Below are 70,118 nucleotides of genomic sequence, written 5' to 3'. Positions count from 1 at the left end.
TCTAAAGTGGCTGAAATTGAAAATTGCAATTTTTGCATTGCGGGTGAGAACAATAAGCTCTTCCGACATGATGACATTTGATTGTTCCGTGATAGCGGATATGGCTCATTGTGTGTAGAGATCCCCATTTTTGAGATGCTTGACTTTGCGCTCTCATCTTCACATTTGCCCCCCCCCCCAAAAACAAAAACAAAAAGCTGCCGGCTGCAGCCAAATTCAGACACCTCAGGAGCGACATTTTTACATCATTTTTTTATTATTATTAAAAAGGCCAATATTGGCTCCGGTATATATTTAAAGCTGTGTAATGCTTTTATACTTATCAAAAGAGAAATGGGTCCTTAAATCAATCCATCCATCGGCCCGCTCACCCCTATCCCTCCCTCCCTCTTTCCTTTCTTTCTCTCCTCCTTTCTTTTCCTTCGCACCATCCCTCCCTCCCTCTTTCCTTTCTTTCTCTCCTCCTTTCTTTTCCTTCGCACCATCCCTCCCTCCCTCTCTCTCCCTGTCCACCCCCCATCCTTCCTATCACCTTTCTTTCTTACAGAAAATCTAAAAGGCTGACATGCAAATGGGGCTTATTAAATCCTATTAGGCCGTCTGTCACAAGCCAGCAGAGAGAGAGAGAGAGAGAGAGAGAAAAGAGGGGAGGAGGGGGGGGGGAGACATTGTGATTTGAGGAATGGAGAAACAGAGCGAGATAAACTGAGAAAAAGGGATGTTTATAGGAAAGAAAGTGGTGAAAGAGATGCTCTTTTTCTTCCTTTTTTTACTTATGAAATTATATTACAAATTATAAAAATACAAAAGTGGATACAACGTGATAGTATAAGTCGTAGAAGCAGTTTTCCTGAACGGTCGGTCATTTTTATGGGGGTTTTCTTGCTCCACCTTTCAACCACGTTTCTTGAAAAAAGGGCCGCTGGTTTTCCCATAATCCCGCTGACAAGCAGACAAACTTAGGAGCAAAGCTGTTGAGATATTTCAGTCTGGACCAAAGTGATGGACGGCCATCACGAGAGCCCCAGCAGGGCTAAAAATACATCCAAAACTCCTCATAATAGGTCCCCCAAAATGTAAAGTATGTCCATAATGTGTCGTTCTGTGGCAAAAAAACACTGGAATTACCTTTTTAAATGCAAACACAGAGACAGCTGAGATTGATGTTTTTACTATAGTATGCAAATCAATATTAGGACGTTGTTTCATATTCGTGGCTGATGGTAAAGAAACTACATTCACTTCAATGAGACACGAGGGGGCTCCTATGCGTCACTGAAAAAGTGAAACCACTTCATTACGAGGACACGTTTCTAATTTCATAATAGCGAGCTGTCGATTATCACGATAAGTTATTTGTGACATCAGAAAGGTGGTAGGAGGGAACAATTTAAGTGAAATTAGTCTTAATTAGATACGTCTGAAGGTAATTAGCACGCGAGTAGACCTGTGACAGCTTAATGACGGAGGATGAAGATACTGAAATGACCGCTTGGCCTACTTTTCATAAACATTATATGAGCCGATGTAAAGTGACATCAGAGCCATCTCTTTGCTCTTAATCACGACTCCCTTTGTCTTTTCTTGGCCCCCGTTAGTGCCGTTGGGCCAAAAGTTGTGTGTACGTGAGCGATGTAATCTGAATGTGCTCCGGGCAACGTATTACAGGTCCATTACTCCTCTCCTCCTTGTTCTCCCCTCTCATCCCTCATCCCTCACTTCTCCTCCTCTCATGCCGCTCTTTCTCTTTGATTTACCTTCTTTTTTTTTCCAATGGTGAGACGGAGAGAGAGGGAGAAGGCTGCCTTTCTCCTGCCTGTCAATTATCCCCCTGTACGTCTCTCCGTCCGGCTTAATTGGCGTTTGGGAGACGCTAGCGTCGTCCCAGCGGGCTCGGGCCAGAACAATGGAGGCCCGTATAGCTGACCGGCCCTCGGCTCAGCCCAAATTGAATTGGAAATCTTCCATCTTCTCTTTAGCATAACAAAAGGGGTGCAGGGTTTTTAGACAAAAGGCCCCCGTTTTAATGGAGAAAATCAATCTCGGGGAAGGAAGCGGCGGCATTGTCTCCCATCAGCTGTACAGGTGTGTCTCGCCCACGCCGGCCTTAATCAGAGGTGGCAGGGGAGAGATCTGGAAGCTACGTCTCTGTCACTGAGGGGAAGAGGAGCAGTCAGACAGAGGAAGAGGAGCCCCCCCCCCTCTGTGGTTCTGGCATTAATACTGCAAAGGTTACAGGTTTAGGGCCCCTGTGGACTGAACCGCACCACCAAGAACTCTTCTTCTTCGCCTCCAGGGCTCCTCAACTTTTGTACAGTCCATGACCAGCTTATAAAACCTCTGCATCAGAACAACATATATCTTTGGATCACATGTTCACTTGAGACTTTACTTGGGACGTGTGGTTAACGACTTGAGACCTGACTTGGACTTGGTCTCGAGACTGGACTTGGACTTATTCAAACTTGACCCGAAAGGACTTCGGTGGAGACTTGCAAGGAAAGACCTGTAACTAGACTTGGACTTGCGACCTCAAGGACTTGAGATTGGAGACTGACACAGAATGACTTAAGACTGGACTTGGACTTTACAAAGAACTTAACCGATGGACTCGAGACCAAAGTGACGACCTGGATTTGCGGAAGAAAAGAAAGATAGACCTGCCCTAAAAGACTCGTGACTTGAAAGACTCGAGATTTCCCGTGAACTTACCCCTTAAAAACAGTCTCAAATACAATAACTGTTGACAGCAGGCTCTTTCAGGGCATTTTTTTTGTGACAGCACAATACAAAAATAAGGCTTGTTTAAAAAAATCATCAGTGTCGAATTCTACATGTAAGGGCTTCGCTGCTCCTTTATCAGAATGTGATGGCTGAAGGAATCCCGCTCTCTCCGTGATATGCCGTGATGTTCAAAGACGGAGGAGACTCTATTGAAAGGAGGGATATATAGAAATCCTCAGAGCTCAGCTTATTGCCCCCCCCCCCCCAGTCTTCTCTTGAAGGAGCCAAAAAAAACAAAACCCGACGCCAAGAGAGAAGATTTGGAGAGACGTGGATTTTCGGTGGCTGAGATTGTTGTCTGACTACAATGTTGAGGAGATACAAGTGAACACAGCGGATCGCCTGGAGCGCAGAGGAAGCCGTGGATTACAGCGGCGGAGAGCTTACGGTCCTCTCGGAGGCTGCCGTCTTTCACATGCGCACACGCGGGATTATTATCACTTGTGATGAGAAATCAATCAGCCAATCCAAAAAAAAAAAATCTTCTTTTTTTTCTTTTTTTTGTCGGATAGTCACATTAAAAAACATATACTGACCAAAAAAAATAATGCCACGGAAAGGAAGAAATAAGCACATTTTAGCATGAAGCGGGAGGTTTGGTTGATTCCCATATGATGAATTGTCTATATGTACTGTAGCTCGCGTTACGTTGAACAGGATGAACGGGTATTGATCTTATTATAAGGAGTGGAAGTTATCTGGTTTGTGGACGCCTCCGGTTCAGGCCATCAACATACTGGTTTAGTACTGAAATGAACTTTGATGGAGTGAAACAATACTGTGAAAGAGTTAAAGAAGAAAATACAGACAAGATCCAGACCGGTCGATCTCAAGGTCGCCCACTAAACTTGTGTTTACCAATGTTTCCTGATGTAATACATAAAGAAGTAAGAAGCAAGGTCCTTTTTCTCGTAGACTTATACAATCATACATCTAATGCACATTTAAGGGAGGTCCGCCTTGGCTTCGTTAAGGTTTTAGCTCCAACAATTCAACACCGACCCTCTCGTGACTCATGATGTGATAACTTATATTATGAGAGCCATGTGGTCTAAATTTAAATGTTCAAGCATTCCCTGTTGACTTATTCAATAGCTCAGGACTGTGTATCAACCTGAAGGTCATGACATGACAGTAAAGTATCAGTCAGTCAAGGCAACTAGAGGCAAATGTAAAAAATAAGTAAAAAAATGTCATTGTGGTTTATCAGCAACAGTTACACAAAGATGAAAAAAATGTGTCAAAAAAGCCAAACTCCCCAATACATTTGAAATAAATAATAAAAAAATTGAATACAAGTAATTGGACCACATTTGAATTCATGCACAAGTTAGATGTATTACTATGTATGGATTACTAAAATGACCAAAAAACTACTTAAAATGTCCAGTTTAGCCTCAGCCAACCAAGGTCCAAGTGAAAACGTGTGTTTTTTTTCCTGTTTTTTTTGCATTAACTTGGACAATGATGTCATACCTTTTTGGATTTAAGTGTTTCTGTGCGAACCCTTAAATGCTTTCATTGTCCAAACATCATGTTTTGAATGAGGCCATAATCTGCCACAGCTAACTGACACCTTTCTCTCTCTCTCTCTCTCTCTCTCTCTCTCTCTCTCCGGCAGGTTGTCTCTGCCAGCCTGTCAGCGCTGTTAAGGAGTAGTCTATCCGGTCTGGGTGTTTTGATAAGGTGAGTGTTTGTGTTTATCTGCGCGCTCCCAGCTCCGACGCATTACCATGAGAATGGTGTTAAGCCCTCTGCTAATCCGCCGTGTCTCTGTTGTAATAAATGTCTTCATTCACACACTCTGCGAAGAGGGGATGGGAATACACGGCAGGCGCGAAACTTATGGCCTTCCCCGAACAAGCACGACGTAGTCAAACGTGTCACACCTTCGCTATACCAAAATGCTCACAAATCTATTATTATTTTCATCAATGACGGCGGTTAGTTACAGTTTCAATCAGGTGTGTTTTTCCGGGTATCACTTGTGTTTAGTCGTCACCATGCCCCTTTTTTTGGGGGGTGAATACAGTCCGCAGTTATTGACACGGTAATGAAAAAAGATGACACTTTTTAAATTCAAAGAAATATTCTTTTGGAGGTCAGACCCACGAGTTGCTTCGCCGGGTGTCGTGTGAATGAATTATACATTTAAACAAGCTTTTATATTTAAAAAATAATCCATGTCTGCATCCATGCAAGGAGTCGGTGGACAACAAATCAACCAAGTTATAGCAACACTTCTATAAATAATGGGATCAGACATGTGGAGGCGGAGGACACACGTGACAATTGTAAATACTTTTGTTGCATTCTTAATAACTTGAGGAACTCCTTCCTCTAGATTTACAACAAAGTAAAAGTAAATAAAGAGCTGTAAAAACTAGATTACTGTCTAATACAGTCTATTTTTTTTAAGGTCTCGTTAACATATTGAGCAGAGATGCAGAATTAACACACAGATGTTTAGTATGAATATAAAAAAGGTAGATTTAAAGGTATCCTGTGCACCTGGCTGTCATAAACCTTTTGAGCACATAATAATGGTTGTCCGTATGTAATTTAACGCTGTAGATGATAATATATTATCATTACATTACCTTATAAATGCAGTTTGCTTCTTATTTAATTGTATGTAACATGCTCTATCAAACCCTTTTTTTTATAGAAAGAGTAGCTGCGTATGGAAAATGTGGTCTTGATTATAAGCTGTCTGTAACGGGTTATTATTCTTTCCCCCCCCCCCATCTTAACTTTAAAATGTATATTTCAGATTGTCATGTCGGGTGTTTCATACACACAATCAGGCCCGTTACATGTTTGCGTCAGTCGCAGCGGATTACAGGAGAGCTAAGACATTTATTCTAATGAAATGTCACAGATGTAATTGTGATTTATTGGATTCAAATAAAGTGTTTAAGGATCAGTAGTGTAGCAAACATTTTCTTTTCTCTCTCTGCTCTGTTAGTGTTTCAATGAGCCATTCTCACTCTGTCTCCCAGCTCCTCTCTCCGCCCCCTCTCCCCCCCCCCCCCTGTCTCCCTTGGGACTCACCCCTGTCACCCAGAGTTTTCCCCCACACAAAGCAGTCCATTAAAAAGCCTTTAGCGAGGCCATTCACTCAGAGTCCGCTTTCCCAGAGATGAGGAATGGGTTTAGGGTGAAGGTTTGGAGTGTGTGCTTGCACGTGTGTGTGTGTGTGTGTGTGTGTGTGTGTGTGTGTGTGTGTGTGTGTGTGTGTGTGTGTGTGTTGAGGAAAGCATGTAAGGTCTAGGCCTTTGGGCCCTCTGGTACAATTCCTTATAATCCCATATTACTATACAAATAAATGTAATGATGATGCAAATACTACACACTGCATCTATTTCCTTCCTCATTCATCCATCAACACCTCCTCTGAGCACATATCTTGAAAAGTAACAGAAAGATGAGGTATTGATCGTATTGAGGTATTGAATAGTCAAACGAGTCCGTACCACCCATACTGTTTGATTGACAGCTGATCTCCTGGAGGGACAGTTCAGTAGCACCATAGCGATGAAGCTCCCAGCACCACAGATGGAGACTAGATATCATTTGTCGGTCAATCGCTGTGGACTACTTGCCTACTTGCCAGTCAGCAAAAACACCATCAACGTGCACACAGATGTGCACGTTGATGGTGACGAGCACCTGTCAGGGATTCTAGGTTTAAAATGTGTAATTCTCTTCCTGCAACTTGCATTACTTTATTCTGTGATGGATTCTCCATATGGTCTGAACATAACCTGTTTATATGCACTTAAAAGTATATTATGGAGTTATTTATTCCATTTATTTACAGAGCAATTCGAGTTGACCTCTTGACCTTTCTTCTGACTACATACTGTACTGTAAGACACGTTTTTAACATGGACAACTACTATTACAATCATGACTTTATTGATGGATATATATTTGTATACAGTACATAAATATGGCCATAAAAATAGTCAAATAGCCACATTTGAGAGTTAGTATAAAAATGATGAAGAAGGAGGAGGAACTTTGAAAAAGTCAACTTATTCAACACCTTTTTCCACTATTGATGAGACAAATTGATAAAACAAGTACATCATCTAACTTACATTTCCACAGCATAGCGCCTCTCTATCTCGCAACCCAAATTGATGCTGCAGATCTGAGTGTCTAGAGGTCGAAGGTCACGGAAGTTTCAATCTGAAGATCAACCGTTTCTACCACCAGAGAGCAATCCTGTCAAGATACTTCGCTAATAGCAAAGGCCAGAGCGATGGAACAGAAGACGTCCGAAGCCCACAGTTAGCCTTTGCACTTCCCCTGTTTGAAGAAGATGAAGGGAGCTGTGGGGAGGAAGGTGAGATGGCAAACCTCTTCAATGCCTTTGATGCTCAAACGGCAGCGGGAGATCAGAGACGGGGCAGATGGAGAAAAGGGAATGGAGAGAAAAGCAACGACATATTGCAAAGAGACGGGAGAGAGAGAAAGGAAACGTAGATGGGCGAGCGAGCGTGTACGTGAGACGGAGATCCATGGAGGCAATAATGTCCACGTCAGAGATATCGCTGCCTTCCTGTGGTAAGTGCACTGCGATCGGGGCACGTCAAAGCGGGGCATTTAGTCAGGTGGTGTGCGATACGCTCATACGAAAACATGAAAGCTCCATAATAGCAAGGCTCTCCATGCTGACATGTGTGTGTGTGTGTGTGTGTGTGTGTGTGTGTGTGTGTGTGTGTGTGTGTGTGTGTTTGTTTACCACGATAAGTAGATCCAACGTGCATCTTTCTGTCCAGCAGCCAAATGGAGAATTATACAGCGGCACACACTCATACACACATCTTTGTCTAGCTGTTGTTGTGGGGACCCCTCAGTGGCATACATTAATTCTTTAATCCCCAACCCCAAAAAATGGTTTTTGATCATAACTCTTAAATGTGCTGTACGTGTAGACCAAACAACAGTCCTGCGTTGATGGACAGAGCAATAATGTCCTGAACCATAATTAGCATTAGCATTGCATCACCCCGTGGCTTTAAAAAAGGGATCAATCAGAATGTGCTGGGAGCAACTGCTGGTTTATTACCCATTATTCACATTTTGGATGCTGTAGGAAGGATAAGAACATTATTCTATATTTGCCTACACAAATATCATGAAAAGACCAAAACTAACTGTGTAATCCGTCTCTCAATACTTTCCATTTGCGCTACCTCGTAAATGGCACTCGTTTTGTGCAAATCGAAATTATTTATTTAAAACATTTTCAGGTAAGATGTGACCTTCCATCACAAAAAAATACAACACACACATACAGTTCACTACAAGCACACACACACTCCTGTTTGCAGTGGGATGAGAGATGGATGGGCAAATATTGAGCTGTGACAGAGTAAACAATGCCCTGGTAACCAGATGGCTGGACGACACACGCACGCACACACACACACGCACGCACGCACACACACACACACACACACACACACACACACACACACACACACAAACACACACACACACACACTTGACAGTGTCTGTCAAATCTCAACAGCTTGTGACTCAAACGAAAACATACTGTAGGGAGGGACCGAATGAGAGGCTTGTTTTAAAGCGGAGATATCCTCAACTCATTTATCATCGTCTCTTCCCAGATTAATTCAACACTATCTTCTTCCTTCCCTCCATCTCTCTACCCCCTTCTCTCTTTGTTCATCCCTCCTTTCCCACTGAGGTGACACAGACCCACGTGCTTGAGACGAAGCCACGGTTTCAGGACTATGGACAGCTCCCTCAGTGCTGTCTCAGCTTCAGCACCACGGCCAGCGACAGTTCTGCCTCCTCTTTTGCTGGAAATATCTTCTGGCTATATTTACGCAGGCCAAGTACTAAAAGTGCTCTGGCGCATGCATACCACCTTTTGATAATGTGACATGCACATGCATTCGGCATGTATGAGCATGAAGAAATCATAACAAAGGCTAAAGTTTAGATGAAGCATGTGCGTTTAATGCAAGCTTTATTTTTGCTTGATCTCTGTGTTACTTGCAGATGGGCGACAAATAAAATAACAAGCGGTGACGGGCGTCTCCCGGAGGAAGCAGGCTGGATCAAAACAAGGTGGCTTTAGGACCAGCGCACACACTGAGAAACAGATATCCTGTAACGCTCTGCCACACACACACACACACACACACACACACACAAAGACAGATCCGCACATATAAAATTCCAGGAACACACACACACACACACACACACACATACACACCTGTCAGCTGTTGAATATGCTGAGCATTTATCTTCCATAGGTCAGAGCTCCAGCACCGTCACAGCCATATAGAGAGCCGGCTAATAGACCCATGATTACAGAGCACATCACCCCACCGCTCTCTGTCTATCAGTCCTAAACCTCTTAGCCCTCACTCTTCAAATCATTAGGAATCGAAAGCTCTGGGGTCACTGTGCTGATAGTTTAGAGCTGCAAATGTCAAAACCTTAGCGAGACATCACGAGGGGAATAGTTGGGCACTTTGGAAATAGGCGTCCACGCTAAGCTAACCAGCTGCTGCTGCTGGAGGCTTTATGTTCATCATCGACATGAGGGGTATCCGTCGTCTCATTTTCTTTAATGGTTAAATAATAATTTACTGAATCTTTATAGATTGGTTCAAAGACAATTTGCCAGTTTGTGAACAAAGCTCACGTTGTGTGAGATCATTTCAAACCGACCGGCGCCATTCAGGTACAGTATGCTGGTTTATGGGGACCACATAAGGCTCTATGAGAGATGAGTTACCGATATGAAATACAGCGAGCTGTGGTTATCGAAATACAAAAACTACTGAGTCAGAGCACATCCTTTGATGCTAACGTGTTTACCACACACACTTGCACGTGCACGTGCACACTTAAAATTACCATAAGCTGTTGTGGCGTCTTTGTATTTGAGGAATAACCTGTATAATAGGTGTCACATTAGCAAGACAACAAATCAAACCGTCCTTCATTTCCCAGGCCTCTCCTCTGCGCCACAGCTGTAGGGCTCTCTTTGTTGTCAGGGGAGTTTCTAATTAATATGATAAATAAGATGGCGGGTTCGACTCCCCGATGCTTTTTAATTGGAGGAAGCCTTGAATGGCACGCGGGCAGAGGCAGAGATTAGCGGGTTATTTGTGAGTGTTTTGTATGAGGAGAGGAGAGAGAGAACTTCTATCCTCGCAGTGATTTCCTGTCTCATTGTGATGCTCGACTCGATGCTCGTGACACACACAGCGGGGTTTGAGAGACAGCTGACGGTCTGGGTTTCACGAGCCGCCATGTTCGCAGCTTCCTGGCGATCAAAACCGCATTCAGTGCGCTGTAGTTTCCGTTTCCCGATCGGCTTCAATAACACGGAAACCATTTTTAGACCATCTGCCGGTGCACCCGACAGCACAAGATGTGAATATTTACAAGAACATCACGAAAAAGTAAAAGGCAGAAACTTTAACCTCGGCTGGGTTTCCGGAACATTTGAACCCAAAAAGATAAGAAATCAGTACAGTTGGATGTTTGACGATGAACTTTGTTTTTGTTTCCACAGGGTTTTGCATGTGTGTGTGTGTGTGTGTGTGTACAACCTCCAATGGTGTACACACCACCTACAGAAAACAACAAGAAAATCGGTCGACAGCATTGCCTCAAGCGTCTGCGGCGTATCACCAGCCCACTTCTCCTCAACACACACACGCACACACACACACACACACACACACACACACACACACACACACACACACACACACACACACACTACTCTGATCTCCTCATCCTCAGCTAATCCTGCTCCATCTAAATCAGAGCAAACAGCCCGGAGGGGACACACCACCGTTGTTTTGGGCCCATCTAATCCTTCCCTCCATCATTCTCATCTCCTTCTTATGTCTGACAAGGCTCCTCAACATCAGTGGAGATCAACAAAACCGCAACTGCGAGTGTGAGTGTGTGGAGAGCGAGGATGGCGAAACCACCACAGCCATCCAAAGGGGATTTAACTCCAGTTTCTCCTGGCCTATTTTTAGTGTTGCGTGTCAAGACTCAACAACTAAGAGAATCCTGTCTGGCTGGACAGTCAAAACCCCGCTCAGAAATTAGAGCGTGGATCTCCGGATTAAATTCCCCTTTTTGGCACCGATGATGGTGTCAGAAAAAAAGAGGAAAGGAGGAGAAGACAAAGAATGAAGAGGAGCGGTTAGGAGAAGATAGGAGATGAAGAGAGATTAGTGGATGAGAGAGGAGATGTACGAGAGGATGTGAGGAGACGAGAGGCAAAGAAAACATGTAACTGTGGAGGGAGCAGGTTCGGAGAAGGAGAGATTATTGGATGAAGGAGCAGAGGAAGTGGTGGAAAAACTGAATCAGAGAGAGGGAGCAGAGGACAGACAAAGAAAACATCTTCAAGAAATAACATTACTGGGTGATGGAGAAAGAGAGGAGGTGAAGAGAAAAGAGGCGAGGAGATGTAGAAAGAGGGTGAAGAGGGAGAGCAGGGTCAAAGAAAAGGAAGCTCAAAAAGAAATCAAGAGTAGAGGAGGCGACAGGGAAGAAAAGGATAAAGAGTGGAGAAGACACCTTTAACCGGTCCTTAACACGCACCATGTTTTAATTAAATGAAGAAACTACTTGTGCTTCTCAAGTGATTCTTCAACCTTGCCACGCAGCACATCTTCAAGACCCCAAATATAAACCAATTCGCCCAAAAGTTTGGCACCGTTTTTTTTTTTTTTTTTTTACAAAAGAAACAAGTTCAGCCGACAGTGTCTCCTGACAATTTTCACTGCACAACATTCAGACCCCCCACGGTGACATCTCGTATCGTATTGTAACCACAGACCCACGCAGTAACATCTGCACTGGACTTCTCTATGGGGGGGGCTTGACCTCCTGCTGCCTCAGGGAGGTGAACCTGGTTCATCTGGAAGTCTGCATGTACAAAAGGACAGAGGAGAGGAGAGAGGAGACGAGACGAGAGGAGAGGAGAGGAGAGAAAGAAGAAATTGGTTTATTGGAGGAGAAGATGCAAAGCAATAAGAAGAAGGAAGTCGAGGAAAAGAAGAGATGAAGAGAGATTACCGGATGACCGAGGAGAATAGGTGAGGTGAGGAGAGGAAATATAAGGAGGATATGAGACAAGAGAGAGAGAGAGAGAGGGAAGTTACAAAGAGGAGAGAAGAAGAAAGGAAAGGAGATATATAAGGAGGACGGGAGACAAGAAGATCGGTGAGAGGAGAGCAAATATAGAGAGACAAGAAGAAGAGAGATGAAGGGAAGAGGAGGAGATACTGGATGAAGAGAAAAAGGAGAAATACAGAGTGGACGAGAGGAGGTGGGAAAAAAAGGAGAGGAAAACACACGCACACACACACACACACACACACACAGTTGCCACTTTGCTACAGCAGCATTTAAAGCTGTAATGACAGGCCAGAGAGTGATAAGAGACTCTGAGTGGAGAGGCCACTATAGCTGCTCTCCTCTCCCTGCTAACAACTGTAATTATCCAAACTCCACACTCACTACTATTGATCTCTCCCTCTCCCTGCCCCCTCTCCTCCCCCGGCCCTGTGCCTATGTCTCTCTCTCTCTCTCTGACAGGGTGGCAGTGGAGTGTGTCCCTCTCAGCACAAGAGTTGTTCACACCTGCTGCCGGTAGATGTGGAGAGCGGCGACAAGGACTTGGACAAATACGTGACAGCCGCAAAACACAAATATTGGTGCAGCTCCGACGTTCCCCCTCAAGGTGTGTGTTAACTATCGGGAGTGTATGTGTGTGTGTGTGTGTGTGTGTGTGCGCTCTCATGTCTCTCACACCTGGTTTAGAGAACGTGGCGACAGCTTAGCAACACCAGCGTCGTCACAGTTACAGCGTTATGCGTGCTAATGGGTTTTTCGCATGGTTTTCCGTGTCAAAATGTCCCCACAAGGACAGAAAGATGAAGAGAATATAATCCTAAAGCTTCTTGCTTCGTGCTCAGCTGTTTGTTCAAGGTCGACCTCTAATTAAAACTGCTTTTTAGTTTTAGAAAATGTTTAGGTTTTGCTATTATCCAGTTGCTTGATTCCAGTGCACACAGAGCAACACGGTGCACCTTGAAGATTGAATCATGGAGGAAAACTCAGTAGTTGTCTTTAAACAATAACATAATTAACTAGAAGTACATTCGGAGAGCACAGACATGCACCAAAGCTAAACGTCTCATCTCGCAATGGTGACAAGAGTGAAATATGAATTATACAAATTATAACGTGTCATTCGGAGGTTCTTCCTTTGCCCACGGCACACCCTTCCACCGAGGTCTGGTAGCTATTCTCCCATCGAATAAAAAGTAGTTAGTAGTAAATAAAGTCCACCGCGGGCCCTCAATGTAGAGATGAACAACGTCGCCACGTTGATTGACGGGTGATGTTTGAGCAGAAACACCAAAGGAATCTAGTCAATCCAAACACGCACACACACACACACACACACACACACACACACACACACAGTAGGTATTTATCTTAACAGCTCATAGATGAAGGTGACAATATACAGCTTGTATCTGAAATGTCACCTTTCTGGTTGTTGTCAAAGGGATCGTGAGTCCAGATCTGTGAGCCAATGGAGGAGCATGGAAGGTGTCCTTCCAGCTAAAGGAGAATGAAGGGTTTGAGACGTCCCAGCTTATTGACAAAATAACTCCCTGACACTGACCACGGATAGAGAGCACTGCTCTTATTAGCACTTAGAGACAGAAAGGGCCCCGAAGCTGAGGAGGTTTCTTTTCTTTTTTTTGACAAACCACTAACCTTGTCCAATTCTTCACACACGCTCACATGTAATCAGTTCCCCACATGTGTTAAGTGGTTTGACCACCTGCTGTGTCTTTGTGGTTTTCTCTTTAAAAAAAAAAGAAAAAAAAAGACACTTTCAAATATAACGAAACGCTAAACGTCACTTTTGGATTTTTCCTTCTTCTTCCAAGTTGAGTATTACTCGTTAAGAGTTTACACATGTGGACACTTTGCTTCTTTTTAACGAGGCCCGCTAGCAACACCAATACATCATTATCAGGCATAAAGGTGCACAGGAGGTATATTTTTCATACTGCGACAAAGAACCCGGAAGAACAGAAATACGAGAGTGGAACTAATCAGGCGGGCTGTCGTTATAAAAGCAAGGTTAATAGCCGCTGACAGAATCACCTTCAGCAGACGGCGAGATAAGAAAAGGTCTTTTTTATTAGCAGACACACACACACACACACACACACACACACTGGTTCACGTGCACGCATAGGTTGTGCGGCACATACACGGCACACACTCGCAGGGTTGATCAATGAGGGAGATCCAGTCGGCGTGCATCTCCGTATGTGGACCGTCAGATAGCGTCCATTCAGCGGTGTGGGGGGGGAGGGGGGGGGGGATTTACAAGCCGCGCCGTGGCCTCGACACCCACACAAAACCCCTCTTTTGTTCCCCCCATCACCTGTTCCAGATTTATGACGTCCAATTACAAACGTGGATGCTAACAGTATTCCCCATTAGCCTATCAAATACTTTAGTGGTTGTCCCCTCAAAAGGGTTATCTGGCCTTTCAGCAATGGGCAGAACCAATTTATGGGCCCCATCCCCGCCCCCCCATAAGAAGATCTGAACAAAGACCTCCCCGGCGCTGCTTTTTGTTTTCCTGCACCGCTCCCCAAGACAGGTAATTAACAGGGAAGGAGTTTGTGGTTAATTTGCGAGATAATTATCTAAATTAAACTGCCTTTCTATCTCTCTCTCTCTCTCTCTCTCTCTCTCCTACTCGCCTGCATGTGGGCAATCTCTCTCTATCATTTGATGAGGGTGGTCAGGGTATTGTGCCGCTGTAGAAACAAAACCAGTAATGACATGTTCTTCCTGCTTTCCTTTTGTTTTCCGCCGCTTTGTTTTGCTTCTTCTTTGTTTGTTAGTCAGCGAAGAAGTAAATGAAGAGGGTAAAGGAGCAGAGAGAGAGAGAGATGTTGAGGAGCACAGAAAGAGAGAGAGAGAGATGTTGAGGAGCACAGAGAGTGAGAGAGAGAGAGAGAGATGTTGAGGAGCACAGAAAGAGAGAGAGAGAGAGAGAGAGAGAGAGAGAGAGATGTTGAGGAGCACAGAGAGAGAGATGTTGAGGAGCACAGAAAGAGAGAGAGAGAGAGAGATGTTGAGGAGCACAGAGAGAGAGATGTTGAGGAGCACAGAAAGAGAGAGAGAGAGAGAGATGTTGAGGAGCACAGAGAGAGAGAGAGAGATGTTGAGGAGCACAGAAAGAGAGAGAGAGAGAGAGATGTTGAGGAGCACAGAGAGAGAGAGAGAGATGTTGAGGAGCACAGAAAGAGAGAGAGAGAGAGAGATGTTGAGGAGCACAGAGAGCGAGAGAGAGATAACGGGGAGAATCAGTTTACTTACAGACTTTACCGAATGATAAAAGAGAACAGTGCAATTAACACACACACACACACACACACACACACACACACACACACACACACACTATAATCTGATCTGCAGCCGCTCTGAAAGAGCTGGAGGAGCTGGCTCAGGAGATCAGATTACCTGCAGACTACATCTGGATCCAGATGTAGTCTGCAGGAGTAACATCTGACTGTGATTCAAGAAGTGAGACCATCACGGGCCGTGTGCACATGACACGCTCTCTGGTTTTAGGGGCTTACGCTCATATTTCATATCCCTGACCCTCCATTTTTGTAGTCCATACATCCTACAACTACAACAGGTGTGTCATCTCACTGGGGCTTGTATACTTAAGGCAATGGTTTTGGGTTATAACTAGATCGCACTACAGAAATTATAAATGGAACATGATGAGGCCCCATTGGGCTTTAATCATATTTACGACATTTGATTTATAGAACTGTCCAAAACTACAACAAACCCCATTTAGACTCTCGATAGATAGAAGTGAATATTTAACGTTGTTGGGACTTCGGGGTGGACAGATGGGCATCAGCGTGTCTTCGACAAATTGGATTTCAAATCACAATTTCTCAAATCAAACTTCCAGCCTTTAGCAAAAAAAAAAAACTTTAAAAAAAAAATGTCATTAGAATTAGCCATTGCCTCGACTCTTTTCAAATTCGATACATCGCAATTTGCATAAAAGTCTCTCTCTCACCCTCTCTCTCTCTCTCTCTCTCTCTCTGTACAGTATGAAGGAGGGATGATCGCTCCCTGTCACATCTGTTGGCACGTTGCCATCAAGCCTTGACAGGAAAATAACACTCTTCAGGGAAAATAATACACTCGTTCTGCCATCGGCGCTCCCAGACACATGCCTCGGTGTGTGTGTGTGTGTGTGTGTGCGTGCGTGTGCGTGTGTGTGTGTGTGCGTTTGCGTCTAAAAGCCCTCTTCGCTGCTGTCAACCTGAGTACAAAGGATCACTTTATATGATTAGTATGCATCTCTGAAAAACATATTGAACAAAAAGCCCTGCCCCGAATGCTGCTCCACGCCAATTAATGGATTAAGAAATTATTTTGAAGGCGAGGCTTGTTGTGAGACAGCTATGATACGTGGCTGGAGAGGCATTTCTGTTGTGGTTATTGCCAGCTGTACGGCCCCCGAATGCATTTTAATCATGCGACAGCAATGTATACAAGCAGATATCCGTCTTTACTGAGCGACAAGGCCTATAAAGCGATGAAAAACAACTTTGTTCCTCTGGGGAAAAAAAAAGGGTTGATATAAAACACCCTGAGCGGCGGCACTCGTCCCATTTCCTGCGTCTGCCACGCAGCGTCAACCCGGCGCCGTCCGGAGGGCAAAAGACACTTTGACACGGCAGTTAACCCAAAAGGCCTGCAGGAAGAAAAAAAATGGACCCCCCCCCCCTTCCCCTCAATGACCTCAATGCCCACCCAGCTCGCAGTCCTGTGTTAAGAGCGGCGTTTATAGATTTTTGGAGAAGAAAAAAGAAAAGAAAAGATGACGAATAGAGATTGAAATCGATTTGGTCAAAAGAATGACATTTTGATTTCTTACTTCAGGTGTGTCCGTCTACCTGGCTGGCTGGCTGTATTCAATGCATATCACTGTCTCGTATTTTACATTTGGAAACATAATCAGAAGCTGACTGTTCATAGGGGGTCGGCGTTTAAGCGAGAGAAGGGCCTCTTACCCACGAGGGCTGCTTCCAACTATTATTTTCAGGGTCAATACCTTTTCTTTTTTTTTGGGATTCAGAAATTGATGAAAAATCCCCACGGTGGTGTCGACCAATTATTAGTTTGGTCCAAAAGCAACAAAAAAAAGATATTCGATTCGCAATTTTGAAAAACACAAAAGCAAATATTCCCATTCGAGAAGCTGCAATATTTGGCAATATATTCAATTCGTGGGCAGTGAAATCCAAACTTTCAAGTTCTTTAAATTGCAAACGATCGCCATGCAAAGGATGCTCCATAGAAACTATTATTTTGAATGGACGGTGTAACCAGTTTAACGTTATTAACGTACGTTGCGGTGAATTATGTCTCAACATGAAGCAGTTTGATCCCACCCTGCCTTCTCCAAAGTACGCCCGTGGACTAAAATGTATTCGCCCGTGGAATAAGAAATGTATCGAGAAGACTTTCTAATGGCGTAAAGTACACCATGTGACGCGTGGTCAGAGGGTTAATTGGCATTCTACTCATCACACATCCTAACGAGCGCTCAATTCTCAATTTCCACCCAACAGCACGGAAAATGGGAGTCCATTTTTCCTCCGCTAATGCAAACAACATACTCTAAAATCAATGTAATTGGCTCCGCCATTCGGTCTGGCTGGATATCTGGTGCGATGCTTGAAGTGGTCGTGATGATGGCGGCGTAGTTCCTTCATAGTGAGGGGGGGCGGTGGGGGGGGGGGGGGGGGTCTGTGTGATGGGAGGAGCACCTCGCCATCTGAATGGTTGGGGAATCTATTTAAATTTAAAAGGTGACGTGTCAGTTAGCAGCTTTTTTTGGGGGAATAATTTTTTTTTTTGCAACAGCTTACACACAATACTGACCGAAATCCATCCGCTCCATATTAGGATTGATGTATAAATAGATTCAAGTAGATTGTCATGAACAGGCTCTTTGAATTTAGGGGTTTCAAAGATGATTTTACGCATCTCGAGAAAGCTTTCAAGTTCAAGTCATAAACTGGGCCATGAAGTACAAAAGATGTGGACATTTACATAGGCAGGGGAAGCCTAATGGAAGACGCTATCGAGTTGCATTATGGGAAATGTAGGATCCAGCGGTTTTTTTTTTTAAATAACCCACTAAAAATCTGGATGTTTTTTTGAATTTGTCTGATGCAAGCCAGCAGACTGCAATGCGATATTAAAATCAGAAACACTCAAATACACTCCTTCAAGTGATCTAAAGAGAAGTTTAGTCAGATGTATAAAAAAAAGTCATATGTTGTATTTGAAGGAAACAACTGTACTACAAAAATAAAATACAAATTGTATTAATCTGACAAATGTGCCTTCTTTACAAGCTCAGACGTAAAAGTGTCTATTTGTGTTGAGTTTTACATCAATGTACTTGAACTAAAGTGGTAGATTTCACTGTTTTATTGAATTCTACTGTAAAGCTGTTTGTTTGCCTGCTCTTAGCGCTTTTAGTGAAACATCAACTTGGTGCTCAGAGAGCGGGGTCGGCCTGTGTTTAAAAACAAACGTGATTAGGGCTTAATATAAAAAAAACAAAAGATGGACAACATCATGATATTCTGCAGGTATATGGATGCAGCGTTATGCACATTGGAGCATTTCCTCAAAAGCCACAATAGCAACGGGATCGCCTTATTTCTTCGTCTCACTTGATGAACCTGAAGGCTCAACGTGTCGACACGTTTAAGACAAGAGGTCACACTTTAATAACTACGTAATCATGCTCTATCAAGAATGTATTAGGGGTGAAGTTATAGTTTACAATTTATGATCAGGAGGGATTCAAGTGAAGACTTTCCATTTGGCTTTATTTTACCTGAATGTTTGGTGGTTTCTAGCTATGTTTTAATTAAACGACGGCCTAATTGATTCTCTATGGGAAGTCAATATTTCTACGGTGCAGATTTTATGCAATTTGCAGTGAAGAGATGCGCTTTTTCTTACATTTTTTTGCAAAAAGGTATTGTCATAAAGAGTCGCAGCATCTTGGACGACACCAGCATCCATCGTGCTCGTCTCCTCCTGTCTCTAAGACCACAGTCACATTTGAGAAGTGAAGCTAATGGCGCATCAACAGGTCGAGACTCTGAGCTCACATAATGGCAGTCTTTATTCCACTGCAGCCTGTTTGGCCATTATGGTACAGTTAGTCTAAATAACAGCACAATAAAATGGCACAATGCCCGCATAGTGGGAGGTAGTGATATCTGCCTATTTATATTTTAATCTCTCCGCTTCTGTCCAATTCCCGTCTGTTGTGAAGAATATTTCTGCGTTTATAGTGTGCGACCAGAATCAGCCGACATGCAAATGATTCAAATCTTACAGTTTTATTCACTGCAAACTGTAGAATAAAAAAAAAAAAGATAAAGAACATTTCTCTATTTATTTTCAGATCTTTTGCTCTGGTTAATGAGACATAAACATGTGTTTGTCGGTTACTTGGTTAAAAAAAACCTTCAATTTCAGGTTTAATTTCTTTAAAATGAGCCAAATTACATTAAATCAATCAGATCATGTTGTGAATTTGCTGTGAACGTTTTTATTTTCCTTTGATTTTGCCTCTGCACACATTTGATCGTGTACATAATGTCTCCTGTATATAAATTGTCTTTCTCAAAATAGGAATTTTCCTTTTTATAAACATATATTTTAAACAAACACACTTCAAACGTGACTTTAATTCTTCAACTACAGCAAGTCGTTGGTCTCGTGTCACATCCTCCTGCAGCTCCTGCCTGTTAGATGCAAAACAACAGTTAAACGGGTCAGTTGGTGTCTGGAAAACAGCTGTTTGCAGGCATTATGCAGGCAGGAGTTTATGTCCACAGGGGACTAGTTGTCCAGCCATCAATGGTCTAAATCCACAGTTCTACGGTGGATACCAGGCTCCCTCTAGTGGACAGTTTCCACATTCTCCATGGCTGCACTAAAGGACTTTCTCAAGGCGAGTTGGAGACAAGTTGAAGCAGCAGAGACAACAGACTATGGCTAACATGGGCCAGGTCGACTCTGGAGCTCAGTCTGACCCCCTCCTGAGGAGCAATAGTCATTTATGTAACTTTATTTTAATTTGCACCGATGACGATCTATGCGCCTCCACCTTCGTTTTGAAGACAATGATAAATACGTAGTTTTAATTCGGCTTGATGACGTTTTTTTTTATGGGTAGCATGTTTTAAATTTGTATGGTGACTAAAATTCTGCACAAAATATTTAGAGTCGGATGTGGGCAAAGAAAGTGTTTTAGATACATAAATCATACATAATCATGCATCGTAAAAATATATATTTTAAAAATCTAATAACTTATATCTAATAACCTGTTGGGGACAAAATGTACAATTTGCATGTAAGATAAACGCAAATGTAGATGAGAAGTCAAACGTGACTTGAGTCTTTCTGTTTGTTAGACGGTGCTGCCCTCTTGTGGTTGTATCAGGACTTACATCATGTCTTCATCCTTTCCAGCACCGTTTCCAACAATAACACCTGAATCAGGGAAGATGAGTCAAATCCATTCCTTCTGTTATTCTGTTGTTTTCATCTCTGTTGTTTTCTTCACTCCCGGTATGTGAAGAACGTGATTTTTAAAGGATCTGCTAAATCCACGTGCATCTGAAGCATCAACCGGCCTCTTTTAGTCTTTTTGTGAGCTCATTCAAAGGCCTTTAAGACTCAAAAACTGTCCGTCACTGTGCACCAAATATATAAATTATAATTTGACATAATCATGTATTGTCTTTCAATAGAATTGTATCGTCATGAAATCGGATAATAACAAGTACTGACTCAAGTCCCTCTGAAAATCCTATCAAAATCAAACTATTGCGTCATTCTGTATTTGTGTGCATGCCCATGAACACAGTCAGTATAGCTGGAAACTGTTATGTGCTTTTTTTAATCTAAAAAAAACTGTACAACTCATTCCTCTTTTGTTTGTCAAGTATTCTAATTACATAGAAGCGTGGATATGACACATGATGTGGTTATTTCATGCAGACTATTTATTTAATTAATTCCCAGAAACATGCCACATATATTGTTATATATTGTTATCGAGATGTGAAAAGATATTGGCCATATCAACCAGCCCTAATTTGGTACAGAAGTTGTCATGTCTTGTGTTTCTTTATCTCATTTATAACCTTCAAGGTGCATTGGCTCACAAGAAAAGAGGTCCTCCACCTTTCAGGAACACAGTTAGTCTGAATGGAGACTAAATTAGCTACACGTCGGATCTTGTATAATAAAATAAAGAAATATGGATTGCAGGAAGGAGACGACAAAGGAGGTGCAGGCCATTAAATGATGGAGATGTTTCCCAGACTAACTCAGACTGATGGCCCTGGACATCAAGGCCAGCCGGAGAGCTTCAGATGAGACGTTGCTGTTGTGTCATTTCCATAAATAAAGTTACCTCTCAAAGAAATAGCTCTCCGTCCTCAGACGCGTAACAGACATACAGCTCTTCAGACACTGTAAAAAGCAAGTTATTATGTTCTAAAATGAAGCTGGAGTAAGAAATGGGGGAAAGAAGATGCAGCAGTTGCAATAAGTGTCCCCTTTGTTGAACATCTATACCTTTTGTGACCTCTCCAGGGTTCTCCACCACCAGCTGAACCAGCCCTTCAAGTGGGCTCCCAGCTGGGCCCGTCAACAAACAACAAACCCTTATGTCATCATAAACAACAAACCCCCCTTTAAAATAGAGAGCCGGTTTGTTTGGCCACCGCGAGGCAGAAGACACAGCTGTGACTCGAGTGTTCAGCAGGAAGCCAGACAGTCTTCACCCTGAACGTCAGTCAGCTGTTAGGAAGACCAAAACAACAACAGCCGACCTCCAAGGCACTTGTTGTGATGCTATAATCTCACACGGTGCATCAAATAGTCACTTTTCTATTTTAAAATCCCTTTTTACATAGATTACATCTACATTATAATAATAGATTAGCAACTTTTCTCACATACATTGCAAGCAGTAGCAGTTGAATAGATGAGACTTTTTGTCTTGATTATGGGTAAATTGTGGTAATTTAGTTTGTATAACTTCAAAACTTAATACTTAAAATGTTTTAGTTGAGTCAATATTCACCAGGCTGTGACTATACTGAGAAAGGTAGATGGGTAATAATGCGCTCTGGAGTTTATGTTATAAATAAATAAATCACCAACATTGGATAAACTGAGGAAGTGGGATGCATGTAGCTTAGTATCGCCTTCTGTAATAATAATAATAATAATAATAACAGCCATTTAAAGACACGCCCACATAGCACCACATGTCACATGACTGAAGAGCTTAAGGAAGCAAATAGCTACACACATCAGCTACAACTAATTATCACTTTATTCTGTCTGTTGCTTGTTTTTACTATTGTGTAAAAACACGACTGATGTTTTTTTATGGTTATGTTTAACACTTGTTTAACATTTTAGAACGTCTCATACTTGTAGCCTGACACATCAAATTGTTGGCATGAAAACTGTTGAAATAAAATGAACAACAACTGAATAAATAAGAGTTCTCCGGTGACTAAAAACTGAAAGTGAAATGCTCAAATTAAAGTACAGTATTACAAATATGCAAAATGATACTTACATCATGTCAGCTTGATCCAAATCCATATTTCTGCTCATATCCATATGCATGCAAATGTCCAGAGGGTGCAATGAATGACACTACTTCAAGTGTCTACAGAGGAAGGTTGATTTCCAGACAGCAAAGAAAGATGCTGTTGTTTGGAGGTCCAACAACGACCTCAAACAGCCATAAATATAACATCATATCCCTTATTAATGTATGTTCACCCCCATCGGACGACACAGACCTCCATGAAGTCTTTCCATGAGTGTGCACAACATCCACGTTGTTGTCCTCTCTCTGGGTTGAACGACGCAGACAAATTATTAATATATATATTAATATATATATATATAAGTGTTGCTTCACTGAAGTCAGAACATGACATGTCCGTCATCTTTAAAAGGAAACACTTTGGTTTCCTCCCACCACGAAAGCTGATGTTGCATCTTCTCTTCCTCCTTCTTGTCACACCTCCAATATTTAATGCGGCGATCGAAATTCTTTCCTCGGAAACAAGAGTAATAAAACATTTTTTTTTAAAAAGTGATCCATACACACCTGTCGGATGGTGACGACGCCATTAAAGTTGTGACTTTTGCAGGGATGAAAAGGAGCACGAGGTGTGAGAGGGTGGTCGCCGCGAAGGGGCGAGGAAGAGGCTGATGGAGAGACCCGAGGAAGAGAGAGAGAGAGAGGTGAAGGATGGAGAGTTGAGGAGTCGAGCATCCTGCCGTCACTCTGCCAGGAGGATGAATGGAAAGCCTGCCTCTCTGCCTCCTTTTATATTCTCTCTTCCCCTGCTGCCTCGCTTTGGCTTTTACCCTGGCTTCAATTCAATGTGTATGTATGTGTGTGTGTGTGTGTGTGTGTGTGTGTGTGTGTGTGTGTGTGTGTGTGCGTGCTGAGAGAGACCTCTTTCAGAGCAGCAGGAATATATTATAACCCAAACAAAAGGAGCCGGCTTATTGTTTATGAATTACTAGCCTTTCCAAAGCCAACAAAGGCCCTATTTTCATAGAAAACTCCATTTTCATTTCAGCTCCATTTGATTACCAGAGCAAAGACAATAAAGAAAAATAAAAAAAAAAGGCCTCTCGGAGCGCAACGTCCCAAAGGGATTCATTCCTCCTCCTCTCGCTCATTCAACGCCACTGAAAAGGTTTCTTTATTGCTTTCTTTACAGGGCTGACGTCAAATGGGCTTTTAGGAGTAAACCAATGACACAAAAAAAAACTATTGCTTGGCTATTTTGTACAATAACCGGGGCCGGAGAAAGAGAGGAGTCCTGTGTTGTCTTTGTCTGCTCTCTTTCTCTCTGGCTTCCTTTCTGTTACTGGAGATGAAAATTGCGGAGGCTGAAAATTCACAACAGCGCTTTGAAGGGAAAGAAGAGGCAGCCACAATGCAACAATACAAGTCAAATCTAAATTATCACTAGCTATTGATCACAGTGAAGAGACAGAAAGGTACTGTATGGCTCCAGACGACTGCGTGTGTGTGTGTGTGTGTGCGTGTGTCTGTGTCTGTGTGTCTGTGTGTGTGACACCTGTTGGGTTCTGGGACAAAAAACAACAACACAACCCCAGTGACTCACTGTCATTGTATCTACAATAGGGCTGTCATAATGTGTGTTTATGTCTACTTCATGTTGCAGACTTTGAGGTGTGTGTGTGTGTGTGTGTGTGTGTGTGTGTAGACGGGGCTGATCTTCATTGACTTACCTGTTTTCTTAATGGTTATGCAGATATTTTCACTTTCTTTGGGAGGTAAAAAATAAAACTCAAACAAACCTGGTATGAACATGTGACGTGAATATCTTGAATTGCGTGTCGATGCAGAGGTCACAGACTTCTCGTCAGAGGGGGGGGGGGGAATGTTGATTATTCATATGCTTGTGAAATAAGGTGAGCAGCAGAGAAGGAGGGCCACGAGGACAACGAAAAGCTCTAAAACCGCACGGGCCAACAAGTGGACCGCCGCACACACACCGACGGGCAGAAGATGCTCTTCCATCTTTTGCTCTGCCGCCTGTGTTTTTTCGTCCTCCCCGGATGAATATTTGGCTCGAGACAAAAGGCGAGAGCCAATCAATTATTCCTCTTGCAGGGGCCCTGGTGTTGTTGTGAGAAGCGTTGACATTTGAGCTTTCCAGACGACATCTGCAAATTTATATGCCTTCCATTGTGCGAGGCAGCCAGCCCTGTATCAAAGGCTGTAAAAGGCCTTGTCAATTTAGTAAGGACGACTCCACAAAGCCTCTTTTCTCCTCTGTTGTTACGGGAAGAATGCTCCTCACTGGTGTCCTGCCAAAAGCCCGATGGCAATTTAGCCACGTGACGTTATCGATTGCATTGATAACAGACGTCGAGCAATGGAAGCCTTCAAACTGTCAGTGCGTGCATTGTGAAACATGGCGTATCTGCGCGTGGCCATCCAATTCAGGAAAAAGAGGCTTTACAATGAATGCGTGTGCACAATAGGCGTCTCACCTCTGATGTCACGTGTTAATATGAAGCTGGAAGAGAGACAACGGGCGTAAAGTTCATCTTTCACCTCGCAGTTCTATTCTGAATGTGCACAGCCGGAAAATATAAGCATGCAATCCTCCTTCGGCTCCTTGTTACTCAAACTCACTCTCCTCATTCACTCTTTAGAGCCGATAACAGAGCGCTCACACAGGTAAGAAAATACCCAATCAATACGACGAGAAGCAAAAAAAAAATGAGCCTTTTTGATCAATATGATGAAAAAGGCTCTTTTCATGAATAAATATAAATATATATATATATATATATATATATATATATATATATATATATATATATATATATATATATTTATATATATTCACACTACGTGTGTACTCTGGGAGGTACACATCAGTGCCACCTGACGTACATGTGTGTACGGGTGCAACGTCCTCTACTGACCGTCATGTGAGGGAACTTGGGGTCCGTTGTCATCCGTGTAAGAACTGTATGATGCGCTTGTGTGAGGAATCTTTTTTTTTTAAACTACGACCTTTTAATGCACGTCAATGGACGTCATTGCTTTTAGCTGCAGAGAGATCGACTGGAGACAGGAGGTCCAACTGTTGGATTCGACATTTTATTCACAGACAAATGGGTGAAATAAATAGAGGGAGGATTATTCCTGTCACGGTAACACATGTATCATTCACTTTCATTTAAATACATAAGTTAGAGTCAATAATTGACAAACGGTATCACGTAGCTTGCATTAGTGTGGTTTCTAAATTTCAATAATAAACTTTAGCAAAAAGGAAAAGGTTGTTTTTCCCGAGGCTCGTCTCATGATGCTGCGTTTCGGCACAAATCATCTCCGGTGTGATCATAACGGTAGAAAATAAGCAGTGTTACAAATCAAAACCAGAGTAAAAATACAAATATAAAAACAAGAAAGCATTACACGGTAAATTGCATATTGACACTAAAAATCATTACAAAAAAAACATTTCCCAGTGTTGTATTGCTTGGACTTTGGTCTTGAAACAGAAAGAGCAGCGAGATGTGAATATTGTGTTTAGCTTCTGAAGTTTAAGACGTGTTTGACTCACTGAGCGGTTCAAGTTAATCCTTCAGACCTTCGTAATATTGACGGCTGGAGCACAAAAAGAGGTGACAGTAGTTTAGAAAAAGAGTTAAACATAATAAATAAAAACGTGCGACTTCTGTAAAATGAACAATGAAAAGGACTCTTGACAGGTGAACGCGTACATTTAGCTGGACCTTATTCCGACTATCACAAAGAGTTACTGCCTTCACATTGTGTGCCATGTTTGCATACGGCAGCCTGGATTCGTAGTGGGCGGGGCTTTGAGGTCATTTGTATTATTAAAATCTAAAAATCAGGGTTTCCTAAACTTTTAAATGTTTCTTGGGGAGTCCACCTGCAAGAATATGAAACTTTGAATAGAAGTTTAATCTGGAGCTGAAGGCTGAAACGAGTTCATTCCTGAGAAAAATCTCCCACCAAATATTACTTTAAAAAAAATAATAAAATGCATAAATCACTCCAGAAACGTGCATATCCCATAAAGCTATGCAGTTGTCCTCAAAGCAGCAACATCCTTCACACCTAACGGAGAACTTTACACTGATCCCGTCACTTTTAAGAGCTGGTAAATGTAGGTTCACTTTAAATTGAAGCGACTACACTTTGTATTTAATATATGAAATAAACCAACTTTATGATTTGTTAGAATCCAGAAAAATATATCGTACAATAAAAATGTCTGCTGATGAAATGAGGAGTGTGGGTGTCTACGTCAAGTTGCAATCTCTTTGAAATGTATATTTCAGGCCAATCAATAAAACACCATCCTGGCAAAAAAGGTGAAAAATCATACTTAACGCAAATAAGCACAAGAAGGAATGAAAGATTAATTCACAGGTAGATGAGAAAAAGAGATTAGTTTGTCTGTGCTCCAAACGAGGCTGCGTCACAGGAAGTGATGTCATCGTACCTACCAGCTGATTTGGCGTCACAGCTTTGCGGTCTGTTGTTGGCTGGCAGGCTTTTTCTCTTGGTCCACAGTTCATCCCAAAGGTCACCGCGAAGGTCAAAGCAAGTGAAAGTGGGGACGAGCTTTGGTCATCATCAAGTCAGAGATTGGTGATCAGATCCATACGGACCTCAGAGGTTCGTCTCATCCCAGGTGGGGTCGTTCATGGTCTTCAGGACTCTCCTGACGACCTTCTCCAGCTCCTTCCTCGCTCGCTGCTCCTCCTCCAGCGTCCTTTTCATCCTCTTGTTGTCCTGGAGAGGCAAAAGAAAGACGGGCAGGAGGAAAGAATGGAGGGATACAAAGGAAGAGTGGAGGAAGGATATGAGATCTGTTGTTTGATTTTTGACTCAAGCAAACAAGTGGTCATTTTGGCTAAAAAAAAAAGCATTTAAAAAAGGCACCTTATTGCTCCTTTTTATTGTTTATATTTAGTTTTATTTTCATTCTATACACTCTTCTCTACTGCTGCACAACAATGTCCCTCTGGATGAATGAAGTCATTTCTCATCTAATCGTATCCACTTAACCAATGATTTAATTTTTTTATTTATTAGAGGATAATGTTTCAGCCACCAGCATACTGCGCATCCCTAATTAATAATGCAGATGCGTATTTGGCCACATTAATAGCAGCCCGACTGCAGACGTACCTGTTTGAGCCCCTGGATTTCATCCTTCAGACTGTACACGGTGTCCACCAGACTCCTGCAGGAACAGAACAGCTTTATTCTGTGAAATATGTCTCTGCGACTTGCTTTTAATTTCATAAACAGTACATTTTTTAAATTATGTAGCTTAAGTTAAACTAATATAATGTTCCATTTTGACACGTTTTCAGTTTCTAAATGAGTGCTTGTGTTTGGTTTTTATTGCATGTTCAGGATGAACCTTTTTCATTTGTATCTCATCTTTTGACTGAACGCATCTCCACGTTAAAGTACATAAAAACACACCTTCGTCTCTCCACTCTCACCTCTCCTCCACTACAGTTTGCCCGTTGCTCCTGGTCTCCTCCACGATGATCTTCTCCTCCTCTGGGAACAACATGTGCACGTCCTTCCTGCTGGAGCCTGAGTGAACAACAGTGGACGTTATTAACCCTGCGTGGTGCAAAAGAACATACGTGCACACGAACATGCATTTTTACCATTAAATATACTGCACCTATGTACTATGGGATATCTGCTGACTGACTCTACTGCATGGGGGTTTCACAGAGGCTTGTACACAACGACACAGACGCACAGCAGGGGAAAGAAGATATACGGATGTGTGCTTCTGCCCCTAGTTGTAAGCTAGCTGCTTCGCTAGCACGTCCGTGCTTTACGACACCGATGTCTTACGAGAAAATGAGGCAGTCCTGTAACTATGGGCGGTCCAGAGACTGTCATAATCCGAGTCCTCTGACTGGTCAGAACAAGGCAGGTTGCCGGGGAAACCAGCGACGGTGAGGCTGGAGTCAGCGAGCACATGGTTGTGCATGAGGTCAGTCCCCTGCCAGGCTGTACCATGAAGTAACCAGCAATAGACGGGGTTCGAACAAACCAAATTGAATGTTGGGGGGGGAAGGCGGGAGGAAAAACCATATTGAAGTTGTAAACAGTAATAAATAAATAAATACAAAAAAAGATTTGAACCAAATGCGACACGAAATTTAAAAAAAAGGCAAACGGGGAGTAAGATATCAGAATAAGACGATGAAACCAAAAACACATGGATTGGGAAAGCAGAGGAAGGGCAGACATAAAAAAATAAAAAAAGAGAGGAGAGAGAAACACATTGTTAGAGCTGACGGCAGAGAACAAACGGCGGTTAGCAATAAGACCGTGTGTGTGTGTGTGTGAGAACTCACTGGAGTTGAGCGTCTGTCGCGTCTTGGCGCTGGTGCAGTAAGCCTCAATCACCTTCAGTATCTGAGCGTCCTCCTCTAGAGCTGCTGTACCTGAGAGACAAGGACAGAGGGACACTTGAGAGAGTTTGGCTATTAAGTTTGTAAGCAAACATTTGTTTTTTTAGTTAAAATTTAATGAAAATATATTAAATCAAACTACTATTTTGGGACCATTTTCTGGGGAAGTTTAAAGCCAACTTTTCTTTTCTTTAAGGAGCTCATTGTTCCGTCACAATTGGAGTGAAGTGCTGCCGAGTTGCATACTCACTTTTTCTGACGGTGAAGTCCTCCTCTGAAGGTTTCCTGTCTGGCTTCCTCTTTGGCAGGAGCTTCTTCATGTTCTTCGGACTCTTGCTCATATCCTACAAACAGAAGACACAGGAATACGTTCAGTAGAAATGTAGCTAACTGTTCTACATCTTCTTAAAAACATCCTCAAGAACCCTTTTAGGTTCCTTAATGTGAGCAACACATTGGAATATGTGGACAGCACCTCCTTCAAGCAGAGAGCGGCCGAGGGCCGGAGTGGAGGAGCAGGGCGAAGGCAGCTCAGGCTCCAGGGTTTAGGGGTACTCGGTGGCTCCAGGGGCCCCCACATAGGGCTGTTACTGAGGACCGTCCCGAATGACGGGGGATGGGGGAGGGTGTGGTAGGTGTGTCCAACGCTCCCTCCACGAGACTCAGAGTGTCTGGAGGGAGTGGCGGGCTGAGAGGGCAACTGGGCGAAGCAGAGAAGAGGTTGTAGGAAACAGGAAGGAGCAGATGCTGCGTGAAGGCAGTGAAGTGGATCAAACGATGGCTTACTGTGTGACAGACGGACTGAGGCCTGTGTGTGGACGTGGCCGGAGTGTGTGTGTGTTTAGTGAGAAGGTCCAGCCACTCCTGGAGCTCGTGCTGACTGTTACAGGCCACCTGCATCCGATCACACTGGCCACCTGAACAACAACAACAACACACACACGTTTGTTTTCATACTAATAAAACAAGTGCAGGTGTAAGCACCAGTATAAAAAGATGTTAAAGTCAGGCTGATCCTTGTCTGAAACAATTAAAATTAAAACGCTAAATGAGAAAAAAAAGGGACCGACCGGAAATTTCGAAAGCATTCTTCAGGTTTTCTCCGTCCTCTATTCTGGAGATGAGCATCCCCGACAGCGGTATCCTTCCCTACAGAGACACACATGAACCAGTGGAACGCAGAGGCCCGGAGCACATTAACATCCTCATCCGAAGTGCAAACCCACCTGGTAGATGAAGCCGCTCATCCTCAAGCTGGCAGAGAGCACGAGCAGAGTGTGAGGGAAGAGGACGAGGTAGCGTTCATTTGAGTCCTGGGAAACAAAAACACCTTTAACGTACTCTTTTTGTGGTCACTTGAACTCAACGGTTTTGGGGTCTGAACTCAGGTGAGACCTGTCTAGGTCAATCAGTCAGCATCAGTACCTGACAGTTCTGCGTGTGGACTGTCGAATGGGACATGTGGAGAACGGGGCCGAGGGTTCTGATGTCATCCCCCTCCCAGTTTCTGATCGGCTCCGTTAGAATCTGCAACTCCAGGTCCTTCTTCTTCCTCACCTGCTGGCACTGAGCCTGAACACACACACACACACACACACACACACATCAATACAGTTCATCTGTTGCCTGGTAAAAAAGGGAAACACACTACACTAAGCGTCCGTAGCAATAATCCTTCTTTTGGCCGTTTTAAGAAATCTGCTGCTTTACAAATGTGACTAAATATGTTGCGCAATAGGTGGACAAGTCCGCTCTATCTAACGTGAAGTCAAATCTAATGCGTGTGTGTGTGTGTGTGTGTGTGTGTGTGTCTTACTGCAAAGCTTTTAAAGTCCATCATGGCAGCAATGAGATCGGCTCTGTCAGGGTGTTGGTCCTGAGACAAAAGAACAAAATAAAACAAGGAAACACATTGAAAAGAATGTTTTTTGTTCCTTATTTGATGCATGAAGATTAAAACATCCTGGCAACACTTTTCATTCAGGTCATGTTATGTTATCTAGCGTCAATCACAGGTGGAAAACAGAGTAAATCACTTACATTAATCTGGTTGATTTGTATAATAATAATAATACAGACAGACAGGTGGCTAACCTCCATGTGTCTGTCCAGTTCCTTCAGCAGCGTTGGGTACCTCTCCAGTCTGGTGAAGGGTTTACTCAGACTAGTGGTGAGAGTCAGGATCCCAGGAGTGGACGAGCCCTTTGACTCCATGTACTCCCCCAGCTCCTCACTGTGATGCAGACACACACACACACACACACAATATAGTCACACACTTTAGGAACTAACACACAAGGTCAAATACAGAATAACACATCTCCGACGGTACCTGTGCTGTACGAGTACGTTGACAGCGAATGGGTGGTTGGAGCAGTAGGCCACATAGATGGGCTTTATCTGGGGCAATAGGTTGAGGAAGAAGGCCCCGATCCTCTGTTGGTTCTCTGGGAGTCTACACAGACAAATGACATCGCATTTAATTACACACAACGATAAATAATTAAACTGATGATCATTTTGGGGCATCAGCTAGTCAAAAACATATAAAATTGGGACTCTCTGACTCGCATAAAACACGCGCATCAAGGCTGCATTCAAGGCCATGAAGGTTCCTCTCTAATCTGTCAACAAACTTAAAATGATAAACAACCAAATAATAGTTGAACAGTTTCTCCGTTTGTAAGATTTGAATGACATATTTTACAAACTTTAATCATTTTCTTGATCTCTTTAAAAAGACACTTCATCACCAAATCGTCTCTCTTGACTACTTCAACACAGGACTCAGATGTCTCTGTAGCTCTAATAACCAGCAAAGCTCTTGATCCGTGGTGCTCTATCAGAAAATTAGGGGGAAAAAGTCCATCACAGTATCGCAGAAGCCAAATATATAATTTAGTGTCATAAATTGACAAAGAAATATTAACAATTTTATCCACGTCAACACACCTGGATGATGCAGAAAATACTACTTTTTTAAAAATCCAGTTATTAACGTTGCATCATGCTCATTATCACACTACGTTTCAGTAGCATTTGTATCCGACAGAAGGAGATTAGTGCACTGACTTTGTGTGCTCCTCCAAGGATTGAACCAACATCTGCTGGAAGGTTGAGATCTCCTCCAGATTGCCGTGAATGTGACCGATGTCAACATTGCTGAGTCTGCAATACGGAAGTCAAATCATAATGGTGTATGAATAAATTATACTTGCCGAGCTCTAAAAGATAAGGATAATAAATTCATGCATGTTGTAATATATTTATGTGTGCAATATAGGACAAAGGACACAAATGTGACAGGTGGTATTGGTGTTGCAATAGATATGCTAGCGCGTGTGTGTGTGTGTGCGTGCGTGTGTGTGTGTGTGTCGCTACCCCTCTTACATCGTTGAATAAAACAATGCAAAAGAGTAAAAATAACCCCACCTGTCTGTGGGGTGCAGAGAGCGCAGGTAGGAGCCAAGGAGACTCTGGAGCTCCCTCGAATATTCACTCTCCGTTTCGAGGATGTTCTGCAGGACCTGAAGGAGGCACGGAAACACACGCAGGCTTTTATATTAATTACAGTAAAATAAAATGGGATGGCACTTCTATAAAAATGTTCAAAATCGAAGCCTCCACATTGAAGACAAAAAGCTCCTGCTCAGGCTAAAGGACTCTCCAAGGAGAAGTCTTTTGTTAGATGCTAATGGGGAGCCATATCAGGCGCTGTGGGAGCCGTGACACCAGCTCAAGTAGCTTTCTATGGGTCCGACTCCACCGGCTAATTGGCTCATCTCCCCACGACATCACAGCCTCTCAGGTGTGTGAGGGTTCTGGTAATGAACGCTTGGATTTCAGACACATTGTTGCTTCGTCTCCCCTCGGGTCTGGACCTCCAATGTTTCATCTGCAACACCTTTTTGTGTATTCATTATTTTTAATAGAAACATAGACGCGTCGGAGGACACAGAGAGGAAAGCCAGAGCCCAAACAAAACCGTCTTTTTGTTATGTATTTTTTTTAATCTAAGAACAGCTTTGACTTCAGGCGCCAGGGTCTGTGAGTGAGAGACTCGGGTACTCCAACCAAAGATGGACTGTCTAAAGAGACTGTCGCAGCTTGCTGCATTATTCACACACACGCCAACCCCGGGGCAAGGCTGCCCCAGAAACCACTGGGATGGAAGAGATAACCTACATTACATCTGCTGCACTCTCACACAGGGGTTCCATTCAGGGTCCACACACGCGGACGCAGACACACAATCGTTAAATGGATGTGTGGGGAGAAAAATTATTGATTGCACAAAAGCAGGCGCACACGCACACACACACGTGAGAACTATCTGTTAAATCGGTTCACTCTGAATCAGTCTAACCAGGAAGGAACAAAAGGAGATATCTACTACATTTCTGATGAGGATATCTGAGGAATTCATTACCCAGAAGTCTGACACAGATCCTGATACACACACACACACACACACACACACACACACACACACTTTCCTCAGGGCATGATGCTCACCACGTTGTAGTAGGTCTTACTGAGGATGGTGGTGTCACAACCTTTGGGGGGGCTTTTCAGGGTCCCAGACTTCGGCTTTTCTAATGTCTTGTCTTTAAAAGAAAGAAAGAAACAAGCAGGTCAGGCCACACATAAACAACCTATAAAACACATGTTAAAGCTCTTTATAGTTATTCTATGTTGAAAAATACTCCAGATCTAAAAGAAAACACACAAAAACAATGATCATCTTCAAATCCTTTAACAAAGTTGTTATTTCACAATTAAATAACAACATGTACAGACCTTCCACTTTATGGTGTTGTGTCTCGCTAGTAAAATGACTCGTTGTGGCTGGACTGTCATCCCTAATCAAGGAAATGAAAATGACCCTTCCTGACTGCAGGGCAACGTTGTGTCCATATAATCTACAGAATGTAGGACGACCAATGATTGAAGGCTTCAAACTGAATTATCCGAGTCCACAATGTAATTCCACTGTCCCAATGGCCAATAATAGCGCATTGCCGTCATATCCTCCGGTTCGCCATTTGGAGACATTGCAATGTAAAAGTCACAAGATTAATGCACATTTTCTAGAGAGTGATCAGCGTGATGATGATGTTCGCCGACACGTCTTGGTGTTGGAGCAGAAACAAAAAGGAGAACATTAGTCACCATAATGGTGGGTCCCTCCGTTGCAGGCTCCCACTGGCCATGTGCATTTGCTGCCGTTGTTCAGGGCGCTGTTATCGTGATCCTTGTTTTCCGCTGCGAGCATTAAGTCAGGAAGTTCTTTTCTATACAGCAGCTCAGGCACTTCCTGTCTTTGTGTGCGTGTGGAGCTTCCTTCCTTCCTTCGTTCCTGCCTCCTCTCCGCAGAAAGCGACACAATCAAACCGCGAGGATGTGGCTCTTACATGCAGTCAGAAGTCAGGACTCCGCCGATGTGTTTTTAAAAGAGTGGCTCGAGTGAGGAATGTCTGCTCCAATGAACTAGAATAAAAGCTCCAAATTAGCTTGTGTTACAGTTCAAAGATCATTAGGCCAGTCTGCTTCCTTAAGGTAGGTCGTAGGCCGGTGTCAGTAAACACAGACCTGCTAGTTAGTTTATGTGCGTTTGGTTTGTTACACTGCTTTGACAAATTCTTGCACACTTCAAATTCATATTGAGAGGTTTGGGACATTATCTCGTCGTCTCGGTGAAAACATTTGCTAAATATTCAGCTGCCGCAACCGGGACAACGGTAAGAAACCAGTTTGGCTTCTCCCCCACTGCCCCGAAGAACGATGCACAACATCTGAAGCAAACACACCCACCGCTTCCTTTCAGCTCCCGTACGTAGTTACTGGGGAACCACCCGGAATTGCCGTTGACCGAGCCCTCCCACCAGCCCCCGTCCTCCTGCCGGCTCACACTGACGATGTCGCCCTTGGAGAACGAGAGTTCGTCCTCGTTGGTCTGCTGGAAGGTAAAGCGCGCCTTGAACAGCACGTGGCCACACCCGCTGCCCTCCGACATGTCCTGAGGGAAGAAGAGGACTCACTGAGTCTGTGCAGAATGAACACCTACCAGATGTTTATCCCCTGGTGGCCGCCTCAGAGGGATGAACACGGGACGAGAGCGGCCGATGGATATCAGAGTTTTATATGGCAACTCACCAGGCTGCGGTACTGAGGCTGCAGCACTTTGGAGGAGCGACTGTGAGTGTTCAGAGAGTCAAAGGACTTGATCCTCAAGTGTGAGGAGTGCGGCACGCACACACCGTCTTCAGAAACACTTAAATCTGCACAGTGTTACAATTAATAGTAGAGTTAAACAATTAAAAAGATCTAAATGTCATTAAAAGCTTGTGTAATGACACCAATAAACCTAAAGAGCATTTATAAAAGTGTTATTTAATACAGAATAAGGTAACATTATAACATGCTTTTATTAATTAATTAAATACAAATTTAAATGTATAGGGCACTTATAGAAAACAGAAGAAAAGAAGGTGAAGAAATCAAAAGAACAAATAAAAGACAAAGACAAAAATAGTTTGCCTTGTTGAACACAATAATCTCACCTTCAGTAGCTTTGTTGAGGGCAACCAAGGAGTTTAGGACCTTGGGGAAGTTCAGTCCCTGCAGGAGGTCATTGACCTCAAAGGGCTTAAGGAGGAAACAGAAAGAAAGCTACGTGAAATAGTTTAATAAAACACTTTGTAAGAATATGGATGTAACAAAAACTATTTCCAGTAAATGCGGATTCGTTCCTTCAGAATCTCGTTAATTCGCTCGCATCAATTCTAAATTTGGAATTTACATTGTGAAAGCGTACAAAAAAAAAATTAAGAAATGCTAAGAGTGGTGGAGGTTGGAGTCCCTGCTCCAACTGCAGTCTGGAGCAGGATTACTCAAAGTCTGAGCATCCCCTTGTAATCTCATCACACACACACACACACACACACACACACAATCAAAAGACCCTAATCTTGTGTATACCACACACGCACACACTGACTAGGTGTGAAGGTGGAGGCAATGTGGGCCTTCAAAACTTCTGATTCAAACACTTAAAACGGTTTCAAAATAAAACTAAAAACTGAGAGCAAAACAGGAATTGTAGAAAATCCTATTTCGAATTCTTTACAGCGCCGGTCCTCTTTAATCTAATGTTAAAACAACGGCGTTCTTTAATGTCGTTCCTCCTCCTAAGAACCCACTTGATCTGATTTATATCCACAGGCTGATTAGTAGTCAGGGCAGTGTGGAGCCAACAGTAAATACACACTTCCTTCGCTCCCACTGGCATTGGGCCAAGATGCAAAGCGAGGCTTTCGATGCACTGCTGCAGTAGAAATGTACCAATAAGGTTGCATTTGTACACATTTGAGGTATTTAGCTGTTCCAGAACAATCGTGCATCAAGTTAAAAAAAAAACGATTGATAAGGAAAGCATTTGCAGAAGGATTTTATTCCTCACTAATGGATAAATAGTGCAGTTGATATTGAAACAGATAGCCCTTTGTTGGTCCCTGGAAGAATTTGGTTTTACGTGACATATTTGTTAATTAACATGAAGTAAACGATGACCTCGACAGGCGAAATGAGATTCAGGACATCCATCCTATTCATGAATTTGCATTGCAGGATCAGAGTCCAGTATTATTAATGAGGAGTCCAACCTGCTTTAAATACATCTTTTAAAATCAGAATGAATAGTTTCGTAAAAGTTAAATACAATACGATTTAACGTTACATAAATAGCAGTAATGCCGCACCAAATTACAAACCCCAGATATGAACTATGTATTAAATGCAGTTGTGTTCCTCATGAAAAGACGGTGAGGAGCCGAGAGAACGTAGTCCCAGCATGCTTTAAACGGACGCCTGTAATTGGTCAAACGGCTTACCTGATAACGGGGATTTAATGCGGCAGAGACGTCACTCTGAATGCACAGAATCAATATTCAATAACAGATTTAAGATCTGATGAATTGTGTCAGAACTCAACCACACACTCCTGCTGTCTCGTCCTCCGCCCGTCCAGTGAGCGACTGGGAGAATGACTTCGCTGATGTCAGTCAGGCTGCCCGTAACAACATGGCTGACATATTTCTAATCAACCTGATTGAAAAATATATCCACAGACTGCCTGACGTTTGGCATTGAGTCAGCCCAACCCGCTCTTCTCCTCTATTTCCTCTGCTTTTTTCCCCCCATTGCTACTTTTCCACCCAGATTCAGGATGTTGTTTAAAGTCCTTTTAGGGACATACAAAATAAATTAAAAAAAGATTCTCCAAGTCTGGAGAAAAACCTTATTTATAAAAAAAAAAAAAAAGTCCAGGACTCCTGTGTTGCATAATCTGCTCTTGATGATTACATGTTTTGTAATGCATGTGTGAGTGTGTGGTGTAATTGTGTATATTACACTATTCACTATAGCCCTATGGAGAGGGCTAGGATTTAACCTGACACACACACTTTTTTTTAGATTTTTTAAAAAACATGCAAACAGCAATTAGCATCTTCAACTCTCAAATAAATAAGTCTGCCTCTAGATCAAATAATTTATTCCACATAGCCCTTATTTCCAGAGGATGATTTAAGATAATTTACTGACTAAGAGAGAGAGAGAGAATTTATTTTAAATGTGTAATTTCCCAGGAATATTGGAAAAAGAAATGCCCAATAAAACAGCCATATTGCTTGATAAACGACACCTTTCCAGGTCGCTCGTGAACACAACACCTGTTGCGCGCGCCGAATAGCGGCTAATCACTAACAGCGCAGACATCACCGATAAACGTCACGACACGTACGTTTCAAAAAGGTGACACAAAACAAGCGTTACGTCGCGCGGGTGTGAAGCAAGTACACGCATTAATAAATACAGATATATATGTATGTATATATATATATATATATATATATATATATATATATATATATATATATATATATATATATATATATATATATATATAGTACGTGCATTTATAAATACAGGTATATATACTCACCTCCACGCCGAAAGCCCCGCAGCCTTTAACAAACTCGGAGATGTTCCGCTGACTCTCGCTGTCGCCCCTCGGCTCCTGGAAGAACTGCACACAGGAAGTAACTCAATTAGCCTCAAATAGTCACGCGACATGTCAATAAAGTGCTCACGGAGGTGTTTTCATCACGTAAACAATCTTTTTCCAGGCGCTGCTCGTAAACCGGCCCACCTGCTGCTTCACAGCGTCAAGTTAACTCGAACAATTAAAGATACTTCCGGTTTTTAATTTTCAAATTAAGGCTTGTTTGTATATTTTGTGTTTAACATTGAGCTTTCTGTGAAAGCTACTTTAATCATTATTATTAGCATTGCAGTTAGTAGCGAGACGCATTGTTGTTTTTTTCGGGTATCTTTAGTTTTTGAGTAATTTATAAAGAATCCTCTCGCTTTGTAGCTTGTCTTCCAAATCTGCTAATTAAGCGCAAACAAAACAAAACTCAGCTACAATATACATGATGCAACTTTTAATGAGCTTTAATGCCGTCGCAAAAGTGGACAAGCTGTGGTGGCATGGCTGTTATCTAAATAAATGGTACAGTGGGTGATCCGAGTTATGCCTTTATTTTGAAAGAGGCCGGGCCTCCCTCTTTGCTGGGTTGAAGCTAATATAAGCTACTTTGATAGAGATCTGACAGGGAAGCCAAAGGAGGATATGACGTTGACAGGCTCATAGTCCACTGTGTGTGTGTGTGTGTGTGTGCGCGCGTGTGTGTGCGTGTGTGTGTGTGTGTGTGTGTGTGTGTGTGTGTGTGCGTGCGTGTTTGTGTGCGTGTGTGTGAGGGAGAGGGGGGAGTGGGAGGCTATAGCTCTCTACTGTAGGCGTGTACTGGTTTTGGTGACCAATGGTATTAGCTCTGATAAACAGTGGACCAATTAGTAGTGGAATCAGCTTATATTCAATATTACAGTAGTAGTTATTTTAATTAACATTATTAGAATTACAGCACTATCATTTTAGTGCAGGAATCTGATCAGGTATCGCATGTAACATATCTTCTTTCTTATTATCTCCCCCCCTAAAAAATAAACAAAACATATATATATTTTTAAATATAAATTAGTACTTTTAACAGAATAAATTTAAAAATAATATTGCAAACATTTAATGTGTAAGTGTTTAAAAAGTGCTCCCCCCTTTGACTTTAAATTCTAAATACATGTCAAAGGGGGGGGGGGGGGGATCAAAGAATGTGTGTGAATAGTGTGACAGTATTGTCTGTCAGTTTGTAAATAACATTTACCAGGCATTTTACTGTTTATTTCTGCATAATTTTTTTTTTATGCACTGTCTATATATATATATATATATATATATATATATATATATATATATATATATATATATATATATATATATATATATATAGCCTCGGGGCTAAATGTATTTTTCTTTAATGTTTTCCATGTTTTTATGTACCACATTCATCCAGTAATGGGTACTTGTTTTCCTTCCATAGCCCCGTATCCCTCCATCCACTTACTTTGTCCACCGTCCCGGGTCTGAGTCGCTCCAACAGCCTGCAGAGCACCGCTCCATCCTGCAGGGACGTTTGGAGGAAAGCCTCCGGATCCGAGATGCTTTTCTTGGGGGACTCCAGGACCCCCAGCGTTATGAGCCACGTTACCGTCTGTTCGGCCGGATTCATGGCCGGGTTTCCAATGTCATACAGCAGCAGCAGCAGCAACACTCTCCAGGCTCCTCTCCTCTATAAATGAGACAGACGGGTCAGCAAGCCCCGCCCACAGGCTGTTGATCCGAAATAGAAGGAAAAAACAATGGATGTGGAAATGAGAAAGGTAGTTCCTTCCTTTAACAGCCTCGTATTGTCCGGCACTGCTCTCTCTCTCTCTCTCTCTCTCTCTCTCTCTCTCTCTCTCTCTCTCTCTCTCTCTCTCTCTCTCTCTCTCTCTCTCTCTCTCTCTCTCTCTCTCTCTCTCTCTCTCTCTCTCTCTCTCTCATCACATTTGCTTGTGTGCACAACTGTAGCAGCGGGACTAGAGTCAAGTGACACGCTCTAAGACGCAACTTCCTTTTATATTTTTCAAACTAAAAGCACATGGTTCTGTGGACAATCTGCTCTTCTTCTTTGCCCACTTTTGTTTGATATGTTTTGGCAACGCATATATATTTATATGCAATGGTCTAAATCTACAGGAGGCTACAATAAAGGTATATTATTTAATTACAAAAGGGTACGAGAAAGCGATGGCATTTTCATACCATCACCGACATATTTGTCAAATTAATGATGTATCATGCATGGCGCCATGTTGTATGTGTTTGTATATTGTGTCAATCACAATGTTTTAAATGAAATCTGTCCATCTAACATCTGAACGTTTCTGAATCGTAAAAACAAAATCTTCAAAAGAAAAGTTTAGAGCCCTAAATAAATATAAAATAATAATAAGTCATACATAATAATAATACTAATATATTTAAAGTAATAGCCAATAGAATGCGTTTTGCAGAAATACCTTATGTTAAAAACATTATATAAATCTGTAAATGTGAGACAAAGTGGCTCCACCAAAAAATGTAAATGCTGTCTTCAATAAGCTAACATACCCGTATGTCAATATCAACAAGGCTCACGTAGCAAGGTGTCCTGCTATACAGCAAATTTGATTGATTGAGTTTTGTTTTTTTAATGACAGTAATTTCACACTTTTACATTGAAGACAGAACCGTCCAACTTCCGCTTTAACCCACGCTTCTCTTGATGAGTTTGACGCTGCACATGACAGGACCGTCCCATCGATGACTAACAGGCCAATCAAACCACACGGACAACGGGCCTCATCCGAGAAAGTCATAAATAAATGTAAATAAAATGTATTTACATATTCAGCGAGTTCCTCTCTATTTCCAACGATGCCCCATATATATATATATAAAAATTAAAAAATCAGTTAAAATACTCCTAATTAAAACAAGCGTTGCTTAGATAATAATTACGTTATGAAAAGTGGATCCTTATTGTTCAAACACAGTCATCAGTGAGGCTAAATTGTGTTTATGCACTGATTTATTCAATAACTTGCGTGTAAGTCGAGTTCTTCGTGCGACTGCATAAGCGTGACATAAGTAATTCAACGACTGAAAGCACATTATTAATATGTGTCGCCTTCTGTTGGACAGTTTGAGTTACAGGTTCAGGTTTGGATGATAACCTTCAACATTTTAAGTCAAGTCAAATCACTTAAAGTGATAAAAGATTACTCCTGACAAGAAAAACATAGGGTTATAAGAGAACATTGTAAATAAATATAAACAATGATGTATACGCATTTAATCAGTACTTTTGGCAAAAAAAACTCATTATGAATCCCATAAATGTATCATATTATTATATTTATAAGTGACCTATTAGCTACATGCAAAACATAAAATACTCTTTCAATATCCTATTTGTCGTCACCTAAAATGTAGACTTTATTTGTATTTTAAATGTTATTCGTCGTGCATATATAGTAAAGTTTTCAACACACTTTTAACTGACAAGTAACAACAATAAAGAGAAGAACAATTGGCTCTCAATACTTGATAAAGCTAACCCCAAAACAGGCTATGAAGGTGAATATTGATCTGCAATAGTTCAGCATAACACTGCTTTTTATTCAATTCAGGGGAATGTAACTAACATAGCATATTTATTTATTGGCTCTATGTCACATTTAAAACATCAGTCAGTAATTCCCATCATGCATCACGGTGTCTGGGCTCCCTGCACCCTGGGGACTTCTTGTCACCAGCCATGTCAAATAAGAGCTTATACAATTCTGTATTCAAAAGCTTATCGGGTTGAATCGTAAGTGTGAACAATGTCTCCACATAACAGGATGTATTGCTCAAAATAACTGTCACTTTAATGTGGGAAGTCGGTAAAAAGAGAAATTAAGAGCTCGTATTCATCTAGTTTCTCTCTTGCAGTCACACACACAGAGTCAAAGAGAGACGTCTAACTTCACTTCAGAATCAACAAAACCACCGAGGTCGAATCTGAAAGAATGAAAGACTTTTCCACCAAATGCTTTTCTTCTTAGAGACGGGGCGGTTTTTAATTCAAGAATAGAAGCATGTGCAAAGTCACAATCGGCATTTGAGAAGGTATCTGACCTCAGAATACCTCTGAAAGTGCATCCGCTTTTGGATTCACACTCTGAGGACCACGGATGCCTGTACAGAAGTCAGCGCCGGAGGCCCCAAAATCCCCCGTTTTCACCTGCTTTCGCCCTGTCAACGCGTTTGGAGGAGGAAGCGTTGCCCCTTTCTGCTCATGTTGGGGGTGGGTTGTGGTTGGGTTTTACTGGACTGTGCCACTGCATGTGAGAGGGGGGGGGTGGTGTGGGGGCGGGGGGGGCGACACGGCGGTTTCATCAATCCTGTCAGTTTGTTCTGCAGGCTGCTCTTCAACTTCCTCATTTGCTTGCGAGTGTCGTTTCCTCTTTCGCTCACTGGTACGTTTTCTTCTTCTTCTTCGGGGGGGCGACCTCTTCGTGGTTGTTCTGCTCTGCTAAACCGGCCCCAAAGAAGGCCGCATCTGCACTTTACAACGTAACATGAACGCAGTGTGTCGCTGGCACTGGCTTGTCTTCACTTTGAGAGGACAACAATAGCAGCTTTGGAGCGACGGGTGAGTACAGCGTTGATCCTTCCAGTGCTCTTTTTTTCGAAACGGCGACGGCATCATCGTTGATCGTTTGTCCTGTCTGTCTCCAGCTTCAATGCGTCCCTTCACGTCGGGGCCTCATGTGATTGTGTGAGAGCGAAATGGTGTGCGTCTGTATGCAGTAGAGTGTGTGTCTGTGTGTGTGTGTGTGTGTGTGTGTGTGCGTGATGTCTGGAGACAGCAGCACCCTGTGCTGGAGGAGCATGTCTCCCACCAGCCCGTCGGATTCCTCGGATATGCCCCCCCCGGCAACGGTCGCCAGGGGCAGCATCTTCCCGGTGAAGATCATCAAAGTGTGTTTCCTTAGTAACAGCTCCAACCTGGGCAAGAACTTCAAACTGGTCCGCTGTGAGGAAGGATGGGCGGTCAAGGTATACTGTACTCTACTCCTGCTCTTTACCTTTTGAACTCTACTATCCTCTAATGTCCTGCACCGTGGTCTCCTCCACTGTTTCATGATTTCTGTCCCAGGATGTCATAAACCTGGTGCTGTCCAGCGGCTGCGTGGGTCCAGATATAACACACGGCCTGTGCTATTGCCTCGTCCTCAAACACCTCAAGTCCTCAGCGGTACACTGGCTGCACCTGGACCTGACCGTGTCGGAACTCACCCGGCGCTACGAGCAGCAGCACCTCGAGGCCGAGTGGAGGTGAGCGCCTCCGTCGTTGTCTCTTGCGTGTCGTTTCACATGTTGGTTACAGACGCCAACTGCACGTGTTTTGTTTGTACAGATATGACCTGAGGATCAGATACATCCCGTCGGACTTCATGGAGGAATTCAAAGACGACAGGACCACACTGCTCTACTTTTACCAGCAGGTCAGTAACACGTTTGATGCAAATAAAATATATATATATATATCTTTTTGCCAGATTCATTCAGGATACGGTTTGGATTAGGGAACTGGGACTGTGTTTATAAAGGCTGCAGGCAATGGAAGGTGTGTGTGTGTGTGTGTGTGCGTGTGTTTATCCCCATAGGTACGAAGTGACTACATGCGGCAGTACGCCTCGAAAGTCAGCGACGGGATGGCTCTACAGCTCGGTTGTCTGGAAATCAGGTACGGAAACCACCACCCACCTCAACGACCAATCGAACGCCGTCTGTTTTTTTAAATTTAAAAAATCCCCAAACATTCACTGTGTCCATTCGTCACGTTTTGCAGGAGGTTCTTCAAAGAAATGAATCCGAACGGACTGGAGAAAAAGTCCAACTTTGAACAATTAGAGTAAGTCACGCCGAGTGCATCGACAGAGCTGTTGAGAAGGTGTTGGTTTGGTTTCATGGCGGTGTGACTCTCCTCCTTTAGGAAGGACGTGGGTCTGGACCTGTTCTTCCCCAGAGAGCTGATCCACAGCATGAAGGTAATGAGACGTCAAAACGACGACAGCGCATGATGCAAAGATGTCATACGATTGTAATTTGTCCGCACACGGACGCCTCAGCCCAAACAGCTCCGCCGGCTGGTCCAGCAGACGTTCCAGGGCTACTCCTCTCTGAAGCAGGACCAGTGCATGGACAGGTTCTTCACCACCCTGGCTCAGTGCTACAGCTACACACAGGAGAGCTTCGCCTGCAGGCTCGTGGTGAGCATGAGGGGGGTGGAGGTGTCGCAGGTTTATTTCCTGCCACGATTTCAAGCTAAATGTCGTATTTCTTTGATACGTTTGTGTCCTGCGTCCATAGCACGGCTGGAATCTAACAATAGACCTGGTCATCGGCCCTGAAGGCATCAGTCAGCAAACTGAGAACTCCACGGTGAGCTCACGCGACATTTGACATGTCCAAATGAGAATGTACGATGGGGACGATGATATGATGAGTATGCAAACAATTGAAAGGCTCTGCAAACACAATTACACTGCGTGCAACGCCTGAGAGACAATGTGCAGAAGCTGATCCGTCATAACCTGCACATTAATAGACGTCTTTGTCTCGCCCGCAGCCCATGTGTCTGGCCACGTTCTCTCAGGTGCGCAGTATCTCCTGCTCTGCTGAGGGTGATGGCCAGGCTCTGCTCACGGTGCACATCGAGGGAGCCAAACAGGTGACTTCCTAAATGAAGATTTGGGGGGATTAGTGTAGCATTTAATCCACACAAAGACCAACGTGTGTGGATGACAGGTTTAGGTTTAATGGGGAGGTACGTGCTGGACTGCAGTGACTTCCTGGAGACCCGTGGAGGATTTTCTTTACCTTTTTACCCAGTTTCACACGTCTGAGTTGCACTTGTATAAGTGCCAGTTGTGCGGTAAGAGGGAGCAGTTCGACACGGACTGAACATGTTGTATCTTCAACCCCTGCAGCCGCTGTCAGTGAACACCTCCTCCCTGGCCGTGGCACAAAACATGGCCGACCTGATCGACGGCTACTGCCGGCTGGAAGGCGCCTCTGAGAGCTCGCTCATCATCCGGCCCGGCAAAGGTACGCTTGAGTCCAAATGCAGTGGAACACACGTTCGAAGCCGTGTGTAAAAAAACCTCGAAATGTCCCTTTTTAATTTTCTCGACCTCGGAGATGAACAAAACCCCCAAATGTTCTTATTTCAGGGAGAGATGGGAGACTGAAATTACCTGACATCCCACAAAGGTGAGGGTGATAAATCATATTGGAAAGTAAATACATTTCATTTTCACACCTTCCCCCTCCTTTATGTTGCGCTCATACTTTCATATTCACGCCTCTCACCTGGACCAAAAGGTCACGGGTGGATTGAAATGTTATTGAAGGCTTGCTTTAACAAAGTCTCTCTCTCTCTCTCTCTCTCTCTCTCTCTCTCTCTCTCTCTCTCTCTCTCTCTCTCTCTCTCTCTCTTCCAGTCAGGGTGCCATGATTCCTGATAGAGGTCTGACTAAGTCTGAAGACTGGTTTACAAATTACACATTAAATGTGGACTGTAATTTCCATCCTGCCTGCAATGATTAACTTTGACTATTCAACAAGGATTCAAGTTTTTTCTGAGGCCTTTTCTGTTTGTTTATTTATTTGTTTGTGGCTTTAAACAGAACAACAAAAATGAAATCTTCAATTTCAACATGTTTCTTTGACCTCAGATTCGGACGTTTATGCTGAGATTACAGAGGGCAACGAAGAAGACTCCGGTGGTGAGTCGCGTTTCACTGAAAATGAATTTATAGTGGATATTAGGTTTTAAATATACCAGGCAATCATTAAGAAATGTCATCGTCTATGATATTTAATGTGCAAACATCCAGTTTTCTCCAGTAGAGCATATTTCATAAGCTTCTGTCTTGCGTGTTCAGAGAAGCCCCAGATCTCCAGAGACCACGTCGTAGTGGGTCGGATCCTGGGCGAGGGGTTCTTCGGAGAGGTTCACGCCGGAGTTTATAAAATCCCGGTGAGTTGGTTGCTCTGGCGTCTTCGTGCCACCACAGTTGATCCCACTGGAGGACCAGAAAGGGGTAAACGAGTGGGTGATGTGTGTGTGACGTGTGTTTGTAGACCGGAGAGAGGATCAGTGTGGCCATCAAAACCTGTAAGGACTTTACGGCTGAAGTCAAGGAGAAGTTTCTGAGTGAAGCTGGTGAGTACGTTGCAGTTATTATCAGCTCTCCAGGTGACTTTTGGTATATTGGTATTGTTTTCTCACATGAAACATGATCCTTCTTTCGATATATATTTTTTTAATGATGTGTGTGCGTGTATCCGAGTTGAGAACGTTGCTGTCGTCGACTTCCTGTTGCCTGGATGTGGCTTTGTGAAAAGGTCCAGACTGGAGGCTTTTAGAGCTGCGTTCAGACGTGTTTAGTGGAACAAGCTGTCAACACATTGACATAGTTGTTGTGTTGAGGCTGGAAGATTCATTTGGAGGCCTGTTTGTCTCCACCTGAAGAAAGTAAATCCAATGTGTACTCCCCTTTTAGCTCGGTTTTGGGCACCACCAACTCCGGCCTTTTAGTTGCTAAACGCCACGACATCTTTGGTGCCCAAAACCAAGCTAAAACAGAAATCTTCTCGTTTCCTGGTTTCCTGGTTTCCCGACCGTACCATCTATTCCACAGTAAAGTCCTTTCGTGTCTTCTTCCTTCATGACATGAAGCGTTATTCACCCCGATGCAGGCTTGATGAAAAATCTGGATCATCCCCACATCGTGCGTCTAATCGGCGTCATCGAGGTGGATCCCGTCTGGATCGTCATGGAGCTCCTGGACCACGGAGAGGTGCGTTGCTCTGGTTGTGTGTTTGCATGGCTGTAAAGCACAGAACACACTGTGGTGAGGTAACACCTCCCCCTCCCCCCGACAGCTGGGGAGCTACCTCGTGCAGCAGCAGTACACCCTGACCACCGCAACGCTAACGCTGTACTGCCTGCAAATCTGCAACGCCTTGGCTTACCTGGAGGGCCTCAGCATGGTGCACCGGTAACAGAGACTCACTCGAGTAAAACCTCAAACCACTCCCCAGCTGCCCCGTTCTTTTTTTATAGTTTCGACACAGATAATTGTCGGGTCTGGTTTTCTGTTTACTGTCTTTGTGCTGCAGAGACATCGCGGCGAGAAATGTCTTGGTGGCGTCTCCGGAGTGCGTCAAGCTCGGCGACTTTGGCCTGTCTCGCTACGTGGACGACCAAGAGTACTATAAAGGTGCACACACACACACACACACACACACACACACACACACACACACACACACACACAGAGAGAAATGCACTTACTACACACACAAATACCTGTGGTCAACATTTCAATTCATTTCAGAGTGTGAAACCTCCGATCTTCTTGTTTTTTTCTTTATTTACCTCCAGCTTCACGTCTCACATATTGGACAATATTTATTTTTTTTGTGCCCATTTCTCTTCAAATATTTGCCCTCACGTGCGCAGCCTCCGTGAGTCGATTGCCGATCAAATGGATGGCACCCGAGTCCATCAACTTCAGACGCTTCACCACAGCCAGTGACGTCTGGATGTTTGGTGAGAAGTACAGTTTATGTCTCAGAATTACTTATACATAATACATTGTGGCATACATTTAGCTCCACAGTTGTGAAACTTCTTTGTTGGACTGAACTCTGCTTTACTTTATGAGGAAGTTAGTCATAAAAGTAAAACGTACTAGTCAAAGCTTGACTCTGACATCTGCTTATGGGGTAAGCGTTCGACTGGGTTATGAAAAGTATGCGTGTATTCATAACACCGGGCTTTATTTCTAGGGCTAACCTCAGCAAGTCGAGCGTTTCTACAGTAATCGTGTGCGTTTTGTTCGACCAGGTGTGTGCGCGTGGGAGATCTTCTCGGTGGCCCAGCAGCCGTTCTTCTGGCTGGAGAACGGGCAGGTGATCCGCCAGCTGGAGTCGGGAGTTCGACTCCCCGAGCCGCAGTGGTGCCCGACCGCTGTCTACTCCCTGCTCGCCCGCTGCTGGACCTACGAGCCGCACAACCGACCCAGCTTCAGCCAGCTCGTCTGCTCCCTGAGGTGCACGCACGCACACCCCTCCCCTTTTATTACCATCTCACGGTTCTGGAAGTCTTGAAAAAGGGTTTTGGTAGTTTCTGAGATTCTGTTCTTTCAGCTTTTGCATGCTGGGATCTCAGCTCAAGCTCAATATGTATAGTCAACAAACAAAAAAACATGTTAACCCCAAAGAACAAGAGATATTGATATTGAGACGAGGTCGTCATAACACGACCTGATGCTTGTGTGTCAGAGACATCCACAGGATGGAGCTGCGGCGGGATGGGATGCGGGACCGGTCGCGCTCCATCGCGTCATCGTTCGACTCAAAGGACGTCACAGACCCTCCGCCCAAGGTACGCGGCTCGATGCTGCTCACGAGAAAAACGTTGTTTGTGCTGCCTTTTCATCGTTTTATTGGGACGTTACGATATTAAAATATCTGTGAGTATGTGTAATGTGGGCCCGGGGAATAACAGGAATACTGAAGGTCACATGTCCTCTCTTTCTCTCTCTCACCAGCCGTCCAGAATACATGGCAATACCCTTCCTCGATTCACGCACATACAGGTGTCCACACACACACACACACACACGGAGTAACATGCTACAAAGTCATGCATTGTATTTCATATCTGACCAAATCTAGTTGCATTGTGTGTGTGTGTCTGTGTGTGTGTTTGTGTGTGTGTGTGTGTGTTTGTGTGTCTGTGTGCGTGTGTGTGTGTGTGTGCGCGCGTAGGGAACAGACACGGACACCAGGCCAGAGTGGGAGAAAGAGAAAGAGCGAGTGGAGGACACTTTACAACGACAGAGAAGAGAGATGCAAGTGGATAAACAGTGGCTGGAGCAGGAGGAGAAGCACCTGGTGAGGGACCTCACACACACACACACACACACACACACACACACACACACACATTCCTGTCAGGTTTCATAGTGCCTCTTCGAAGGAAGCACAGGAAGAAGCTTGCGGCCTCGAGAGTGTGACGAAAGAGACAAAGTGACACGTGACACAGGAACAACTTGCATTAATACCTCACCTACGTTACGCAACCACAGCTGCATTCACATCTGCTTTTTTTTTTACTGTAGGATCCTGTTGTGAGACTGGATTCACACATCAAGGTACTTATTATCTGTATTTCCTCTTGTGCTCATTTGACAGTTATAAGCACTTTGTTACCACTAGGGGGCAGCGACATACCTGCAGACAGTATGTACAGTATGGTTAATACGCAACAGTTTTAGATGTGATAGTCCACATAGATTGTCTGCCTCTTTTAAAGTTTGATTTCATTAGTATTAGTCAGAATGTATAGAAGGTTGTTATACTACTAAAAGGTGTCCAGATGTTTTTTTTCCCAAACAGCAGAACTGAAACCGAACCTCGTTATCATCTCCAATTTACAGAAATAGCCTGACCTCTGACCTGACGTGAATGTTGAAACACAACCACTTTAAATTGGTAGATTCACATCCTTCCCCTTTTTTTGCAGACTCCAGCGAAAAGCCCAGAAAACGGTGAGCCTTCTTAAACAGGCGTTACTGAGTCTTAACTCTTCACGCTGAAAATGCCACGAATAATGCAGCAGTATAATACAGAAAGGCTTTCAAGAAACCAGGACCAAATTCACCAGATTGTATAAGCAGAGACACACAGCGTGAATAGTTACGTACAATAAAAAAAAAGTCATTTAAACGAGATATTTAGGATTTTTCTCACAATATATTATATCTGCTCAAATGTTTTTGTGTTCACATAAATATCATATGTGCAGAACATGTGTGGGCAAACAAAATGTGAAGATATTTCTTTCTCCCCTCTCAGGTCCTCCAGAAAAGCCCACAATGTCTCTCCCAGTCACACAGGTAAAAATATTAAAAAATACCACTCATTTTTTATAAAGCTTTTTGTTAAACGTGGTCATTCAAAACAAGTTGTGTCGCAGAAGCCTCGGCCCACAGCTGAGCTGGACCGATCAGGTGACCAGGTTTACACCGGCGTCATGGCGATGGTGAAACAGGTGGTCAAGCTGAAGAATGACGTCAACACGCAGCCGGCCTCCGAGTACCCCAACGCCGTCAGAGTAGGTCACCTTTTTACCTCTCGTTCAGGAAAAAGAAGCGTCCGTAATCACAAAAAAAAACGATGTGGTTGTCTCTCCCCTCTTCCTCCTCCTCTCCTCCCTCGTCCACCTCCAGGCGGCGGGGGTCACTCTCCGTGGCCTGATCCAAAGCGTCGACGACATCCTGCCCTCTCTGCACAGCTCGCTCACAACAGAGGTCAGCTTCGCTTCACCTGCGGCGCGTTTTTTTAAAAGAAACGGGAAATACGTGTGATGTGTCACGTGATCTGTCTGTCCTCTCCGTCTCAGATCGAGGGCACCAAGAAGCTGCTGAGCAAGGATTTAGGGGAGCTGATCAATAAGATGCGCCTGGCCCAGCAGAACTCGGTGACGTCGCTGAAGGAGGAGTGTCAGCGGCAGATGTTGGAGGCCGCTCACACTCTGGCACTGGACTCCAAAAGCCTGCTGGACGCCGTGGACCAGGCTCGAGTCAGGGCCAACCTGGCCCGGCCCAGACCCGAGGACCCTGGAGAGTGAACACGACGTTCAGGGTTGAAGGACGAGCGGATGGGCGTGAAACACTTCCTGTCCAAGAGGAAATACAACCATGTTAAGTTAAACTGAGCGTTTCTTTTTACGGCGAACCAAATATACTATCACAATGTGTGAAAGCAATAAAGTTACACCATTTTTTCTTCTTCTTTTTTAACCATTAAAGACAAATGTGATTTTTGCACTTTCTGTGTCGTTTTTTTCCCCTTTTTGCGTCACCGATATATTGATGTTTTTTTTTGACACAGAGTAAAAATCTTTTTGTCAAATGCTGTCTGCAGAGTACAAATCTGGTGCATGAACGGCACATGGAGGGATCTGAGGTCAGGTGTGCTTTGAGTTGCCTGAGATGACGTGCAAGAACCTGATGAGGAATGAGCCAGTGGGCGAGTTGGCAACAACAACTATTTCTATAATATCTTGGCTAAAATATGAGCCAAAGGCGTGTTCTAAAGTTGCTGTCAGGATGAATCTGTTTCCCTGAGTTCCCTTCTTTTTTTTTCATCAGAAAACAGATGAAGAGCAGATGAAGAATAAATGGGTTTTTAATCTGTTACATAGCATTATTTTGAGAAGAAAACCCCAAAATTCGACTATGTCATGATAGAAACATGAACATTTCCTCAAGTAGATAAAAGTAAATTAAAGCTTCACGTTCTCATATCTTTCATTCGAGTTTCTGCTCTCTTTGGCATGAATGTCTTTCAGCTTTCCTCAAGTTGGATGCAACTTGTTGTCTCGCTGCAGCATTTTGCAATAAATAAGCGATTCTTTGTGTTTTGTCATCTGTTTTTTCTTCGTCTTCTGTTCCCATTATTATTTTTTTGACACAGAGTAAAAATCTTTTTGTCAAATGCTCATCTGCAGAGTACAAATCTGGTGCATGAACGGCACATGGAGGGATCTGAGGTCAGGTGTGCTTTGAGTTGCCTGAGATGACGTGCAAGAACCTGATGAGGAATGAGCCAGTGGGCGAGTTGGCAACAACAACTATTTCTATAATATCTTGGCTAAAATATGAGCCAAAGGTGTGTTCTAAAGTTGCTGTCAGGATGAATCTGTTTCCCTGATTTCCCTTCTTTTTTTTAAATCAGAAAACGGATGAAGAGCAGATGAAGAATAAATGGGTTTTTAATCTGTTACATAACATTATTTTGAGAAGAAAACCCCAAAATTCGACTATGTCATGATAGAAACATGAACATTTCCTCAAGTAGATAAAAGTAAATTAAAGCTTCACGTTCTCATATCTTTCATTCGAGTTTCTGCTCTCTTTGGCATGAATGTCTTTCAGCTTTCCTCAAGTTGGATGCAACTTGTTGTCTCGCTGCAGCATTTTGCAATAAATAAGCGATTCTTTGTGTTTTGTCATCTGTTTTTTCTTCGTCTTCTGTTCCCATTATTATGTCCAACATGTGAAATACACTGATGTTTAATTCATGCTCTGGAAAAGTACCCACAAATAAGTATACAGGCTAGATGGCAAAGGCTTGCCTCATTTCCACCTCTCTGCGTGTATTTGACAAGTTCCTTCAAAAGGAGGTTCTTCAGGTGAGGCCAGTCAGTCACTCTCAGACCTCAGGAGACATCCACCAGGAGCCGCTCAGCAGGTGAGGACTTCATACGTTACTGTCATCTACTGACATTTAAAGGTACGGGGGATGAGAACGGGGTCGAGCCAACTCGAGAGTCACCTTAAAAACAATACTTTACTTCCAGAATATTGCAAGCAGGCAAAGTATACGTGTGCAATAATAACAGTACAATAAAAAATTATGGATGGAGGCCCGTGGACGTCTCAACAAATCTAAAGTACTTGCGGAAACAGGTATTGCAGCGCCTTGAGTTCCCTCAGCCCCCGAAAAGAAGCCAATCAGAAGAACTTTTGGGTTGCCAGGTTGTGACAAATACCTGGTGGTTTGTCCTTCACTGTAACACGTGTGCTGTTGAACGCAGAATGAAGAAGCTGATCCTTGACTTAGACACCGGGGTGGACGATGCTCAGGCCATCATGGTGGCCATCGCCGACCCCGATGTGGAGATCTTGGGGATCACCTGCTGCCACGGCAACACACCCCTGGAGAACGTCCTCAAGAACACGCTGCGTGTCCTGAAAGTCTGCAAGCGGCTGGATGTGAGTCTGTGCAACGTCAGGCAGAAATTGGAGGTTTGGTGTGTGGGTTCAAGGGGTTTTAATATGATGGTAATGTAGGTTTTTCTGATGACATCCCCCCTCCTCAGATCCCAGTGTATCGCGGCTGCTCGACATCCCTGCTGGGCCGCGAGCAGCACGCCGGGGATTACCACGGGAAGGACGGCCTGGGTGACGTCCCGGATGAGGACGCTCCGGGCCTGGAGCTGCTGCAGAAGAGGAAAGCCGCGCAGGCCTTGGTCAAGATGGTGAAAGAGAACGCTGGAGAGGTGAGGCCAAACGCCCGTGTCGGTCTCGGGCGTGCGGTCATGGGGCAGCAGGCCGCTCGGGGGTGATCTTGTGACTCTGTCTGGATCACAACAGGCCAAAATAATCTAAAAGACATCAATAGATCCTGATCCTGAAGGAAAACTTTTACTTACGTCTTTCTTCTCTTGTGCTCGCAAACAAATAATGACGAAAAGGTCTAAATGGGTGTTGCTTTTCTGCTGCTGCGTGCAGGTGACTCTCGTGGCCACGGCGCCCCTCACCAACCTGGCGGTCGCAGTGCAACTGGACCCCTCCCTCCCCAAGAAGCTGAAGGCGCTCTACATCATGGGGGGGAACACTGAATGTAGGTCATCTGTTGCCACGTCTATATTCGATCGGCTGTAGCTTTTATTTTCTTCTCTTCTGGGCGCTGACGGTGCTGAGAATAATGACTGTGTGTGTGTGTGTGTGTAGCCAGGGGTAACACCACCGTGTGTGGAGAGTTCAACTTCGTGGCTGACCCCGAGGCGGCCTACATCGTGCTGGACCGCTACACCTGCCCCACCTACATCGCCACCTGGGAGTTCAGCTGCAGGAACAGCCTGCCGTGGGTCTGTAGTTACCACAGCGAGCCTCAGAGTTGATTGACAGGGTTCTGGAAGCAAAAAGACGGACGTGCTTGACTTGACTTTTCTGTCTCCCTCTAGTCTTTCTGCGACGCTTGGCTGGCTCAGGACACAGAGAAGGCCCGCTTCATGGAGAAGATTGCGTGCCTCTCCATGAAGGTAAGAGTGGGTGCAGAAACGGACATGTGCCATGTGCTTCAGTAAGATTGTTCAGTATCGATGTTGTCGGACATGTCACATGTCACATTTGTGCACCGGGGCCAGCACAAGCTTTTTATGGGGCCCTGGAAAAAGAAAATGACCCCGTCCAACTTTCACCACAAAAATGTGCCAGCAACCGCTAACTCTCCTCTACCGCAACTAAAATCACCCAAAAGCCTCTGAGGGAAACTAATTAAACAGAACATATAGAAACTGATTTTGTTACGAGACGCCCAAATCAGTGAAAGTTTGTTAAAATCTGATTGACGTCTCGTCTCTGCAGAAAGCTCAGTCGGCAGACTATCAGAAGGAGATCACGGAGGGGAAGGGGTTCAACTCCTGCGACACCTACGCCGTGGCGGCCGCCATCGACGACACCTTCATCACCGAGAGTGACGAGGTGAGCGCCTGCTTCTCTCACGCCTTTTAAAAAAGATCTTTTACCCTCCAATAAACCGCCCCGTGTTGTTCCCTCCCAGGTTGCAGTGTCAGTGGAGTTGGAGGGGACCTACACCCGAGGCATGATGGTGCTGGACTACATGGGTCTGCTCCAGAAGAAACACAAGGCGTTTGTGATGAAGCAAGTCGACTTGGAGAAGTTCAAGCAGATGTTCATGAACTCACTGAAGTAGAAAAGTTATACTGTCACATGCCGAGGGCCTGACGTCAGTTTAATAAAAATGAATAAAGCAGAACAAAGCAGTATTTTGTTATGTTGCCTTTTTTTTTTTTTTAAACATGGCTGAAGCATCTGTGTGTTTGGATTCGCTATGGAAACGCATAAAGTTCCTGCCGGGTCGTAATAACAAATTACGGAAGTGGAAAGAAGAGGGCCGCAGCAATCGATGAACACAAAAAACATCTCCTTGGACTTTGTTTTTGCCTATTTGTGCGCGTGTGTTTAATCCAGTTTACACATTACAGGAAAAAACACACACACACACAGACACACAAGCAGATGTTTCACGAGGTAGACATTTTATTGAGATCTGATGATTCACATGTTGTTTTTATTTATTTTTTATTTTAATCGAAGCACAAGTCTCACTGTTAATTCCTGCATGTGACATTTTTTAACTACTGGTCCTTTTTGAACAGAGTCTGCTTTGTTGTTGTTCCTCTAAAGTAGTAAACAATCATGGTTTTCATGACAGAGGCAGCTTTGAATGCATCTATCAACAAGAAGAAGAAAAAACACACCGAGAGAATAATACATTATTGTGAAGTAAAAAAACGGCCACTTTAATTCAACAAACAACACACATTCTTCTTACATGGGTGGGAGGTTGCCTCTTTCCCCGTCCTCTGTGTTCCTCCGTGGCTTTTTAAAAAGGCTGAGCTTCACTCGAAGGCGGCCAGCAGCTCCCAAAGCAGCCAGCAGTCAACATCGACCAAGCTCCGTTCACCAGGTGAGGATTGTTATGTTATTTGTGTGAGTTTTTACCCATAATAATAATAATAATCTATCCATAATCTATTCTTCTGTTAAACTGATACTAAGAACGACTTTTTATTTGCTCAATAAATTAAAATTAAAAAAAAAAGATGCATTTTGCAGTATAAAGTCAATATGAAAATACACATATAGGATATAAGATGAACAAAAAACAGACAGATATTACACTTGAGGGCAGGAATGAAAAGTCCCAAGTGGACTCAAATAAAAGATGATTTAAAGCTTTGTTTGGAACGTGTTTTATTGGGACTGTTTCCCAGATGTGAAATGCACCGAAACTGAACGCTGTTGTGTAAGCTTTAACCCAATGATGACGTTTCAACTTGTATTCTATTTCTTGCTTTTTTGCTTTAAATCTTGTTTTCTTTTGCATTACGTCTTGATGCTTTTAATGGTTTTTATGTGAAGAACTTTGTAATTGCCTCGTTGTTGAAATGTTCTACAGAAATAAACTCGCCTTGCCTTTAAAAGAAATGAATTCCTCGTCACGGAGGAAATCGGAACACACTGCTCCTCTTTGTTGGTCTTGGTGGAGCAGCTGTCGAAATCAGCTGCTGCTCCACATCTTAGAATTAAAAAACTTAAAATATAAAATACTCTAAGAGACCTACATAAACCCATTTTGTCTTTTTTTTTAGGGGGTTCTTTAGGGAACCTGAGGGTTAATTTGAGATGCAGTGTGTGTCACGAGGTGAGGTCAAGGGACCCCTTTAAAATAATTAACTTAATGAACTTAAAACCTTTTTAAAAATATGGTCCTTTCAAAATAAAAGTAAATGCAAATTTGTCACTAAGCATTCCGAGAAACGAATCCTTTGACAATTGCTGATAAAACCAAAGATTAGTAAAGTAGTGGCTCATGAAACCAAAACAATGCGCTGAAAGACGCTACGTCACAGGTAATAATCTCTTCTTGTTGTTGAACATGCTGCAGGATGAAGAAGAAGCTGATCATAGACGCAGACATCGGGGTGGACGATGCTCAGGCCGTCATGGTGGCCATCGCGGACCCCGATGTAGAGATCTTGGGTATCATCTGCTGCTACGGCAACACCCCCCTGGAGAACGTCCTCCAGAACACGCTGCGTGTCCTGAAAGTCTGCAACCGGCTGGATGTGAGTCTGCAGGACTTTTATTTTTTTGGCTTCAACCAACAGGGGTTGAAACCAAATGTAGGGGCTTCACAACAAACCAATGCACCACCCTCCTCAGATCCCGGTGTACCGCGGCTGTTCAGGGCCGCTGCTGGCCCGTAAACGCCACGCTGGAGATTACCACGGGAAGGACGGGCTGGGGGACGTCCCGGATCAGGACTCTCCGGGCCTGGACCTGCTGCAGAAGAAAAGAGGTGTGCCGGCGATGATCAAGCTCATCAACCAAAACCCTGGAGAGGTGAGACAAACCCAGAAGGAAGCTCAATGTCCGAGTACAAGAAATAAGTATAGCACTTAATAGCTTTTTTTTCCTATCTCGGGAGTTCAGGTGAGCCTGGTGGCCGTGGCGCCCCTCACCAACCTGGCCGTCGCCATACAACTGGACCCCTCCCTCCCCAAGAAGCTGAAGGCGCTCTACATCATGGGGGGAAACACTGACTGTACGTTATTCATGTCAGAATCAATTCCCCCACCCAGATGTGTCTCTGGGATTTCCCTCGCACGTGATTAAGAATGATGAGCGTGTGTGTGTGTCTGTGTGCAGCCAGAGGTAACACCACCGTGTGTGGAGAGTTCAACTTCGTGGCTGACCCCGAGGCGGCCTACATCGTGCTGGACCGCTACACCTGCCCCACCTACATCGCCCCCTGGGAGTTCACCTGCAGGAACAGCCTGCCGTGGGTGAGTGGGGCTGAACGCACAACAACAACAAAGACATCCTGGATGTTTGTCCCAGAAGGAACACATGGATTTAGCTCTGAATGCTTCCCAGATCAAAAGCAAATACGTCCAACATTGCAGTTAACTGTCAGGAGTCGTGTTCATTGTCTCGACTCAGTCTTTCTGTGACCGCTGGCTGGGCCAAACCACTGAGAAGGCTGCCTTCATGCAAAAGATTACATCCCTCTCCATGAAGGTACGGTAACACACTCGAGAGTTCAGGTGATCTTCAGTCACAGCGGGTTCCCCTTTCACGACGTCTCGTCTCTGCAGAAAGCTCAGTCGGCAGACTATCAGAAGGAGATCACGGAGGGGAAGGGGTTTAACTCCTGCGACACCTACGCCGTGGCGGCCGCCATCGACGACACCTTCATCATCGAGAGTGACGAGGTGAGCGCCTGCTTCTCTCACGCCTTTTGAAAAAGATCTTTTACCCTCCAATAAATCGCCCCGTGTTGTTCCCTCCCAGGTTGCAGTGTCAGTGGAGTTGGAGGGGACCTACACCCGAGGCATGATGGTGCTGGACTACATGGGTCTGCTCCAGAAGAAACACAAGGTGTTTGTGATGAAGCAAGTCGACTTGGAGAAGTTCAAGCAGATGTTCATGAACTCACTGAAGTAGAAAAGTTATACTGTCACATGCCGAGGGCCTGACGTCAGTTTAATAAAAATGAATAAAGCAGAACAAAGCAGTATTTTGTTATGTTTCCTTTTTTTTTTTTTTAAACATGGCTGAAGCATCTGTGTGTTTGGATTCGCTATGGAAACGCATAAAGTTCCTGCCGGGTCGTAATAACAAATTACGGAAGTGGAAAGAAGAGGGCCGCAGCAATCGATGACACTCTGGTGACGGAGAGCGAAGAGGTTCAAGCTCCCCCGCCAGGCACCCACTGCCACCGGGGCATCACGAGGTGTGGTGAGGCAAGAGCTCAGGTGCAGAGGAAATAGGGCAGGAGTCCAGGTACTGGGAAACAAAAAAACTCTTTTTACTTTGAGAAAGGAAAAAACATGGAACTGAATAAGGCAAAGTGACACAAAAGACTAACAGGGAACGAAACAAACGGAATCAATACGACGAAACACATGACAATCTGGCAGGGGACAAGGGAAAGAATGGCAGTATATATATATATATATATATATATATATATATATATATATATATATATATATGAGGGGGAAAACCACAGGTGTAGGGCATTAACGTTCCGGTGGCCCTTGGGCGAGCCCACCAACTGTGCGCTGGAGATCGTACTGTTCATCGTCCATCCATTTATAGTTAGGTTGTATGTTTCTGGAAAACTACGATTCTTAGGATTCTAACTATCCACTCCATTTCAAGATCGGACCACCACAGCAGCTACAGGCAACGTTTTTGTCAGACAAAAAAAAATAAAAAAAATGTTTTTAAAATCAAGCAGACTCACCGATGAAGCTTCGTTTTGAGCCACAGGTCATCACATTCCAATAAAAACGGTCTCGTTACCTCGTAAAAAGGTCCATACGATTCAAATTCAGTAAAAGATGTTGTCCAAAACACGTGATTACATCCATAAATATCCACAAACTGCCGTTGCATCATTTCAAATCAGCCGGCAGATATGACAAAATATTTCAGACAAGTAGCTAGCCATTCTCTGCCGCGTACCTTTACAACCCGGATATATCAAACTGCTCGATAGACTCTAACCTTTTGATTGACACCAAATGTAAGCCAATAGGAGCAAGATATCCTCTTCTAAACCCACATTAGCCAACCAGAGTCAGCGAAGAAGAAGAGGGCTGACCAACTTCTTTTGGCGCGCACACAGAGTCGGATTTGTCAAATGCCACTGGATTCGAACAGCCAATGTAAAGACGAAAACAAGGAAGTGCCATGTCGGGATGCCAGATAAGTGAATAAACCCACAATTTCACTGCGTAATGACAACCTGTCGATGTTGGTTCATTTTGCACACAATTTGGTTTGAATTAGGGGGAAAACACAATAAAGTGTTTATGCTTCAGTTCCTTTGTGTCAGCAATAGGGAATGTGTATATGATACCTCTGTTTCACCTTTCATTAGGGCCTAAAATGGAGTCTCCAAATGGCCTTTATTGGAAAAACGCCTAAACATACCCTTAGTGTGTAAAATCTTCATTTTCTGTAAAATTCTAATCTACTTTTTACTTGGACTAGGTAAGGCTTTATGCTCCCATTGTGTTTTCCAGACCATGAGTACCAGCTATAATCATCTGCAGACATCTATTTCACAAAAATATTTAGGCGAAAATAGAAAATCTTCTACTTATGTGTGTGCCAACTTATATTACTCAATGTCAGCAGCACTTAAAATGATTCTGACTGTTGGGGGGAAAAACTTCAGAGTGTTACCTTTCAAAAGAGACCAAAACCATGCATTTACTCCAAATGGTTCTCCTACAGCTTTCAATTTACTTTGGGTACGTTTGGATAGGCGTTTTTCATGAATTTTACAGGAACGCTAAGAGGAGGCAGAGGAGTGGCTAAGGGCAGGTGAAGGGAATGAGTAATCAACAGACACTGGGGAGACAGACACAGAACTAACGGGGTGTTACACCCACAGGTTCAGTCAAGTTTCTGTAGAAACAAAAGACGTCTTCTTGTCTTCCTCCTCCAGGTGGCAGTGACAGTGGAGTTGGAGGGGATCCACACCCGAGGCATGATGGTCCTGGACTACATGGACCTGCTCAAGAAGAAGCACAAGGTCTTCATCATGAAGAGCATCGACCTGGAGAAGTTCAAACAACTGTTGATGAACGCCTTCCCAATACTCTCGGGGGTTCTCCAATCTTCCGATGTTTGCTTCACCCAGGTACGCTTGGACCTCCACTGTTGCGTCCGCAGTGACATTTGGGGTCCTCGTCTGCAGGACTGTGGTGTCTAAACGATGCCACAGTTTGCTACCTAAAACAAACAAACAGGCTGTAAGTGACTAAATACAATAACACAATACAAAAGTATCCAGCATCCATAACCTTGAGTCACAAGCTGAGACGCTCCAGATGCGTGCGGTTCTGTTGACGATGAGGAGGAGGAGGAAGACGCACTGTTTCGGACAACAGCACATTCAGAAGTGAGCCTCCTCTTGGTAGCTGCTGCTTTATTGGGGCTAAAGAAGCCAATCTTTTTAAACCTAGGATCAGATGCTAATGCTAGATTTGAGCTATATGTGGCCTTTATGAAAGAGAAAATGTTGTGCTTAATGTCCACATGTATATATGAATATCATCTAATTAATGTGTACACTCGTAAGAGTTAATTTCTGTTTCATTTGTTCCATAGCTCTTACAGTGATTTCTGGAAATTAATGGAAAAGTAGAAACTCCTAAATTTATGTTCGTCATTAAGACTCATGGTTGAACATGAATAAAAGCAATTCTGGAAACATCAGTAGGCTTCATTATTGTGGGAAGGTAAACATTCATGCTGATGGAGATATTGGACAATATGTGGGAAGATCACATCAGATTACATATGTATTTGTTTTTAAATGTACACACACAATAAAAGGATTAACAACTTTTTTTTACCCATTTTCTTTTTTTATTCTTTTTCTTTTGCTCATAACAGTAATAATGCATAATCATGGTACAGCAGCTTGCCTCAATGTAATTACAGCCACAATTTTAAGGTGAGACATTACAGGCATTACATAGTTTTTCATGCACTGATACATTTTTTGATTTTAGGGTATTTTGTCTTCTTTCAGACGAATGTAAAGAAAACGTTCAAAGTACACATTTAGGTGTTTATTTTACTACTTTGTCTATTTGCGTCGTTTGATTCCGCGTGAATTCACCAAAAGTAACTTTTAGATAATAACTAATTTGCAAATTTAAACATAGAATTTAAGAAAACTTGTAATACAACAAATTATTGTCTTATTGTAAGAGTAGTAATAGGGGGGTGGCCTTGCGCGCGAACGTACACGCACGTGAATGATTTATGACGGGTCATAAAACGCATGTTTATTACCCCCCAATAAATAAAGTAATAAAAAATTAGACCCGGCATCCATTTTGTTTTTTTTTCTTCCTGTAAAGTGGGTGTGTCGGCGCGCCGACGGCGCGTCATCGGCGCATTATCGGCGCGTCGCCGGCGCGTCGTCGGCGCATTATCGGCTCGTCATCGGAGGTGATCCCCCATGGGGCGCTCCGGCGTGTAACGGTGCGGTCTGCTTCGGTGGGCGTGTTGGAGCGACCCGTTTTCAACATAGGTAGTAGTGTAACTTGCGTAAATGATGGTTAAGTATCTGTATCAAAACACCTGGTTTAAAGGACTGGGCGGCGTCTGTGGCGGCCGTGATTAAGAGGTATATAAGGGCTTGCATGCTTGTGAGCCCGTCCTTTTCCCCATCATCTACAGAGCTATTTCGTTAGCTGTATACCTGTCGGAGGTGCCCCGTGATTTGACTGCAGTGACTGTGTTTACAGGTTGGATAACATTTCATTTCTGCTATTTTCCACTCGTTTTTGCTGCTCAAACATGTCTCTACACAGAGGTGAGTGTTTATGACATTATATATATATATATATATATATACCACAAATAATGGTACAAGTATTTAAGTTAATTAGATGTTTTATTTCATAGGATTTGGTAAGGAGAATCAAAGTTCACGAGGGAATGTGAGCAGCCGTGAGTACAGTATGTTTTGATAACATAGTATACAGCAATGCATGGTTAATCTTTCGTTCTTAAGCGTATTATACACATATGACATAGGCCCGGCACAGCCAGATTCATACTGGCCGGTGGTTGCAGAGAGTGGGGTGATTGAATGGGTGAAACACGGGGGTTATTCGTCGAATGAAGAAGTATTAGAAGGTAAGACTGTATGTAATAACTAGCAATACGTAACAGTAGTAATATATATATATATATGTAGGGGACTGTATTTTATTTTAAAATGTGTTTTACTTGTCGGTGGCAGATACTCAAAAGGCCAAGTCTACAAGACCACGTGCCTTGAAACCGGAGTGTGAACGAGCGGCTGGCGGTGGTGGTAAAGCTGCATGTAAAAGATCAAACAGGTATGTTTTGTATTAAATCTCTGCAATTTCTTAGGTTTTTTCAAACTATGTATTTCCAATCATAACTAATGTCTTAAATCATGTCTGTTTTAGTTCTGTAACAACACAATGCAGACAGGTGCTGGGTGAGAAACGTGGTGGATCCCATGTTCTAGAGGATGATTTACATACAGACAAAAGAGCCAGAAGGTACCTACAGACCTATTGGCCCAACTAGCGTGATTCAGCAATATAAATAAATGCTATATATATATATATATATATAATAATGTTGTTTAACATCACTATTTCTCAGGACCTTGACTGGAGATACAGCCTATAAATTACCAGAGACACCGAGAACCAGGGAAATAAACAGGGCTGTTGAAGCACTCGGTCGTGAAGTGTTTGTAACACCTCATTGTGAAGAAGAAGAAGAAGAAGAAGACCTCTGTCTGCCTGCATCGCAGGTGTCAAGACCCCTTGATGCTAATGAGGCTGAAACAGTAGGGGCCGTAAATGGGCTACGGACGCCGGTCGCAGGTAACAATGATCAAACCCCCCCCCCCCCCCCCCACCCCAAGAACACACATGTTTTTTTTAAATGATGCTACAGGGCACATATATATATATATATTATATGTATACAGCTGAGCAGATATCAAGGGACCCGAGACGCCGCGGTGTGAAAGTGTTGGTGTATCCAGGGGATGCATACACTCAGTTCAGTCTGAGCAGTCAGAACAGCGACACCTCTGAACACAGTCACGTGACACCCAGAGCCACAACATCAGGTATGAAGTATGTGCGTGTATGGGTGTGTGTGTGTGTATTATTATTATTATTATTATTACTATGCATGTATATACATATATTGAGTTTGTGCATGGTCTTCCAAACAGCATCGTATACCATCCTCGGAGGTGTGAAGGATCACCCCCCCTCATACCCCTGGGTAAATAACCAGGAGGACTCCCGAGAGCTGGCTCCATCAGGCATACAATCAAAGAAAAAAAGGTATATATATATATATATATATATATATATATATATATATATATATATACATATGGTAAATAAAACACAAGTTATAAAAGATTCAAGGTGTTTACAGTGTAGGGATTCTTTTTGCTTTTCTTGTGCAGGCTTTTGAAAACGGTGTGCCATCTAAAGAACTCTGCAGAGTCCCTTGATAACAACACGAAAAAAGCCCCAAGGTGTGTATGTAACTAATGATGACCAGTGTATAAATAAATAAGTATTTTAATTAATCACTTTTCTTAATATTATTATTATTAATGTTATGTCTCAGAACACCGAAGAAGAAGCAGAAGAAGCAGCAGCAGAAGAAGCAGAAGAAGAAACAACAGACCACATCACTGCCTGGAAAAGAGTTCACCAACAACAACAACAACAGCACCAGCAACAACAACATCAACAACAGCAACAACAACAACAACAACAACAACAACAAAGAGAACGTACCGGCGGACACCCAGGACTGTGCAGGGGCTCCTGCAGAATCCATCGCGTGGGGTGCGAATGCTGTGTTGGGGGATTCGTTACAGCTATTCCCAGACCAACCATCAGGTAATGGCTTTCAAGAATTGGCCCTGCCGCAGGATGCGTATGTGAATCTGAATGACATACAGACACCAGTAGAGGCTGTACCGCTGGAGTGTAATTCTCAATTAGAGGACCTACATACTCTTATTGACAATTGGCAGGCACCCGAGAACTGGGCTCCATACGACATAACTACAGAAGGGGACAGGGCACGTGATACGACTACTACTACGGGATCTTGCATGTGTGGGGGTGTAAATACTGAGGTCACAACACTGAGAAGCGAGGTGGGGGCGCTCAGGGAGATGCTGGCAAAATTCGTCAGTGACCAGGCCATTACAGAGCTGAGCATACAAGTGGGTGCACTCAGGGACATGCTGGCAAAATTCGCCAGTGACCAGACCAATACCGATCTGAACATACGAAAGGTCCTAGACGATCAGGCCAGGGTTACAGATACGTTGTTAACCATGCTCATTAGACGGGTAGACGGGTTATGATAAGGATATCTGGTTTCTTAAAAAGGTGTCATAATTTTTTATTTTTTTGTTTTGTTTTGTTTTTTTGTTTTGTTTTTATACATATATGATATTAAAAACTGTGTCTGACATATATGTGTGTGTGTGTGTGTGTGTGTGTGTGATTACACACTAGGTATAAAAAGATGGCCTCATCACCGCCACGAAAGGTGTTAAAACATGGTAATAGCGGGGTGCATGATCAGATTGCCTCCAATAACAACAGTAATTCTGATGTTAATAGTCAAACTAACAGTATATCCCCCCCAAATAATGATGATGATGATGATAATATACAGGTGTATATCGCACCTCCGACACATGACGAACTGACCGACGGACGAGAGCAACAACATATCATCATACAGTCATTGGCTAATCGTATGACAGGGAGTGCCGAGGCCCGAGGTTTCGAGTATGGTACCATAGATTCGTTTACATCCATCATACATAATCCGCCCCCAGACCCAGATCAGGCAAATATTGACGCTAATACATCGACATTCACACAAGTGTCGGAGAGGATCCTGCAGAGGTGTGTGACATTACGAGATCTCATTTTGGCACCATCGGGGTTGACCGAAACACATCGAGTGGGTGGAGGGGAGCATGCTGAGGCGGTGGCATCTACATCTACTAATAATGGTGATAATCTACTGCAGTATATCGCACCTCCGACACATGACAAACTGACCGACGGCCGAGAGCAGCATCATATCATTATGCAAGCATTAGCTAATCGCATGACAGGGAGTGCCGAGGTCCTAGGTTTTGAGTATGGTGACATAGAATCGTCTACATCCAACATACATAATGATACTAATACATCGACATTCACACAAGTGTCGGAGAGGATCCTACAGAGATTATTGATATTAATAGATCTAGAAACGCATGGGTCTATGGAGGTAATTGATGGACGGAGGATGATGGAGGATACCATTCCACTAGTCTCAGAAGCCGTACTCGATCCAGGGATGCCTGAGTATACCAGTGTAAGTGTGGTTCACAACAATGATACGCACGTTGATATGCTACCATCACTGATAGACTCATGCATACTTGCAGAGAGACAGGGTGTCGGGGGTGCTGTGGAATTGCTTGAGGATGTGGAGGGGTGGAGGAGGGGGAGGGGGGCCTTTTGTCACTACCTGTAGCAGAGGCTGTAGCAGATGCTGTAAGGGTACCTGTAAGGGCACCATCTAGTGATACTATTGGGGTACTGGGGCTGTCCTATAGTGATGATGATGATGATGATGATGATATCAGATTAGGGTTGACTGAGACACATCAAGTGGGTGGAGGGGCTCCTGATGGGGAGGTGGCGTCTACCTCAGGGGTGGGTTCTACGAGACCTATTCACACTAGGACAATTCCATCATTCAATGCTTTTGAACTACGACAAAGGGTTGATTTTGGAAACATAATACTCGAAGAAATAGACCGCATCCCTGACATGGTACGCGATGCTGTGGGTGGTATAATAAATAGGGCTGTAGACACAGCCCCCGCCGGGAGCATATTGAATGTAGTTTTGCGAGGCCCATCATTGGCCAGCGATGTGCAAGCCATTTTAAACGCGAGCGATGCATATAATGTCGATCTATTTATGGAGCAGATAGCCCAGGTCATCCAGAGCAATGATGATTCTATATCCGATGATGAATTGGAGCTAGTGGTCACAGTAGCCCAAAACAGTAGTGGGGGTGCTGGGGGGCGCCTAAAACTAGGTCGTGTCACATATGATGAAATCCTTTCAAAGAAGGGTCGTTTCCTATACCATTCAGGTAATAGAGGGAACAATCTATGCTTCTCCATGTGTTTGGCACACCATAAACAGCCGAAAACATCAGATGCCGCCAAGCTGGCATACGCACAGCAGCTACAGAGTTCAGCCGGTTTTGACCCCATGCATAGTGTCGCATTCTCTGACGTGGGGGCTTTTGAAAACCTTTTGGGTGTAAAGATCATAATCTTTCATCACAATGTAGGACGTAAACGTTTGCAGTGCTTCCAGACGCATGAGACACCGAACCCCCAGACTGTGTGGTTATATCTACATGATGACCATTACTACATGATTGACAACAAGACTGGTTTTTTCGGAGCATCCTATGTATGCGACTACTGTTATGTGACATATGAATCCGTTCTATACCATAACTGTACACAGAGATGTAATGTTTGTTTCACCCCAGAATGTCGTACCCGTGCCGTCGCTACCCTGAAGTGTGACAGCTGTAAACGAATATGCAAATCCAGATTCTGTTTTGATCAGCACAAGAGGTCTGAGCTTGTTCATGGTGTGATACCGTGCCAGACAATCAAATACTGTGAGACCTGTGGTAAAACATACAAGATAGCCAAAAAACCACACAAGTGTGCAACCCCCTCATGTACCCACTGTGGGGAGCCCCTGATGGAGAGCAGTGAACCGCATACCTGCTTCATACAACCGGTTGAAAAGAAACCTGCTCAGACAAACTATATATTGTTTGATTTTGAGACACGGTTTCACGAGGGTAAACATGAGGCTAATTTTGTATGCGCTATGGATCTGTCGGGTGACAAGTTTTGCTTCACCACTTTAAAGTGTGTTGATGCCTTTGTACAGAGGTATCGCAAGCCTAAATATAAAGGATACACATTCATAGCACACAATGCATCAGGTTTTGACAACTATATTCTGCTAGAGTATTTTGTCAAACAGGGCATCACCCCTAATGTGACCATGAGAGGTAGTCGTGTCATACTAATGTACGACGAGAGCTACCAGCAACGGTGGATTGACTCTTTCAGTTTTCTCCCCATGCGACTGTCAAAGACGCCCGAAGCCCTAGGTTTTGAGGACATGGCAAAGGGTTATTTCCCCCATCGTTTCAACACTCGAGACAATGAGCAATATGTCGGTAGATACCCAGACCCCTCATACTATGGGTTTCACGAAATGTGTGCTGGTGACAAGACAGCATTCATGGTCTGGTATAACAGTGTGTGCGAGGAGACGTTTGATTTCCAAGCGGAGATACGTCGTTATTGTATCAATGATGTTGAAGTGTTGCGCAGAGTATGCACAACCTATCGGGCTAGCTTCATGGAGTGCACACAACTAGATCCTTTCACATTCACCACGTTGGCTTCCAGCTGTATGGGTGTATTCAAAACATTGTTTTTACCAAAAGACACCGTCGCTCTGACTTACGAGGGGGCGTACACTCCCCAAAACAAAGTATACTCTGATGTATCCATGCAGTGGCTTGAATATGTAGCGCATGTCGAGAACATTGAGATTAAGCATGCACTCAATCACGGTGAGCAGTCTTTTCCCCCATTCTATCTGGACGGTTATAATGCTGCAAACCACATGGGCTACGAATTTGCCGGTTGCTTCTACCATGGGTGTGTGAAATGTCATGTGTCAAGTCATGTGAATCCTGTTGCTAAAGTAACATATGGCAGACAGTACAAAGCATTCATGGACAAGGTCGCAGCCCTACAAACCATGCACGGTATGCAAGTGACAGTGATGTGGGAGTGTGAGTGGACAGCCTTAAAGCGATGCAGTGCTCCTGTACAAGCATTTCTGTCCACATACATAAAGCGCGAGAGACTAAACCCCCGCGAGGCGCTCTTTGGAGGGCGCACCAACGCGATGAAACTGTACCACAAGGTCAATAGTGCAGCGGACGAAAAAATTAGATACTATGACTTCACTAGTCTGTATCCCACTGTTCAGAACTCTAAACAGTACCCCGTCGGTCACCCACAGCTTATCTTTAGTAACTTTGAGTCTATCGATAACTATTTTGGATTTGTAAAGTGTACTGTACTCCCCCCAAGAGGCTTGTTTCATCCCGTCTTACCCTACAGATGTCAGGGGAAACTCATGTTTCCACTGTGTGCCACCTGCGCTGAGACATTGAACCAGACTGCAGCATGTACACACAGTGACAGTGCCAGACAACTGTCGGGGGTGTGGGTCTCCTTTGAGCTTCAGAAAGCTATCGAAAAGGGCTACCTGATTGTCTCCATTGACGAAGTGTGGCATTTTCCCAACAAGACAGACACATTGTTTAAGGGATATGTAAGCACATTTCTAAAGTGTAAACAGGAGGCCTCAGGATATCCAGGTCACGTTAAAACGCCTGATGACAGGGCTAAATATGTGGATGACTATTACATCAAAGAGGGCATTCGGCTCGATCCCAGCAAAATCAAAGTCAACAAAGCAATGCGCAGCTGCAACAAATTGCTGCTAAATTCTCTGTGGGGCCGATTTAGCATGCGAAATAACATGCCATCCTGCGAGTTAATCACAGACCCCGCAAGATTCACACAATTGATGTTTAGCGATCATTATGATGTGCGACAATTCTGCTTTATTTCAGACGAGGTCGCCATGGTACAGTGGAGACATGCGGACAGCAGGGGGTCACGTATAAGGGATGTGAATGTCTTTATAGGTGCAATGACAACCGCTCATGCCAGACTGATGCTTTATGATGTACTTGACATGCTGCAGGAGAGGGTATTGTACTGTGACACTGACAGTGTTGTGTTCACATCTCAGGCTGGTGACAGGGTACCTCCCCTGGGTCCATATCTTGGCGATTTGACTGATGAGTTAAACAATGGTGACGTGTGTGGTTCTCCTGAGGAGGACTATATCACAGAGTTTGTATCAGGTGGGCCCAAATGCTACGGCTATAATACGAGGTTTGGCAAGACAACTGTCAAATGCAAGGGGGTCACACTAAATGCTCGAAATGCTGCAGTTGTCACCCCAGAGTCGTTGATTGGTCTAGTGCATGCTTTTGTAGCGAATCAGAATAACCCTGCCCCCAACCTGATAACCACATCGGATACGATCAAGAGGGACAAAAAGAAATTCCATCTTAAAAACGACACAGTCCTTAAGAACGTCCGTGTGGTGTACAACAAGCGGAGGGTATTATCAGACTACACCACCCACCCTTATGGATACTAACATAGACCAAGGATTTGATATTCGTTTACAGCATCCTTTCAGTCTAGTCGTGAGCGGACCTTCAAACTGTGGAAAGACTTTTTTTGTAAAAGACATCATAGCGAACGCAGAGAGGATTATTTCACACAACATTGATAATGTAGTCTATATTTATTCGTGCTGGCAGCCCATATATAATCAACTCCTTAAAATAAGGGCCATCAACTTTGTGAATGGGATACCAGAGTCTCTATGTGACGATGTCTTATTGCCTCCGACCAAAAACAACCTGCTCATCATAGATGATTTAATGAACGATGCAAGCAATAATCTTGAGGTTCAAAACGTTTTTACCAAATATGTGCACCACAGAAATCTCAGTTGTATATATTTAGTACAGAATTTGTTTATTCAGGGTAAGGCAAGTCGTACTATTAGTTTAAACACAAACTATCTCATTTTATTTAAAAATCCTAGGGATAAGGGGCAGATCATGTTATTGGCCAGACAAATGTTCCCTGGTAACACTAAATATTTTTTAGAGGCTTTTGATGATGCAACAACCCCCGCTTACGGGTATCTTCTCATAGATTATAAAGCCATGACGCCCGAACATTTAAGACTCAGAACCGCCTTGCTGTCCGAACAAACGGTTGTGTATATTTCTAAAAAACACAAACGTTATTAGACATGTCGCAGCGTATG

At 43.6% G+C, this 70,118-nt stretch overlaps 4 protein-coding genes and 2 long non-coding RNA genes across 12 annotated transcripts; 4 read left to right on the top strand and 2 right to left on the bottom strand.

Moving 5' to 3' along the window:
- Positions 1 to 25,665: 25,665 nt before the first annotated feature.
- Positions 25,666 to 39,927, bottom strand: arhgef7b (Rho guanine nucleotide exchange factor (GEF) 7b). Of its 5 annotated transcripts, XM_034551309.1 has the most exons (22): positions 39,540 to 39,927; positions 38,021 to 38,104; positions 35,580 to 35,664; positions 35,173 to 35,297; positions 34,831 to 35,035; positions 33,532 to 33,623; positions 32,449 to 32,543; positions 32,089 to 32,184; positions 31,349 to 31,471; positions 31,111 to 31,249; positions 30,833 to 30,892; positions 30,442 to 30,588; positions 30,243 to 30,329; positions 30,087 to 30,165; positions 29,803 to 29,933; positions 29,492 to 29,716; positions 29,267 to 29,360; positions 28,960 to 29,049; positions 28,438 to 28,609; positions 28,081 to 28,167; positions 27,758 to 27,812; positions 25,666 to 27,358 (listed from the first exon to the last, which is right to left on the bottom strand). In XM_034551309.1, exons 1-22 carry the CDS (start codon positions 39,702 to 39,704, stop codon positions 27,236 to 27,238), a joined length of 2,559 nt encoding a protein of 852 aa, XP_034407200.1. In that variant the 5' UTR covers positions 39,705 to 39,927; the 3' UTR covers positions 25,666 to 27,235. The 5 variants fall into 5 exon arrangements, with proteins under 5 accessions (XP_034407200.1, XP_034407162.1, XP_034407190.1 ...); XM_034551271.1 differs by lacking the exon at positions 28,438 to 28,609 and having other exon boundaries at positions 28,081 to 28,177; XM_034551299.1 differs by lacking the exons at positions 28,438 to 28,609; positions 39,540 to 39,927 and adding an exon at positions 38,228 to 38,246 and having other exon boundaries at positions 28,081 to 28,177.
- Positions 39,928 to 42,433: 2,506 nt separating this feature from the next.
- LOC117743579 (protein-tyrosine kinase 2-beta-like) lies at positions 42,434 to 50,955 on the top strand. 2 transcript variants are annotated; one of them, XM_034551217.1, is made up of 30 exons: positions 42,434 to 42,695; positions 42,782 to 43,102; positions 43,203 to 43,381; positions 43,464 to 43,551; positions 43,714 to 43,793; positions 43,899 to 43,961; positions 44,043 to 44,097; positions 44,179 to 44,319; positions 44,420 to 44,491; positions 44,679 to 44,780; positions 45,040 to 45,157; positions 45,283 to 45,322; positions 45,553 to 45,578; positions 45,787 to 45,837; positions 45,997 to 46,091; positions 46,196 to 46,277; positions 46,814 to 46,914; positions 47,000 to 47,115; positions 47,237 to 47,337; positions 47,580 to 47,669; positions 47,967 to 48,171; positions 48,404 to 48,506; positions 48,673 to 48,720; positions 48,893 to 49,018; positions 49,246 to 49,278; positions 49,650 to 49,674; positions 49,982 to 50,022; positions 50,106 to 50,240; positions 50,356 to 50,436; positions 50,529 to 50,955. In XM_034551217.1, the coding sequence occupies exons 2-30, from the start codon at positions 42,899 to 42,901 to the stop codon at positions 50,754 to 50,756; spliced, it is 2,829 nt and encodes a 942-aa protein (XP_034407108.1). In that variant the 5' UTR covers positions 42,434 to 42,695; positions 42,782 to 42,898; the 3' UTR covers positions 50,757 to 50,955. The 2 variants fall into 2 exon arrangements, with proteins under 2 accessions (XP_034407108.1, XP_034407107.1); XM_034551216.1 differs by having other exon boundaries at positions 42,435 to 42,695; positions 50,103 to 50,240.
- A 1,329-nt stretch (positions 50,956 to 52,284) lies between these two features.
- Positions 52,285 to 54,687, top strand: LOC117743802 (inosine-uridine preferring nucleoside hydrolase-like). The gene is made up of 8 exons (XM_034551662.1): positions 52,285 to 52,381; positions 52,728 to 52,905; positions 53,013 to 53,192; positions 53,425 to 53,536; positions 53,647 to 53,783; positions 53,880 to 53,957; positions 54,283 to 54,399; positions 54,479 to 54,687. The coding sequence occupies exons 2-8, from the start codon at positions 52,729 to 52,731 to the stop codon at positions 54,629 to 54,631; spliced, it is 954 nt and encodes a 317-aa protein (XP_034407553.1). The 5' UTR covers positions 52,285 to 52,381; position 52,728; the 3' UTR covers positions 54,632 to 54,687.
- A 652-nt stretch (positions 54,688 to 55,339) lies between these two features.
- LOC117743751 (inosine-uridine preferring nucleoside hydrolase-like) lies at positions 55,340 to 60,741 on the top strand. Of its 2 annotated transcripts, none has more exons than XM_034551569.1 (8): positions 55,340 to 55,408; positions 56,390 to 56,570; positions 56,668 to 56,847; positions 56,938 to 57,049; positions 57,154 to 57,290; positions 57,448 to 57,525; positions 57,603 to 57,719; positions 59,969 to 60,741. In XM_034551569.1, the coding sequence occupies exons 2-8, from the start codon at positions 56,391 to 56,393 to the stop codon at positions 60,233 to 60,235; spliced, it is 1,071 nt and encodes a 356-aa protein (XP_034407460.1). In that variant the 5' UTR covers positions 55,340 to 55,408; position 56,390; the 3' UTR covers positions 60,236 to 60,741. The 2 variants fall into 2 exon arrangements, with proteins under 2 accessions (XP_034407460.1, XP_034407450.1); XM_034551559.1 differs by lacking the exon at positions 59,969 to 60,741 and adding an exon at positions 57,799 to 57,951.
- LOC117743820 lies at positions 58,034 to 59,129 on the bottom strand. Its single transcript, XR_004611126.1, has 2 exons — positions 58,757 to 59,129; positions 58,034 to 58,293 (listed from the first exon to the last, which is right to left on the bottom strand). It is a non-coding gene; the product is annotated as an uncharacterized LOC117743820 (long non-coding RNA).
- Positions 60,742 to 63,313: 2,572 nt separating the features above from the next.
- On the top strand, positions 63,314 to 63,762 carry LOC117743826. Its single transcript, XR_004611127.1, has 3 exons — positions 63,314 to 63,380; positions 63,509 to 63,580; positions 63,676 to 63,762. It is a non-coding gene; the product is annotated as an uncharacterized LOC117743826 (long non-coding RNA).
- Positions 63,763 to 70,118: the final 6,356 nt, after the last annotated feature.

This window comes from Cyclopterus lumpus, chromosome 2 (genome assembly GCF_009769545.1).
Source record: "Cyclopterus lumpus isolate fCycLum1 chromosome 2, fCycLum1.pri, whole genome shotgun sequence".
NCBI classification, from domain to species: Eukaryota; Metazoa; Chordata; class Actinopteri; order Perciformes; family Cyclopteridae; genus Cyclopterus; species Cyclopterus lumpus.
The sequence above is the reverse complement of the archived record's forward strand: the minus strand, read 5'-3'. Positions and strand labels throughout refer to the sequence as shown.

Bases quoted from the DNA above. Each gene is read 5' to 3' on its own strand.
- arhgef7b (XM_034551309.1), bottom strand. From the start codon at position 39,704: ATGAATCCGGCCGAACAGACGGTAACGTGGCTCATAACGCTGGGGGTC. The intron at 33,624-34,830 runs GTGGGTGTGTTT...TTTCTTTTAAAG, and splicing joins ACGGGAGCTGAAAGGAAGCG to ACAAGACATTAGAAAAGCCG. The intron at 31,250-31,348 runs GTACCGTCGGAG...TCTGCATCACAG, and splicing joins AACGTACTCGTACAGCACAG to TGAGGAGCTGGGGGAGTACA.
- LOC117743579 (XM_034551216.1), top strand. From the start codon at position 42,899: ATGTCTGGAGACAGCAGCACCCTGTGCTGGAGGAGCATGTCTCCCACC. The intron at 43,103-43,202 runs GTATACTGTACT...TTTCTGTCCCAG, and splicing joins AGGAAGGATGGGCGGTCAAG to GATGTCATAAACCTGGTGCT. The intron at 43,962-44,042 runs GTAAGTCACGCC...CTCCTCCTTTAG, and splicing joins TCCAACTTTGAACAATTAGA to GAAGGACGTGGGTCTGGACC.
- LOC117743802 (XM_034551662.1), top strand. From the start codon at position 52,729: ATGAAGAAGCTGATCCTTGACTTAGACACCGGGGTGGACGATGCTCAG. The intron at 53,193-53,424 runs GTGAGGCCAAAC...TGCTGCGTGCAG, and splicing joins TGAAAGAGAACGCTGGAGAG to GTGACTCTCGTGGCCACGGC. The intron at 53,784-53,879 runs GTCTGTAGTTAC...GTCTCCCTCTAG, and splicing joins GCAGGAACAGCCTGCCGTGG to TCTTTCTGCGACGCTTGGCT.
- LOC117743751 (XM_034551569.1), top strand. From the start codon at position 56,391: ATGAAGAAGAAGCTGATCATAGACGCAGACATCGGGGTGGACGATGCT. The intron at 57,291-57,447 runs GTGAGTGGGGCT...GTCTCGACTCAG, and splicing joins GCAGGAACAGCCTGCCGTGG to TCTTTCTGTGACCGCTGGCT. The intron at 57,720-59,968 runs GTGAGCGCCTGC...TTCCTCCTCCAG, and splicing joins TCATCATCGAGAGTGACGAG to GTGGCAGTGACAGTGGAGTT.